This window comes from Papaver somniferum, chromosome 9 (assembly GCF_003573695.1).
Source record: "Papaver somniferum cultivar HN1 chromosome 9, ASM357369v1, whole genome shotgun sequence".
Classification (NCBI taxonomy): Eukaryota; Viridiplantae; Streptophyta; class Magnoliopsida; order Ranunculales; family Papaveraceae; genus Papaver; species Papaver somniferum.
The window spans coordinates 142,551,361-142,623,449 of record NC_039366.1 but is presented as its reverse complement, the minus strand read 5'-3'; the positions used below and the strand labels follow the sequence as shown (position 1 = coordinate 142,623,449).

General features: G+C 37.4%; 1 protein-coding gene and 1 pseudogene across 2 annotated transcripts; one reads left to right on the top strand and one right to left on the bottom strand.

Moving 5' to 3' along the window:
• Window positions 1-39,490: 39,490 nt before the first annotated feature.
• On the bottom strand, window positions 39,491-43,382 carry LOC113308442 (AUGMIN subunit 2-like). Of its 2 annotated transcripts, none has more exons than XM_026556905.1 (6): window positions 43,018-43,382; window positions 42,262-42,387; window positions 41,955-42,059; window positions 41,057-41,125; window positions 40,320-40,433; window positions 39,491-40,137 (listed from the first exon to the last, which is right to left on the bottom strand). In XM_026556905.1, the coding sequence occupies exons 1-6, from the start codon at window positions 43,138-43,140 to the stop codon at window positions 39,787-39,789; spliced, it is 888 nt and encodes a 295-aa protein (XP_026412690.1). In that variant the 5' UTR covers window positions 43,141-43,382; the 3' UTR covers window positions 39,491-39,786. The 2 variants fall into 2 exon arrangements, with proteins under 2 accessions (XP_026412690.1, XP_026412691.1); XM_026556906.1 differs by having other exon boundaries at window positions 42,262-42,375.
• A 10,058-nt stretch (window positions 43,383-53,440) lies between these two features.
• On the top strand, window positions 53,441-53,540 carry LOC113314551 (annotated as a pseudogene).
• The last annotated feature ends 18,549 nt before the right edge of the window (window positions 53,541-72,089 follow it).

Here is a 72,089-nt window from a genome sequence, read left to right as displayed (position 1 = left end):
CTGAAACTGTTTTTTCAAAGTTGCTTAAAGAAACTTTCATTCTATTCTATCGAACGCCTTCAACATATCTAATTTAGCTGCCATCCAACCCTTTTCAGATTTATTTTTCCTCATTGAATCAATCAACTCGTGAGCAATAACTATGTTGTCAGTAATAACTCTCCCTGACAGAAAAGCAGTCTGGAAGGGAGAAATAAACCTGTTAAATAAAGGCTTTAATCTAGAGGTTATAAGCTTAGATATGATCTTGTAGGCAAAATTGCACAAGCTAATTGGCCTAAAATCAGCAGGACTAACTAGACAGTTCTCTTTTGGAATTAAAGAAGTGAAATTGTGGTTTAACTGTTTCAGCAGGTGCTTAGAGTGGAAGAAATCTTGCACCATCTTTACCACGTCTTTGCACAGTCTGCCACATCTCCTGGTAAAAACCAGGAGGAAAGCCATCAGGACCTGGCGTGGTCCAAGCTGCATACTAAACACAATCTTCTTTATCTCTTCTGCGCTAGGTTGTCTAGTTAAAAGAAGGTTTTCAGCCTCAGTAATGCAAGGCTCTATATAGATCATATATTCAAGAGGCTCAGCAGGATTAGTTGTTCCACTCATGTGGAAGAAATGGCTTCTAATAGTGTCTGCGATTTGTTCTCTATCAGTCAACCACATGCCCATGTCATCTCTTATGGCCTCTATTTGAGCCTTCCCCCCACCCCCCTAAAATTAGCCTTATTATGGAAATAGGCAGTGTTCCTATCATCATACTTCAGGGCATCATCTTTTCCCCTTTACAGCCAAAAATCATGCTCAACATTATACCAATGCCCTAAGTTTTGTTCCAAAACAACAATTCTGTTTCTATTATGCATATTATTTCTGCTTTCTAAGACCTGAATTTGACAAGAACTTTTTTTAATCTGAGTATTTATATTACCAAAGACATTATAGTTCCAATCCCTTAGAACTACTTTAGCAGAGTATAAGCAATTAGACAATTTATAAGCATAAGATCCAGACACATTAGAATTCCAATTCATTTGAATCAAATATTTGCAAGAAACATCCCTAAACCAACCTTTATTGAACCTAAAGGGTCTTTGAGTAGAGTTCTCTTTTCTAGAAGTGTTTAACAGTATATGACAATGGTCACTCCCCACAGAAACTAGACGGTAAACAACAAATTAAGAAATAGATCTATCCAGGTTGGACTAGCTAGAAATCTGTCTAACCTTTCTAAAATACGCTCTCCTTCTTCCCTCTTATCAGATCTAGTGTAAGGATTTCCTATATATGATAGACTAACTAGACCGGCTTGCTCAATAAGAGAATTGTTGGCATCTAAAGACAATTGGGTAGGAACAATGCCTCCTTATTTTTCACCTCTAGTGAGGATAAATTTAAATTCCCCGCAAGAAACCAAGTGTTAGAGCATATCTCGGTCAACCTCGCATGCGTTGCTATATCAAGTATGTTTGTCAATGTTAGTGATCAAAACTATAAAGTCTTGATTTCTAGCCTATTAGCTAAGTCTCGGACTAGGATAGGAAAAGTGTAGTTGAGCTCAAGGACTTTATGGTGATTTAACGACAACGACTAAATCTACACCAAGGAACCATGAAACTTCATCAACAAAAAGGTATGTGAAGACTTGAACTTATCTATCACTCGAAAGTCTATCTATTCATCTCCTACTTCTTATGAGACAAACGTCGTATGCTATATAGGCCAGATCATATACACTTGATATTTCGAGCTGAGTATTCAATGCTTATCTTTTACTCGAAATCATGTGTTGGTAAAGAGTTTCGCTTTGATCAGGTTTATCTTCACCTAGTGACGAAAGTCATGAAAGTTTCAATCACTTTGGAAATTGCTCTGACGAGAAAGGTCTGTTGTTCTTCACGACTGAATATCATCCTCTGAAAATGTTTCAATGATTGAAATGAGAGTTTAGATTATATAACCATGTATTCCTTGAACCGAAGTTTTCGAACTTTGTTGATCAAGAGAAATCGGTAGGATTGTGGAATTGGCTTGCCAAGTCCACGAACTGACGGAAGTTCTCGACCGAGAATTTCTGCTGGGATTTCCAAAACTCGTTTGTGTGCTAAGTCCGCAAACTCAGTCCGCGAACCCAGTCCGCAAACTGGCGGAAGTTCTCGACCCGAGAATTTCTGTTGAGTTTGGAAAACTCAACCGATTATCTTAAGTCCGCGAACTTGTTTGTGAGGTTAAGAGGTTATAATATAAAGATGTTCTCTGAACATGAAACATTAATTATTAAGGAATGATTTATGCAAACCGTGGCTATAATGTTCATGGGCCGATTCTAATCGAATCGAATCATCTTTGTTTCATTTGTGTCTTGTGTAGTTACATAAGATCTCATAGCAATTGAACAACTCTTAACTAGTTCATTTGAGTCAATTGAACTAGTTATGATGAAGAAGAACATGATTAATATGAGATGCTGATATGGTTGAGCTTTTGGGTTATCATGTTGAACCAACATACGTGTACTCGTTTGGGCATGGTTTTCTCAAACCCAGTAAACGTGTCCCCAAGTGTGTGTGACAAGCTATGTCTTTTGATCTAACGGTTGAGAGATATTTGCTTGAATCTAAATCAGGTTTTCATCTAACGATGGATAGAGTTTTCTTTGTACTTAAGGCAAAACCCTGATTTTAAAGGCTATGTATAGGAGACATCTAGCAAGAGAAAAACTTAATCCCCACACGTCTGTATGCTACTAGTGCGCTCGCTAGAGTCGATCTCCATTAACTCTTGAATTTCTTTTCTAAACTCGAGTTAACGACTTAAAGACTTCATTGGGATTGTGAAGCCAGACCGATACTACTTTTATCGTAGTTGTGTGATCTGATCTTGCATCTTCTATCGTACGAGTACAATCGATTGATTGGCTTGAGATCGTTAGAGTTATCCGATAGGCAAGATAAAGAAGTCACAAACATCTTCCTCTCAATGTTTTTGATTCCTCGACAATCTGCTTGTATAGTCAGGAAGGATTGTAGAGAGGTGATTGATTAATCTAGGTTGTTCTTCGGGAATATAAGACCGGATTATCAATTGGTTCCTGTTACCTTGATTTTATATCTAAAGACGGAACAAAACCTAGGGTTTATCTGTGGAAGATAGATTTATCCTTTCGATAGACTTTTCTGTGTGAGATAGATTCGTTTATTATCAAGTCTGTGATTTTGGGTTGCAGCAACTCTTAGTTGTGGGTGAGATCAGCTAAGGGAATCAAGTACGCAGTGTCTTGCTGGGATCAGAGGCGTAGGAGTACAACTGTACCTTTTATCAGTGGGAGATTGGTAGGGGTTCAACTATAGATCAGTCTGAAGTTAGTTTGCAGTAGGATAGTGTCTGTAGTGGATTAATACAGTGTGCATTCAATGTGGACTAGGTCCCGGGGTTTTTCTGCATTTGCGGTTTCCTCGTTAACAAAACTTCTGGTGTCTGTGTTATTTCTTTTCCGCATTATATTTTATATAATTGAAATAATACAGGTTGTGCGTTCGTGATCATCAATTGGAAATCCAACCTTTGGTTGTTGATTGATATTGATTGATCCTTGGACATTGGTCTTTGGTACCGTCCAAGTTATCTCTCTTTGATAAAGACTCGCTATTGATTTTAGCTTGAGTAGAAATCAAATCGAGAGATTGAGATAATAACTCCTTGAGATACTTTTTATCTAGATTGAGTCTGACTGTCTAGTTGATCCTTTAGTAAAGTATTTCGGAGTTAGTCCATACAGATTGCTAATCGAAATATTGGGTGGTGTTGTTAGACCCCCGCTTTTTCAATTGGTATCAAAGCAGGCAAATACGTTAAATACCTCATCAGTCTGTGTTTGTAGCGATCTGACTCTATGGACAAGAGTACTATCTCTGATAAACGTATCACCAGCAATAAATATTCTCTCTCGTCTAAGTCTATTAAAGAGAAAAGCTATTTCTTCTCGAATATAGAAAACCTGATGGTTCAACGAGAGAGACACACTATGACATGGATGCTTCTGTTCTTCCCCCGAAAGAGGTCAGTTCTTCTAATGAATGGGATACAGTTGAAGAGAGTAGATTGATTCTAAATATGATTAGAATTCAAGTTGTTAGACTGAAGCAGTTAAAACTCCATGTCAATGATCTTCTTGGTAGTGTAAAAGATTGCAAATTCCATGACGACGCTGATAATCAATCTCTTGAGAGCAGGCTCGAAAAAGATGCCTTGGATATTGAACGTCGTTTGAATAAATTCTCTGTTCAAGGTTGTTCAAAGAAATCTAATACATCAAGAGATTTTGATGTTTTTCCTTTAGAAGTAAAATCAGGTGTCTCCACCAAACTCGTGACATTCTGTAAAAGAGATAAATCTTCTGATCAAAAGGTTTGTCTTGTTTGTGAGACCAAAAGTTCTGTTAGACAAAAGAGAAACTCTAAGTTCAATAAAGATTCCTTAGTTCAACTACAACACACCCTAGATTTGATTCTCAAAGGTGTGACTGACATACGTATGATTGAGCCTATTGGCTTTCGTACCTACCATGTGTATGCTACCAGGAAAGTCAGTACAGTGAGTTCCTCTAATGTTCAAAGGCATAATAGACGTCTGAATAAACATCGTTCAAAGGATGTCCAACACCGTGTCTCTAAATGCAACAATGTTCCTGTTGAGAAAGTCATCCCAGAAGAAAGGAAAGTCGATGAGATAAAAAACGATATTAAGGAGTTAATTGTGAGGTACAAAGAGCTTGTCGACGAAATATCCCCTTCCTCATGTCAAGACGCTTCTGGTAAGGAGTCTAACTATGTCTCTTATTTTGATGACAAAGTTTTATGATAATTTCTCATGTCATACAGGATTCCTCTCTAAGACTAAGAGGAAAAACAAACTTAACCAAAGACAGAAACCTCGTAATGAGCCTGTGGCTCATACTTATGCTAATTAATCACAAGGTTCGAGAACTTACTCATATAAAATCCTGTTGAGTAAGTTGTGTCAAATAACAGGTATACTTGTTACTTGCATCTGTTGAGTTATGCTATTTTCTTATCGTCCATAGCTAAACTTGTATTGACAGATCTGCTAAGTTCAAGTATTGGTTAAGTAAAAAGAAAATGTTGCATAATGTCTTAAAACTTGTTTTTAGGTCCTGTTTTCAAATTGTTTGAAGGACTTTATTTCTTGGGTTTTCGTTGTACTCGAACAGATTTCGTTCTGGCCCGAGTCAACAGTTTATTTGAAACCCTAAATTGCTGTCCCCAAGGATAAATACCCAACCTCTTTGGGTTACAAGTCACGTTCGTGTACTTCGGATAGCTTTGGATTTTTGAGAATGTCTTCCTCCTCTTCTTTCTATGGAGGTTTTGGAAAAGGATTCCTTGACAAAGGTATTGAGGTTGATTCCAAGAAGAAGAGAACTCTTGTAGATGAAGATCATCCCAATGCCTCATGCTTCTTTGCATATACTCATGAAGATGCTGAAAAGGATGATATGATCTCTGCTGAAGTTGTTCATGACTTTCTTAAGTACTTTGGGGAAGCAAAACTGCAGCTTTTTGATACTCTTAAAGGTCTTGATAAGGTGAAAACTGAGTTGGAAAAGGTTGTGTCTGACCTTGGTCTCATAAAATCTCAAATCCATGATCTTCGTAAAGAGAATCATCTCTCTGATGATGCAGAGAAGGCTGTCGTTCACAAGCCGGAAGACTCCTTGTCCTGTGAGGATTATGTGTTGGCCATATCCCTATTCGCGGTCAGGGAAACGACGGAGTATGATTCTCTCTGGATTGTCTCTTTAGATGCCTAGTATGTCTTCTTTTTGTATTATATGGAAGAATAACTAGTGCTTTGAATAACGACGATTGTGACTACACATAGCTATTTTTGTTTCATCTTCTTATGTTTATTTTTTAGGTTTATCTGTTTTAAATTCTAAAAAATATTTGGAGATGATTATTATTGCAGTATCTTCTTGGTTTGTTATATTGCAATATTTTTATGGGATATGTATTGTTTGCGTCCGTGAGCTTGAGGTCCCATATTTCGGTTAAAAGTAAAGTCGTTCATGAATTGATATTCGTGTTGATGAAAGAACTAATGGAGTTTTGACATATACAAAAGTTATGCCTATGCAATCATGTATTTGATGGAAAATAGGATTAAATCTTTTGTGTGACAAGGATAAAGTCTATTATGTTGTTATGTATATAATGATGGAAAGATAGAGTAGATCCTTGTATGTTATCCACGGTATTGATCTTCATTGATCCATCTTGCAATGTTTTACCGTGAAGGTTCCATTGTGTGTCTTATGTTGAGCACCTTACAACTAAGTCGATTAACCTTGGCTTTGTTGGTTGTTCCGTAAGATGCTATATGTTAAGCATTAGGAACTAAATTAATCAACTAGTTTGGTTATTTAGTTTGTACTCCATAAGTTTTTCTTTCTTTCTTATGTTGAGTACATGTGCGATTAAGCTTGTCACCTTCCTTGATGAACTTAATCGGGGTTCCATAATCTCTTATGTTGAGCCCAAAATAATTAAATTGATTAGTTCGGTGATTAGTTAGATTAATTATAGGTTCTCTTGTAATTAATCTAGTTGAGTTTTCATATATTCCATAAATTCTTGTGTTGAGTATATGAAAGGCTACACTATCATGTTTTATTGGTTAATGTAATCACGTATTCCGTAAGGTTTTCCTTATGTTGAGTACTTGAACGGTTAAGTTAGTCACCTCCATATGATTAACTTAGTCATAGCCTGTTGCTCCTTGAGTTTACTTATGTTGAGTACTTTCAATTAAATTGATCACTTTTGTGGTTTTGATTTAATTGCGCATTCCAAATTAGAATATTCATGGGTTTACTTGTGAGTATTTTGATTGAGTTTTGGATATAAGAAATCATTCACATGGTTTTTGATGTCCAAATAAAAATCCTTATTTTCTTTCGAAATTAAGGTCGCTCTGGTTGTTCCTTTGGGAATGACATCAAATGGGGGAGAGTTCTTTTGAACTTGTGTTTAACGGTAATATCTTGCGGGGAGTGCGGCTGTGGAATTTTGTAGGGGTTATCTTGCGTATAAAAACTCCTTGATGTATGTTGTTAGCTTCGGCTATAAGAATGCATCTAAATTAAGATGATATTTTGTCTTTCTTTTGGTCATGAAATGTCTCTTGTGGAAATCTCATTATGAACCCGTTCTTGTACCCTTGCCAATTTTATTGACAAAAAGGGGGAGAAATATTGTTGTTCACACTACAAATACATATGGTTTTCGGATTACTGTGTAAGGGGGAGTGGTTTTCATGATCGAGATGGAGTATTGACTAGGGGGGGTGATACATATCACCATAGTATTATTGTTAAAGTCGTGATGCAATTGGACTTTGATGTTCATAATAATACTATGACACTGTAATAATAATGATCGAGAATCTCGATTTCTCTCATTGTTATAGCTACGGATCTTCAACAACGGTGATACTAAACTTACAACCTTTGGGATCATTGGAGTACTTGGAAGGACGAAGATTTCAAGGAACGTTAAAGATTGGACTATGGAATAGGAGCCACTAAAGTTTATCGTTTTTGTATTCCATATGTATTAATAGTTTTGTCACTAAAGTTGACAAAGGGAGAGATTGTTAGAGCATAGCTCGGTCAACCTCGCATGTGTTGTTATATCAAGCATGTTTGTCAATTTTAGTGATCAAACTATAAAGTCTTGATTTCTAGCCTATTAGCTAAGTCTCGGACTAGGATAGGAAAATTGTAGTTGAGCTCAAGGACTTCATGGTGATTCAACGACAACGACGAAGATCTACACCAAGGAACTGTGGAACTTCATCAACAAAAAGGTATGTGAAGACTTGAACTTATCTATCACTCGAAAGTCTATCTATTCTTCTCCTACTTCTTATGAGCCAAAAGTCGTATCTATATAGACTAGATCATATACACTTGATATTTCGAGCTGAGTGTTCAATGCTTATCTTTTACTCGAAATTATGTGTTGGTAAAGCGTTTCGATTTGATTAGGTTTATCTTCACCTAGTGACGAAAGTCATGAAAGTTTCAATCAATTTGGAAATTGCTCTGACGAGAAAGGTCTGTTGTTCTTCACGAATGAATATCGTCCTCTGAGAATGTTTTAATGATTGAAATGAGAGTTTAGATTGTATAACCATGTATTCCTTGAACTGAAGTTTTCGAACTTTGTTGATCAAGAGAAATAGGTAGGATTGTGGAATTGTCTTGCCAAGTCCGCGAACTGACGGAAGTTCTCGACCGAGAATTTCTGCTGGGATTTCCAAAACTCGTTTGTGTGCTAAGTCCGCGAACTCCGTCCGCGAACCCAGTCCGCGAATTGGCGGAAGTTCTCGACCCGAGAATTTCTGCTGAGTTTGGAAAACTCAAACGATTAGCTTAAGTCCGCGAACTTGTTTGTGAGCTTAAGAGGTTATGATCTAAAGATGTGCTCTAAACATGAAACATTAATAATTAAGGAATTCTTTATGCAAACCATGGCTATAATGTTCATGAGTCGATTCTAATCGAATCGAATCATCTTTGTTTCATTTGTGTCTTTTGTAGTTGCATAAGATCTCGTAGCAATTGAACAACTCTTAACTAGTTCATTTCAGTCAATTGAACTAGTTATGGTGAAGAAGAACATGATTAATATGAGATGCTCATATGGTTGACCTTTTGGGTTATCATGTTGAACCAACATACGTGTACTTGTTGAGCATGGTTTTCTCAAACCCCGTAAACATGTACCCAAGTATGTGTGACAATCTATGTCTTTCGATCTAACGGTTGAGAGATATTGGCTTGAATCTAAATCAGGTTTTCATCTAACGGTGGATAAAGTTTGCTTTGTACCTAAGGCAAAACCCTGATTTGAAAGGCTATATATAGGAGACATCTAGCAAGAGCAAAACTTAATCCCCACACGTCTGTGTGCTACTAGCTAGTGTGCTCGCTAGAGTCGATCTCCATTAACTCTTGAGTTTCTTCTCTAAACTCGAGTTAACGACTTAAAGACTTCATTGGGATTGTGAAGCCAGACCGATACTACTTTTATCATAGTTGTGTGATCTGATCTTGCATCTTATATCGTACGAGTACAATCGATTGATTGGCTTGCGATCGTGAGAGTTATCCGATAGGCAAGATAAAGAAGTCACAAACATCTTCGTCTCACTGTTTGTGATTCCTCAACAATCCGCTTGTGTAGTCAGAAAGGATTGTAGAGAGGTGATTGATTAATCTAGGATGTTCTTTGGGAATATAACACCGGATTATCAATTGGTTCCTCTTACCTTGATTTTATATCTAAAGACGGAACAAAACCTAGGGTTTATCTGTGGGAGACAGATTTATCCTTTCGATAGACTTTTCTGTGTGAGACAGATTCGTTTATTATCAAGTCTGTGATTTTGGGTTGCAGCAACTCTTAGTTGTGGGTGAGATCAGCTAAGGGAATCAAGTACGCAGTGTCCTGCTGGGATCAGAGGTGTAGGAGTACAACTGTACCTTGTATCAGTAGGAGATTGGTAGGGGTTCAACTATAGATCAGTCTGAATTTAGTTAGCATTAGTCTAGTGTCTGAAGCGGCTTAATACAGTGTGTTTTCAATCTGGACTAGGTCCCGGGGGTTTTCTGCATTTGCGGTTTCCTCATTAACAAAACTTCTGGTGTATGTGTTATTTCTTTTCTGCATTATATTTTATATAATTGAAATAATACAGGTTGTGCATTCGTGATCATCAATTGGAAATCCAACCTTTGGTTGTTGATTGATATTGATTGATCCTTGGACATTGGTCTTTGGTACCGTCCAAGTTATCTCTCTTTGATAAAGACTAGCTATTGATTTTAGCTTGAGTAGAAATCAAATAGAGAGATTGAGATAATAACTCCTTGAGATACTTTTTATCTAGATTGAGTCTGACTATCTAGTTGATTCTCTAGTAAAGTATTTCGGAGTTAGTCCATACAGATTGCTAATCGAAATATTGGGTGGTGTTGTTAGACCCCCGCTTTTTCACCAAGGATGATTGTAATGATTAGTAATATCATACAAGTAATTCCATTTAGTTTATCTAACTATGCCATTCAGTTTTCCATACATACAGGCAAGCAGAGAAGCATTAGTTCTAGCATCAAACCTAACAAGACAGTTTATTGAATTAAATTTTTGATCAACAACATCGAGATCTATACCATCCTTCCAGAGAAGACAAATACCACCAGAGTAACCAATTGGGTCATCATACAAAACATTAGGATAATTGTATCTAGCTACCAATCTTTGTATTTTCTTTTTCAGAGATTTAGTTTCACATAAAAAAATGATATCTGGGTCATTAGCTCTTATCAAATCCTTAAGATGATTTCTAGTATTTTTGGTCCCAAACCCATGAACATTCCATAAGAGTATTTTCATTATTGGAATCTGAGAAAATGCACTCCTATTATTATGAAGGGAGTAATTACTAGGGCTGCAATATGAAATATCCAACAAAGATAGACAATAGACACAATAGTGTTCTGAGCAGATGAAAGAGCTATAATGTTTAAGAATGCAAGTGAGTTCTGACGGGACACAAGAAAATTAAAAGCAATCTGATAATGCACTCTAAGGAAGTAACTGGCAACAGTAAAGACCAAATCAACCACAACACAAGAATTCCCACATAAAACACAAACATCAAAACAATGAAGGGCAGAAGTGATATGAGAATGTTTTTACCAAATTACTGATAGTTCCTAGTAAAAAACCTTTATTACTGATATAATACTTTAGAACCCTAGAATTTCATTCATCTAAGTACGAAATTTAAAGAAGTAAATCAGGGGAAAGACAAATCAGAACCCTAATTGTAAAACTATTATAAATCCTAGTGATGTTGTTATCAAAGGTTTTAAAGTATAAAAATTCAGAGGATAAGTAAGAAGAAAAACCTGATTGGCAGTACTCATGTGAGATTCAATAGCTGGGAGATGGAGATTTCCATTTGGTCCTCGACCTCCATGTTCTGCATCCTCCATGTTCAGATCTCCGTCAAGAGAGTTACCAGCAGAAATCTCTGAATAACCGCCTCTACCAATACCAGGGTTTCCTAAATCAGGGATTTGGGAAGAATACTGTTGAGGGTTTTCTAAAAGAACATAGTTATCTTCTATTCTATTATCTCGACTTTTTTTGTATTTTCTATTTTCTGGGCCATCCTCCTCTCCTTGTGGCCCATCATCAGTTGTACCAGTTAGCCCATCAATACTTTCTGCTCCATTATTCCTTTGCATTGCCTCCACCATATGAGCATGTTTTGCATAATAATCTGCAAATTTAGAGTCTGTCATTTTGAATATGAACAGATCCCATGCTCGCTCATCACACATCTCGTCATCATGGTCGATTACGAAACAATCTTTACATATGCTTCTTGGCTGTGTTTCAAAGTAATACTTCACCTAAATCTTTTGTTTAGCAGCATTCCACAGCCAATTACCTCTTTTTAGAGGCTTGCTTAGATCAACTTCCACTTTTGCAGTAACACATCTGCCTTTAATGTTGTAACCTTATTTCCTTCTTCAGCGACAATACTTCACATATCTTGACATAGTTTTTCTATGATGCCTTTGTCTATATGTTCCAAACATAGTCCTGTGATTAACACTGAGAATACTTGATGAGTAAACTTGTAATCCTCCAATGGAATTGAGGAAACATAGTTTTGGAGAACAATCAGGTGATCATTGATATTCCATGGGGCTTTCTTAAATCTTACTTCCATATCTTCTGAGCTTTGAAATTTGAAAATGAAAAGATTACGACCCATAACAAATATCTCAACTCTTTTTTGTCTCTTCCACATGATCTTAACTTCTTTCTTCACCACCCAGTATCAATAATATCCTTCGCTTTGATTTTCCCAATAAGGCTGTAACTCCATTGGTTGGATGCAACATCGATTTCAGCTATAGAAATGAGACTGCCTCGCATAGAGTTAGAATTTCTAACATCTAAGTTTGTATCCCTCATCCTCCTAGTCAGCCCTGAAAGCTGCAATCTTGAACTTTGAGACATGTTTTCTTTGCTGGTAAAAGAGATAATATGTGTTAGGCTGAAGGTTTTGGTTTCTGTTTTATAGTTAAAATTAGGTTTAGGGTTTGAAAGGCTAAAACAGAATATACCAAATTTAGCGAGATATGGTTGACTAGAATTATGAGCTGTATAAAGATATTTCGGAAGAGAATAAGGCTTTAATTTAGGAAAATGAAATTAAAAAATTAGAATGCCAGTTTGAAGCGCTCTAATATCTCATGAAAAACCTAAAATGTCCTTACAATAGTGCATCTTGTTCATATGGTTTAAGAAAAAATGGTGATGTGATGTTGAATGACAGTGTTTTTGAAGGTTGAGACGGATGTAATAATTACTGGTAGTAGTAGCCACTGGACTATGGGTCAAAACTAAAGAGATTTAGATAAATAACACCAATGCTATTAGCTTTATGTAACTTGTTGCAGATCTGAACATGGACTTTATCATAGATTATGAAAACACCACTGTTTTTGATGAGATAAAGAAACCAAATGCACTACTGCTCCCAAAAGACCACCACTGGATCACTACTAGAATCACACAAGTACTAAAAATCACAGAGTTTTCTTTCCATAAAGCTAATAGAAATAATAACAAACCGAAGATAAGCGTAGATTTAAGCAAAAAGAAAAGCAAAAAGAAGATAAAGGATTGAAATCAAACCATAATAAAGATAAAATGAAGATTAAAGAAAGAAAAAAGATAGAGAAAGTTCAAACTCGTCTTGTCGCCGTTGCACTGCTTCTTCCAAGGGTCTCCTCTCTTCTTCTTTTCTGACTAGAAAAACTGTTGAGAGTTAGGTTTTTGTCGGGGCACACCTTACCCACCCTCAAAACTGGCCCTGATGATAGATAGTAAAACTTTAATAAATAAAGTGAGTCATGTGCTCAATATGCCGTCTTTAAAACATTAATGGTCGGTACTCAAGGACAGATATGTTTAGGATAAGACACCCCACTACATCTACCACTAGCATATGTAATAAATGCTCAACTTGAATTTCGGAACTCAAAAAACTTTTAAGAACAATCAGAAAGTTTAAGAATAACAATTGAAAAATATTGTTCTTTTGGTTTCTCCAAGAATATGAAGAAACTCTTTTCATTGGATGTCTCATTAGATTAAAAAAGCTTGTTTATATAATCTCTTAAATTAGGTTATGAAGTGGAAACTAGACGATGTGGAACTAAAGTTTTTCATTCATAAAAAAAACAAAAGAAAAGGCATAACACGTAACGTGACCAACAGGTCAATAGCTCGAACGCACATTGGCGCAGTATCTTATTTATTTTAATATAAATTTAAAACTCATTCTTTCGCTTTGTACGGATATCTAGGGTTTACCGGATTGTTAGGGTTTTTGGTTATTGAGTTTTTTTTTTTTGGTGTTTTTTTTAGATTACCTCACTTTTGTAATTAGATAGTATAATTTAACAGTCTAGCTACTTATTCCGGTGTTTTGAATGCAAGCTAGGTTGTTGAGCCACCGTATAAAACTTATACAGTGTATCCATAATGTTATTGGGTGTTATTTTGTTTTATGATATAACATCTTCCTCAAATTTGGTGTGTATTAAAAGGTTAGTTGTGTTACTTGATTTTAAGTTATGTTATTTGTAGCAATAATGTGAGCTACCTAGTTCTTTTTTTTTTTTTTTTTTTAAGAAAAACAAATTTTATTGAACCATACAAAAATACAAAAGATCAAACTTAAACCAGACTATTAACATAAATACTCAAACCAACTGACAACAAAAACAACTCAAAAGTGGAACAAAACATAACACAACTTCCAGCCACTAACACAAAGCCATAGTGAGACTCACACCCCCTTTCTTCCCTATTTCCATAGGGTACGAACTATCCAAATGCAACAACCAACCTTGAAAACGACACTATGCTCCACAACACAGTCTCAGCCAATTCGCACTTAGCCGATTTATTCACCTCTTGACTAAAACTCTATTTAGCCCATACTAAACAGAGGTTCTGCTCACAATCATTCATGCCACCAAATCATCACACACACTCCGCTTCATGCATAGAATAGTAAGCCAAACAAAGGGACAAATGCACTAACATATCTTTGTTTTAATCTTGGATGAAGCCTTATTATTAATGCACACTTAAAGTTACACAAACTCTTCTTGTTCCAGACACCCAACCCATTACAATATCAGGCTTTTATAGCCATACAAAAAGCTACAGATAAATAACTAACTAGCAGTTACAAATTTGCTTAACAAGGCAGTTGGTCAACCGTGCCAACCTGTATAACTTCTTTCCTACAGCCATGGAGGCAGTTCTTAGCCTTTTGAAAAGCATAAAGCAAACACTAAATCGTGTAACCAACTTGTAACCGTCAAGGTCATATGCCTGGTACATGTTTCAAGCCTTTCTGCGCCATGATAGCTTAAACTAGCCAAAGTACGACCATCATAGTTGTGCATCACTCCCCAAATGATGAAAGTCTTCTAATCCAAGTCTTGATTGCACCCATGTATGCCTCATGCACACAGGCTATGTGCCAAGTTCTTTTGGCACCTATTGATGATAACCTCGCGTCTTTGGCCATTTCCAAACCCTGTTTGACCCATGCCTTTGCCTAACTTGCAACTCCGGATGCACCATGCATTTTTGGCCCATGCCATGTTGCAATTATTGCTCCTTTTTGGCGCTTTATTACTAGGCATCTTGACCGACCTGTCATAGACCTCTCCCACCAGCTGAACTCGATGCCCTCGTTGATTCTTTTTATTGTAGGTAATCCTGAATTTGTTCTTCAAATTGCCACAATGTAGTATCCTTCTCCAAAGAAGCCTCAGAGTCTGGTAAACCAAGTTATTTTACCAAATAATAAGTTCTCATATTCTTCTTGCTTTGCCCCTCAACTCGATCATCAAGTATACTCTCTACTTGCTTGTCGAATTGTGATCTGATTACTATTGGTGCACGCTTCGCTTGCTATCTCGAAGTGTCCAATAAATCAGGATGGTATTTTTTTTAAAAGCTTACATGAAAAGTGGAATGCACTTCCAATCGTTCCGACAAAACGAGTTTGTAAACCACCTTACCAATCCTTTTCATCACTTCAGAAGGATCATCGTACCTTGAAATTAGGCCTCTATGCACTGTCTTGCTAGAAATCTTCTTCAAAATATGGAGCGTCAGCTTCAATAATACTATATCTCCCACCTCAAATTCCACATCTCTGCGACGTAAATCAACATACTTCTTCATCATTTTCACTGCTTGGATAAAATATCACGTGCCTGCTCGGTCATCCCAGTTTTAGACCTTGCATAATGTTGTTGGACAAGAGCCTTGCTTTTTAGCCTTTGGAACCTCATGAGGGGTTAATGGTTGTTGTCCCGTGGCTAACTCAAAAGGACTCAATTCCGTTGATGAACTCTTTTGCAATTTATAACAAAATTGGGCCGTATCCATCAATAATACCCAATGTTCATGGCTTGTAGTCACATAATGATGCAAATACTCTTCTAACAATGCATTTATCCTCTCCGTCTGACCATCGGTTTGGGGATAATTTCTAATGGAAAACTTTAGTTTATATCCAAGCAACCCGAACTAGGAAGTCCAAAACCTGCATGTAAACTGTGAGTCTCTATCACTCACAATATCTTGAGGAAGTCCCCAATACTTCACTACATTCTTGAAGAACAGATTCGATGTAACGTCTGCATTACAAGAATGGGGACAAGGAATGAATGTGGACATATTTCGAAAAACGATCAACGACGACCATTATCGAGTTAAAGCCTTGCACCTTCAGCAACCCATTAATAAAGTCCATCGATAAGCATTGCCATGACTTGTATGGAATCAGCAAAGGCTGTAGAACCCTGCTATATTCTCCTTTCCGTCTTATCAAATTGACACACTAAACAAGTCCTCACATACAACTCAACATCTTCTTCCATATTTGGGCAGTTGTAAGAATGAGCTGTCAAAGCATGCATTTGTTCCATTCCTGGATGACAAACCCAAATGGAATCATGCGTCTCTCGCAAGAGTTCCCTTTTCTATCCACCTGAATCGGGTACATAAATTATCCCTCCTTTGGCGAAGATGACTCCATCATCTATCCAATATCGACGAAGGATCCCATCACATATCTTCTTAGTCGGGCGCACACATGCCTGATAATTCTTCGTATCTTCTTTGATTCGAGGCAACAACTTTTCCTCCATATGAAAACGAAGGGGTACCAAAATACACCACCAACTTTTTCTTAGGCAATCTGTATGGACAAACTTAGACACAATTCCGAGATTTCAACTTAATGAAACTCAATCGAGGAATTGTATTCAGAGTTATATCTATTTATCTCATAATCAGAAAGTTTACAGAGACACGTCTTTGAACCTGATTTACATGTGAGAGTACTTGGGTGATTCCAAAGATCAATTTCCCAAGTAATCAATCAAGTCGTATCCAACAAACAAGGTTGGACGTATCTACTATGATTGATTAACGCACAACCTGTAATATTTCAATTATAAAGATAAACAATATAATGCGGAAAAGAAATAACACAGACACCAGAAAATTGTTAACGAGAAAACTGCAAATACAAAATAACTGCTTAGACCTAGTCAAGATTGAACACCAAACTGTATTAAGCTATTACAGACACTATCCTACTACCAATTAACTTTGAACTGAAATGTTGTTGAGACGAATTTAACCCTCATAAAAATTCAGTTGCAGTCGTGTTCCTTACGCATCTTCAAACCCAGCAGGACTCCGCGCAATTGATTCCCTTAGTTGACGTCACACCAACTAAGAGTTGCTTCAACTCAATTGAAAATTTTAAACCAGTCTGACTCCCACAGATAATCCTATATATGTGATTTCCTTTTTGATCAAAGATCAAGGTGATGGAAATAGATAGAAATAGACAAAGTCTAGCTAACCTCAAAATCCGAACTTATGCAACCCGAAATGCATCCTAGATTATTATTCATCTCACTATTAAACTTGTGGAATCAAAAAAGTCCTAGACGAAGAGAACTTTGAAGATTACCTTCTATCTTGTTCAAGTGAGCATATCAACAATCGAACAAGATCAGGATACTCGAGCTATCAGATAAACATTAGTTGGACTTGGCTTCACGAATCCCTATGAAGTCTTTGTAGTCGCTAAATCCTAAAAGGGTTTCTGGAGAGGACGAGTCTAATTAAAACTAGGAAACACTAGAAGTAGTGTCGGGATTCCAAGATCCAAGTTGTTTGAGGTTCCCCTTATATAGATATTCAAAGCATATGTTGCTTTAGGTTTAAGCTAAAATAACTTTGGAACCAAGCAAATAATATTTGCAGTTAGATGAATCTTTGAATCTGATTTACATAATCAAGATATACACTCTGGTTAGGATGAACTGTAACCGAACCCGTGTACAAGACCACGCTCATGAATGGTTAGCCGAAGCTATCCAACTAAACTATAATCTTGAGATATTTCATAAACACTTAATACTCAACTTGAAACATAATCATGTGATCAAATATGTTTATGGTGTTTTTAGAGATTATTCAAATGGTAATTATCTCGGAGAAATAATTATGTGTATATGAATTTAATCGACATGGTAAGTAGGCGTACAAGGTACAAATACTTAACCTGTTCGTGAACAGTTATGTCATGGTACGTGTACCGCTATATATGCTTTATAACATGACCGAGTACCAGAGTTCACGTTTTTTTTTCCAGTACGTGTACCAGTATGTGAACCTTAAGACATAACCGAGTTCCGGAGTTAACACCGAACTTTTTCAGTATGCGTACTGATATGGATACCATTTAAACATAACCAAGTTCTGGAGTTCACAGAACTTTTATGGTACGTGGTATGGATACCAAACCGGTCTGTAACCAACAATTCTTTTCTAGTATGCGTACTGGCGTATCGATCCGGATTCATGAATATACATACTTTTGAAGGTGTTCATACTAATATGCGTACCAAAAAATTGTTTGTCGACATATAGCTACTCTGTTACGTGTACTGAGTACATGTATTACGGCTTCAGACTTATAATAATTTTCCCATTTTGTAATACTAATATGTACACTGTTTTGTATCCTAATATATAATAGTTCTATATTTCTCTCTAAATCAATTCGAAACATTCCCGAATAACATCAGTGACATATATCATTATTCCAGGCTATTCTCAAATGATAATCTTGCATCATGATTTTGATTGCGAACAATAATTTGTTCTTAACCGAAATTCATCAAGTATGAAATGTTCATTAAGATTAATCATATTTCGAGGACTAATTACAAGAAGAGTCTTGACTCGAAATTCTTGATAAGCTTACGATAGTCTAATTAGTTACGCGACAATGTCACAAAAATATAAGGGTAATATGACTTGAGAAATAGGTGGTTTAGTCTTCACTTACCTTTTGTTGAAGAAGTTCTCCAAAAGCTTCGGTTGATCTTGAACTTCAAACGGTGGAATGCAATGATGACTGCCTTGATGTCTGTTTCTCAACTACATCTTCTATCATAATCCGAGACTTAACTAATTGTAGATGAAAAAGCGGGGGTCTAACAACACCACCCAATATTTCGCTTAGCAATCTGTATGGACTAACTCCTAAATACTTTGATAGAGAATCAACTAGACAGTCAGACTCAATCTAGATTAAAAGTATCTCAAGGAGTTATTATCTCAATCTCTCGATTTGATTTCTACTCAAGCTAAAATCAATAGCGAGTCTTTATCAAAGTGAGATAACTTGGACGGTACCAAAGACCAATGTCCAAGGATCAATCAACTACAATCAACAAACAAAAGTTAGATTAGAGAAGTTGATGATCACGAACGCACAACCTGTATTATTTTTATTATATAAAATATAATGCGGAAAAAAAAACACAGACACCAAAAGTTTTGTTAACGAGGAAACCGAAATGCAGAAAAACCCCGGGACCTAGTCCAGATTGAATACACACTGTATTAAGCCGCTACAGACACTAGCCTACTCCAAGCTAACTTCGGACTGATCTGTAGTTGAACCCCTACCAATCTCCCACTGATACAACGTACAGTTGTACTCCTACGCCTCTGATCCCAGCAGGACACTGCGTACTTTATTCCCTTTGCTGATCTCACCCACAACAAAGAGTTGTTGCAACCCAAAATCACAGACTTGATAATAAACGAATTTGTCTCACATAGAAAAGTCTATCAAAAGGATAAAATCTGTCTCGGTTTTGTTCCGTCTTTAGATATAAAATCAAGGTAACATGTACCAATTGATAATCCGGACTTATATTCCCACAAAACAGCCTAGATTAATCAATCACCTCTATATAATCCTTCCTGACTACACAAGCGGATTGTCGAGGAATCACAAACAGTGAGACGAAGATGTTTGTGACTTATTTATCTTGCCTATCAGAGAACTCTCACGATCTCAAGCCAATCAATCGATTGTACTCGTACGATAGAATATGCAAGATCAGATCACACAACTACGATAAAAGTAGTATCGGTCTGGCTTCACAATCCCAATGAAGTATTTAAGTCATTAACTCGAGTTTAGAGAAGAAACTCAAGAGTTAATGGAGATCGACTCTAGCGAGAGCACTAGTAGCACACAGACGTGTGAGGATTAAGTTTGCTCAATGCTATATGTCTCCTTTATATAGCCTTCAAATCGGGGTTTTGCCTTAGGTACAAAGCAAACTCTATTCACAGTTATATGAAAACCTGATTTAGATTCAAGCCAACATCTCTCAACTGTTAGATCGAAAGACATAGCTTGTCACACACACTTGGGTACACGTTTACTGGGTTTGAGAAAAACCATGCCCAAACGAGTACACGTATGTTGGTTCAACATGATAACCCAAAAGGTCAACCATATGAGCATCTCATATTAATTATGTTCATCTTCACCATAACTAGTTCAATTGACTCAAATGAAATAGTTAAGAGTTGTTCAATTGCTATGAGATCTTATGTAACTACACAAGACACAATTGAAACAAAGATGATTCGATTCGATTAGAATCGACTCATGAACAATATAGCCACGGTTTGCATAAAGCATTTCTTAATAATTAATGTTTCATGTTCAGAGCACATCTTTAGATCATAACCTCTTAAGCTCACAAACAAGTTCGCGGACTTAAGTTAATCGGTTGAGTTTTCCAAACTCAGTAGAAATTCTCGGGTTGAGAACTTCCGCCAGTTCGCAGACTTAGCACAAAAACGAGTTTTGGAAATCCCAGTAGAAATTCTCGGTCCAGAACTTCCGTCAGTTCGCGGACTTGGCAAGCCAATTCCACGATCCTACCGATTTCTCTTGATCAACAAAGTTCGAAAACTTCGGTTCAAGGAATCATGGTTATATAATCTAAACTCTCATTTCAATCATTGAAACATTCTCAGAGGACGATATTCAGTCGTGAAGAACAACAGACCTTTCTTGTCAGAGCAATTTCCAAAGTGATTGAAACTTTCATGACTTTCGTCACTAGGTAAAGATAAACCTGATCAAAGCGAAACACTTTACCAACACAAGATATCGAGTAAAAGATAAGCAATGAATACTCAACTCGAAATATCAAGTGTATATGATCTAGTTTATATATCATACGACTTTTGTCTCATAAGAAGTAGGAGAAGAATAGATAGACTTTCGAGTGATAGATTAGTTCAAGTCTTCACATACCTTTTTGTTGATGAAGTTCCACGGTTCCTTGGCGTAGATCTTCGTCGTTGTCGTTGAATCACCATGAAGTCCTTGAGCTCAACTACACTTTTCCTATCCTAGTCCGAGACTTATCTAATAGGCTAGAAATCAAGACTTTATAGTTTTGATCACTAACATTGACAAACATGCTTGATATAGCAACGCATGCGAGGTTGATCGAGCTATGCTCTAACAATCTCCTCCTTTGTCAATTTTAGTGACAAAACTATCAATACATATGGAATACAAAAAAGATAAACTTTAGTGGCTCCTATTCCATAGTCCAATATTCAACGTTCCTTGAAATCTTCGTCCTTCCAAGTACTCCAATGATCCCAAATGTTGTAAGTTAGTATCATCGTTGTTGAAGATCCGTAGCTATAACAATGAGATAAATCGAGATTCTTGATCATTATTATACAGTGTCATAGTATTATTATGAACATCAAAGTCCAATCGCATCATGACTTTAACAATAATACTATGGTGATATGTATCACCCCCCCCCTAGTCAATACTCCATCTCGATCATGGAAACCACTCCCCCTTACACAATGATCCGAAAACCATCTGTATTTATAGTGTGACCTACAATATTTCTCCCCCTTTTTTTCAATAAAATTGGGAAAGGTACAAGAACGGGTTCATAATGAAATTTCCACAAGAGACATTTCATGACCAAAAGAAAGACAACATATCATCTTAATTTAGATGCAATCTTATAGCCGAAGCTAACAGCATTCATCAAGGAGTTTTAAGACGCAAGATAACTCCTATAAAATTCCCCGCAAGATATTACCATTAAGCACAAGTTCAAAAGAACTCTCCCCCTTTGGTACTGCTCCTGGAGTCACAAACGATGAGACGAAGATGTTTGTGACTACTTTTAATCTGAACTGTCGGAGACAAATCTCAAGCAAATCTTAGAAAATATAATACTCAATCACGATAGTATAAGTAAGATCAAGACGCAACTACAGAAAAATAGTTGGGTCTGGCTTCACAATCCTAATGAAGTCTTTAAGTCATTAACCTATGGGGTTTCATGAAAAACCTAAGGTTAAAGGAGAGTTGAATCTAGTCGTAACTAGTATCACACACGAGGTGTGGGGATTAGGTTTCCCAGTTGCTAGAGTTCTCACTTATATGGTTTTCAAATCATGGTTTGCAATCTAAGTTACCTTGGTAACAAAGCATTCATTATTTACCGTTAGATGAAAACCTGATTAGATTCAAGCTAATATCTTTCAACTGTTAGATCGAACTTAGCTGTTATACACAAATGAAATGTACCTTCATTTAGGTTTAAGTAACCGTACCTTAACGTGTACACTAGGTTATCTCAACAATAATTAACCGAAGTTAGCTATATGAACACTCTCATATCAAACTTATTCATCTTAACCACAACCTAGTTCAAATGACTCAAATGAAACTAGTTATAGAGTTGTTCAATTGCTATATTATCATAGAAGTATACAAGAACACAATTGAAGAAAAATCGGTTTGATTCGCTCGAACCAATTCATGAACATTATAGCCACGGTTTGCATACAATGCATTCCTTATTATATAAATGTATTAGTTCATGAACAAACCGATTTTAGAACTTTAACCACTCAAGTATGCAAACGGGTACGCATACTTAAATTAGTCTGGCTGAGTTTGGGTTCGCCGGTATGCAAACGGGTACGCATACCTACAAACACAGCAGAAATTCCCGGACTCAAACCCTTCCCCAGTACGCATACGGGTATGTGTACTTAGGCTTCTAGAATTTCTCAACTAACAGCTACGCATACTATAATTCTGGTCATGGATCACATACATGCAAGAAGGCATACTATGTTCATAATCCAATGATGGTTAAGTGATCTAAATATATTTCAATCATTGAAACTTTCTTAGAGGATGACAATAGATGTTTTCACGAACTATTAGCATCAAAGTAATTTTCAAGTTATTAAAATAATCATAACGAAACATTCCAAGTCTACACCAAATGATTGTATCAAACAAACCATGTAAGATGTTACTCGGCGGTTTTCACATGATCATCTTTTGACTTTTGTCATGAATATAAGATGAACTTGGTTGAAGCGAAAGCTTACCAACATATATTTCGAGAAATATGTAAGCGAGTTAAACTCAGCTCAAAATCTCAAATGTGCATAATCGAATACTATATAGTAATACGAATTTTGCCTCAATATAAGAGATAGAGTAGAAATAGATTTTCCAAGTGATGGATGAGTTTTAGTCTCCACATACCTTTTGTTGATGAAGTTCCACAAGATCTCCTTAGTAGTTCTTCTTCTTCAATTGATGACCGTTGTTTTGGGGTGAAAACTGATTCTGTTGGAAATGGTAAATTTGGGTGTGCCGCCGAGAAACGAATATAAACCCTAAATAAATGCACTGCACGAGAGTACTTTAGATTCGAGAGATCAATCTGTACGATCCTGGACTAAAAAAGAAATGGTTGTTCCAGTCTTTCTTCGGTCACAAAATGAAGGAGAAGGGTTGATCTTATGGAGGAAAGCAAAGAAGGTGTTGATATCAGAATGATTAACGCTGAAGGTGTGGCTATTTTATGACTTGTATCAGAATATTGAACTTGCTAGCAGAATGTAAGATATATGTTCCTGGTGTTTTTTCGGGATACTTGTGTTGATAACCGTTGTTGGTTGAAATAGGTTGATAAACCTATTTATATAGTCATAGTTGCACGCACCCTGATCTCATATGAAGTGGTAGTAGTTGAGTGATGGACAAGTGGGGTCGTTGAAAACCACGTCCCTACTATGAGGGGAAGACTGGCCAGTTTACACCCACTACTTCTCTGCTGCCACTTACTGTCCGCCTTTCCTAACACTTTCTCATAATGGGCATGTTGAAAGCCGCATGATGTAAACCGCCAGACCAATACCTTGATGAATATCCCCCAGTTTGTGACATGTTTGATGTCTCGAGTATTTTCGTGGAAAATATGCCGCAGATTGCTGAATGGGTCTTGTATGCAAGACCTGGCTATTCTGATTAATTGTGTACCAACTAAGTAGCATATTTCCATGCGTGGAAAGTCAAAGTCAGGAGACTTGCCGCAGGAGAATAGCATGTGATGCTATTAGGCTTGTCTTGGCTGGCGCCTAAAACTTGTCGTAGGCCTGTTAATTCTGTGGCGAATTTGGACGGCTGAGATTGTAATTCATGCGAGAGTATGTCCATTGATTATGGACACATTCCGTTGGCATCTTTTAATAGCATAGTGGAGCCATTGGCATATGCCGGTGGCATGGTGGCATAGCCGCGCCTGTGGCATGGTGGCATGGCCAAAGCTAGGATTTGGCGCCATGGCCAAAGTTAAGGGTTTGGCGGAATGGCCAAGGCTAGGATTTTGCGTCGTGGCCAAAGTTAGGGCTTGACGGCATGGCCAAGACTAGGATTTTGGCATATTGGTGCTAAACCCAAATATGGCTTCGGCAACATTGGCTTCAGTTGCCATATCAAACTTAATTCCTTAGGGAGCATTACTTGGCTTGGTTGGTGTGGCAACCTTAGATAAGTTAGGGTTTGGCATACTAAAAACCTAATTTGCGCGTATGGCATATGGCCGCGGCACGGTGATGTTTTTTGTGGAAACGGCGCCATGACCACGCCAAAGGAATTATGGTAAAGCCATAACATGGGGATGGCCACAGGAGCAAGGGCGACTATGAATGGTCATAGCATGACGCCATTCTTAGGGTATCCTGGTGATCGAATTTTAATAGTGGTAAGAAAGGTAGTCGTTCACTCGGACTTGTCGGATTGATTTTAAGTTTTAATAAAAGAAAATACTAAAAATAAGAAAATATATATATACAAAATAAAGTCACAGGATGAAGAGGGACCGGGACTCGGGATTCCACTGCTTTTCATTTTCATGGGATTCATAAATTTATCCTAGACATTTATAGTTCAAAACAAAAGAAACAATGACTCTATTCTTTGCCAAAGTAGATTTCGTAAAACATCAATTGTAAATTACAAGCATAGTGTATCTAAAGCACCTAAGACTAAGCATACACTATATAACAAGATAACAATTGATTAATAGAAATCATTTAAAATCGGTGCAAAAAGTAAATAAGAAATTAATTAAATTACCCCAAGGATGAAATCCAGCTTCCTCCGTTGTCCCAGTGATGGGTTCTAGCTCATCACGTCGAAAACACACTCAAAGGAATTTTTCATTGCTCAAAAGGTGCTTACAAGGATGAAAATATATGAAAACAAAGATTCGTAACACTTATAATTGTTACAAGTGATACTGTTACAGAACGATAAAAGGTAATTGTTGCTGATACTGTAGCTCTGCGACCCTCTGCTAATTGTCGTTGTCACTGTTGATGAACGACTGTTGTCTGCGATCTTATGTTCTTCGTTCTTCCTTCAATGGCAGCAGCAGAGACAATCTATGCAACTCCCTATTCTCTGCTCTATTGTTCCCCCTAACACTCCATCCCCCTTCTATGAACCCCGTAATACCTTTTTATACTCCTCAGCACCAAGAATAGCTCATCATTACTCCCCAAAATTCTCCCAATACTCGGCAGTAAAATAATATATTCTGGAGATATTTTGTTTCCAAATTTGTCTTCTCACGTTGTTTTATCGTGTTTAAACACTCCAAACTTGCTTAGTCAACATCCAAGAAGTGGTTACACATGATGTAGGCATACGCAAACCTCTGTTACACACACAAATGACTCGGGAAGAATAACAGGAACTCGTGTCGCTCTGTTTACTTCAATCCTAATGTTCAGCCAATTTCGATCAATTCCAACAACCCTGCCACGCCTGTTAACCTTAATAGAGTCTTCCCCAACAATCTGAGCCATTGAGTCTCTCTAAAATGCCTCCAAATCTCGAACGAAAATTCAGCAGGTGAGAACTAAGTTTTCCCGCCAAAACTCGAATTTGGAAAGTAGAGGATGAAGTGCCCCGGTCCAAAACATGGGCGCCTTTAACATCTGGGATGCCTGAGGTGCCCTTATCCAAAATGGAGGTGCCTTTAGTAAGTTTCTCCGGGGATCCAAATAGCACTTTTCGAGCAACTTTTTCCACACGAGTGTATTTCTCCAAAAACACCTACACAAACATAAAAATACCATAATAAGTACAAAATCAAGCACTAGCAATAGAGACATTGAGGACAAATCAGACACAAAAATGTGTCTATCACCTGGGTCCCGCATGGCTCGTGGCATGTTGTGGGGCCCAAAGTGGCGTAATTTGGGCCACGACTGGAAATTAGGGTTTCGGCTAATGCCACTAAAGCAAAGTCATGTTTTTGATTAGAATACCCTAATTGGAATTTTTCACGGCTTTGGCCACGAACAGGAGGTCGGTTAGCACGTAGGCCCGCTATTTATGGCACGTTGACACGCTCGGCATGCTATTGTGGAAAAGTGGCACGTTTGCAAGTTATTGCGGCAAGTGGCACGTTTGGCATGTTTGGCATGCTGATTAGCGCATTGGCGCGGAACGGAATGTTTGGCATGCCATTAGCATGCTGGAGAGAAATGACACGTTTGGCATGCCATTAGCATGTTGGTGCGGTTACGGAAAGCCAATTGGCATTGTGACCATCTGGTGCAATTTGCCTCTTTTAATACTGTAGCAGGTTTAGAGCGACCTGATTGGTCAATAGAAAAGGGGCCGGCCAGACATGGGCGTGGCCACACTTCTAGTGTGCGTGTGGCAGGTTTGAAGTGACCTGAATTGGTCGATGGGAAAGAGGAGGGCCGGTCAAGCAGCATGGGGCGTGGCCATATGCAAGTGTTACCATTAGCCTATGGCACGGCCACACCTCCCTTTGGTACTGCTCCTGTTTTCCGCGACTCCTCTTTTATCCCTTGTTTTCTGATTTTGGGTAGCACTTTGCACCTACTAATCCATGGCGGATCAATTTCCTAACTTGCCTAGGTTTAGTTTCGACCATCGGGGTCTGATATACTGCGCGGGGGCAAAACCCTAATTTTGCAAGTTAATAGGGTTGAGATTTGATTTTCGTGAGTGTTGATGGTGGATTTTAGTTCAGGGCAAAAATTGTAAAACCAGTATATAATGCGCTGACATCCTGCAAAGGGTAAAGCCGTTTGATAAGTGATGAGTACCTCTTCGCTTTATTTATTCGAAACAATTCAATAAATACACGAAATTCACCCAGAATGGTGCATGCAGCAACAACCTCAATTATTCTGTGAATTTTAGCATTATTAACTAATGCATTATTTGCCTAATATTTCCTGTGTTGTTCCTCGCCGAACTCTTATTATTAGCATAGCATGACGAGTGAGTGTTCACTCTCAGCAGAGTAACATGAATCTCTAAGTGCCAATTTTGAGACATGTACGAAATACCCGTACAGGCTACATTACCCCCTGACAAAAGAGAATTTCGAATCGATGCGCTTTCAGCTCGATCGAACGTATTTAATTTCCTTAAGGAAAATCTGGATTGTCCATACCAGTCTCAGAAACGATCGTGGCCACACAAATTGGCCGCGCAATTTAACAAGCCTAGCCAAACCCTGGCAGGAATAGGCGATTGATGTGATGACCACCGGCGGGCCCACTTGTGCCCTAGCCGGTCGAACATCACACGAACACCTCCCAGCAACGTCAAACGCCAACCCTAAGTAGGGTGGCCGTACTGCTTTGTAGAGGTTCAATCGAACATAGATTGTCCAGGGCAGTCTTAAAACCATCATAACCGTCCAACTTCGCAAGCCTGATTGAACGGATTAGATCATCCCATGAATGATCAAAGAAGCGTCAACGTACACGTTGGCGGGCCCACTTCTCACCTACCCGATCGGCTTTCTCACGACGATGCCATGGAACAATGAACATTTGCTCGAAGCATGGCTGGCGTGACTTTTTAAAAGATCGCGGAAGTTCCATTAGTGTCTTAAAACGATCACGACCAACCAACTTAGCCAACATATTTGGATGGATTAGATCGCTCCTAGGACCATCAGGAAGGTGCACATATGTTCATTGTCAGCCCAAAGTGGGCCCTACACGGTTGGTCCTCCCAAAGGGGAAGCGTGGCTTGCCAAACCGTTTGGCCAAAGCCACGCGTGCGTGACCGTTTAAAAACCCTAATTAGGGTTTGCGGCGATGCATATCTGTCGTAGTTCGATCGCTTCCATCCATCTTCGCCATCCTGAACAGAGGGTGTATATATAGACTCAAGAGGTCCCAAGGATGTAGACGTGATCACCGTGGGCCCACCTGTGCGTGTGACCGGCCGGCCTAGGCGAACCATGGCCGAGTTCCTCGAAACACACTCTCGAAGGTGGCATGTCACGCGGCTTCCAAATCCTTTGCGGCAATGGATTTCTGTCGCAAATCGGTCACTATCACTCATCTTTGTCGGTCAAATTGAGCGGCCTAGATCTAATCTTCGTGAAATCAAGAGGTGTAGACATGCTCACCGACAGGCCGTATACACGCATGCCCGGCCGGTCCCACCAAAATTAACGCCCATGCTTGAATTCGATCAAGCCAAACAGGGATGCTTGCGCACCTCTTAAAAACCCTAAAATCCATCAACGGCAGCAAACATGCGTCGTAAATCATCTCGTCCGTCCAACTTTGCCAGCTTGGACGGACGGCTTAGATTTAAATTTAGGCGACCAATGAAGCGCCTCGATGATCACCGTCCGCCACTCTTCCACAGTGAGTGATCGACCAGATGGTGTCCTACTCGTGCAGCCTCCAAACGATCACTCGATGATGGTTGGACGTGATGCTGTTTTAAGACGCTTAATCCGCGACTTATTCAGTTAAGCTTTAAAACAGCGATGCTTCATGCATATTGATTGTTTTCGATGCATCGAGCATGCACGATATTTCATGAATATCAATTCCTTAAATAACTTAGTTATTTAACTTAGCAACATATGTTATTTCCTGCAGTAGGTCCCACGATCCATTCATTCGAGACATCAAGCATGTCACAAACTGGGGATACTTACTGGGTTATTGGTCTGAGCGATTTACAACGTGCAGCGTGCAACGCGCCATTACGATAACGTGTCATGAAAAGGTGGACGGTTAACAGTGATGAGGGAAGTGGGCAAAGGTGTAATCCTGTGAAAATCACCACTTATACACGACCCCACTACTCCATCACTTCACTTCCTCCACTTCCTACAAGATATGAAGGTTGCGCTCAATGACTTGTATAAGATTCACTCAAACTAGTTTGCTTATGCTTGGGAATCTTCTCTTCTGATATAAGATTCACTCAAACTAGATCGAAGTTTCGATGGGGATCTTTAAGTTGTTTGCAGATCTAAAGACGTCTTGTGATAATCCATTATTAACAGACTCCATTCTGTGTGATTGATCACAAGAGATTCAAGTTGGTTAGTCATTGTATTAACCACAACTTGAATTTGAGTGCTTCCTCCAGCCCGATTTACTAATTTTCCCTACCAACCTTGTAATTTATATTCCATATTCTCCAAAGTTTCTTTAAGGCATTGATTTTTGTTTCTTCCAATAAAAAGATAGATTCCAAGATAATTTTATTTTAAAGGCATTCTCTGCATCTTTACCATCTTTGTGAGTTCCCTCTTTGCTTCTTCAGTTAGATTGTTACTGAAATGAATACTGGATTTGCTGAGACTAACCATTTGACATGACACTTCACAAAAATTATTCATAATCTTCATTAAATTCTGAACTGAATCGCCAAAAGCACTTGTGAATAGAATGCCGTCATCTGGAGAGAGAAAATAAGAGAGTGAATTTTGGACTCGTAAGAGGTTGTATCATAATAATATATTTTTTTGTTGGTTGTTGACTGAAGCATTCTACTAAATGCCTCCATGCACAAAATAAAAATACAAGGAGATAGTGCATCACCTTGGCATAATCCTCTTGAAGGGGTAAAAGTTGGAATTGGAGACCCATTTAAAAATATAGATATTGAAGATGTACTGATACACTAAAGCCTATATGTGCATTATCTTCAGAATGAAAGACTACTCAATCCTAAAAAATGCGTTAGCCATATCTAACTTTATTGCAACAACTCCCGGATAAACTCTTGTCTTTTTCATATAATCTATTATCTCATGAGCAATGATGTTTTGTCTAGAATATTTTTTCCTGGAACATATGCAGATTGCCATGGGATATAATTCTACCTAGATGTTTCTTCAACCAATTCGCTAATATGATAGAAATGATCTTGTAAGTTATATTACACAAATTATTGTTCAGAAATTTGTTGTTGTTTCTACACATAGCTTATTTGAAACTAACACTTGATAAATATGGTTCATCTGCTTTAACATATATCTTGTTCTAAAAAAAATGTTGCACCATCGAAATCAGATCATCTCCAACAACATATCAACATTTATGATAAAAACTTGCCTGAAAACCATCTAAAGCCAGAGCCGCCCATGTATTGATTTGAAAAACCGCTTCTTTGATCTCATAACTACAAGGAATTCTAGTCAGTTCTTCATTATTCTCTGCTGAGATACATGGTGTCATCAGCTTGAACACATCTGAGTCTTGAGGAGGATTGGTTATTGTAGATATAACGTTAAAGTGAGATTTAAGAAGATTTTGAATATCCTCCCTAGAGTTATACCAAGTACCTTGTTCATCTCTTATCGAGTCTATCTGATTTCTCTTTCTTCTGAAGTGTGCTCTTGCATGAAAATATTTTGAGTTTTTAAAATTTTCTCCCTAGATTGTTGAAAAATTATATCAGAATTCACCTCATTCCATTGTTGAAGTTCCTTCTACAGATTTCTTAGATCCTCTAGTTCTTCATATGAATTCCCTTGAATATAATGAATTCTTTCTTGAATACCATAAATTTTGTTATATATGTTTCCAAAAACAGTTCTCTTCCATTCTCTTTACTCTCTATGGCATCTGGGATATATTTGGATATGCAAACTCTAAGATGATTTCTAGTATTATTATTTTATAATCCCTGGACATTCCATGAAAGAATCTTCATATTAGTAGAATCAGTGAGATTTAAGAGATAAAAGGAATTAATTCTTTTGTATTTACGTGACTGATGAATTCCTAAATTAATAAAATGAAACTTGAAGATATGAAACTTAAAAGATAAAAGTTCAAGAGTAAAAATATGATCTTCCTGCTCTGCCTGTTGTCCCCCAAAAGCTTGAATCACTTGATTGTCCCATCCCCCATCTTGAGAAAAGTTGTAAATTATTTACTGCATTTGCTCCACTTCTTGAGGGTAGCTATGATAGTGCATTTGCTAAGAGTGGTCTTCCATATCTTCTTGAACTTGATTTCCAACCCCAGAATTATCCATATGAATACTAGCATTGATACTCGCTCTTGACATATTTCTGCTTCTCTTTGGTCTTCTAGCTATCGAAAATTCAGCATCTCCTTCGGATTGATAGTATATTGTAGAGACATGAAAGCCATCTTCAGGGATTTGAAAATGCTTCTTTTCAGTTCTCTTTTTGCTTTTATTCTTTTTTTGGAGAAATAAGAATGTTCTTTCCCCGTCTGTATTTGGGATCGTTTTTCCTTGGATCAATAACCTCTCCAAAATCTTCCCAAAACCTAAAGATATAGCCAGCATTACTCTGCAGATTCTTTGCTTTGTCAGCACATTCATTTTCTACATAATTCAGAATAAGGCAAGCTGGGCCCTTGCTTGTCTTTGGAAGCAGATAGGAAACTATTGAGTACATTTAGCTGCATTTTCTGTGAGAATACCTCTTAACGTTGGATTTGAAACATTCAACACAATTAAAACACTGACTGCATTAGGATCTGTTGGGTTGCCATTTTCTAGTTCAATCTTGAGAGGATTTCCTAGTGTGCTTGCAATCTGATTTTCGACCTCAACATTTAGGAATTCTGGTGGAAAATTTTTAATATCAACCCAGAACTGTTGAGTGAGAAAATCAAGATTCTCCAGGATAACTGTTGGAGAAAATGAGTTTATTGTTTTGTTATATAGTCTTGGTGGGAAGGAACTTAGGAACTTGGGTTTCTAAGGGAACTTACTCATTTTCATATGAGCGAGTGAAAGTCCCACATTGGGTATAACTAGATAGGTAGTCCAGTATATAGCTATTCCATTATGGATAGTTAGTAAAACAATGTGGGTGGAATGGGTGGGGCGAAATATTTTTGTCATCACTAAGGCTTGGGCATAAGGCTCGGGATCGTGCCTCCGTTGCCGACTGGTCAACCAAGACTTATCATTTTTTTGGACGTAATTATTTTGAATTATTTCCTAAAACGTTTTGAAACTCAAATTAAATTCTTTCTTAAATGTGGGGAGGGGGGGGGGGTCGTGTGACCCGTACGGATTTATTCTCTTAATGAAAACAAATTGTCTAACGGATTTATTTGCATGGATGTCGACATTTCTTACCGTTTTTTGACCATTTGATGACAGAATTATGTCGACATCTTGACAACATTACTTCGCATGAAAAATTATTTCGCACATTAATGTGCATTGATTTCACCTCCTCTGTTCGCCTATAAAAAGAACTCTTCTTCTTCATTTCACTTCGTGTCCAGGAGAGCTACTATCCTCTTCTGTTCGTCTCTCTCCCTCTGTGTGGTATTTTTCATTTCTTCTGTGCCATTGTTGTTGAGTTCGTATGAGTGGGAAAGTATTGTAGTGCTAAAATACTTGCAACGGGAAGTTTTATCCTGGATACAACTTGACCACAGGGTATAGGCATCACTCATTCTTGAGGCGTACCGGTCAACTATTGTGTTAAGGACAGCGTGTTGAACACGTGACTCTGTCCTCTGTTTACTATCAATTGAGTGTTTATTTACCTTTCTGAAATTTTATTTCTAACTTCTTCACATCTTCTTTTAGTGTTTTATTGTTACAGTTGCAACAATCTTAACACAATAGTTCTTTTATGTCTGTAACAATGGGTAAGAACGATGTTGAAAGGCCTGAAAAATTTTCTGGGAAAGATTTCAAAAGATGGCAATCGAAGATGTTATTTTTTCTGAGTTATCATGAGTTGGATCATTATGTTTTGGTTGCGTTTGATGAGGGTTTGAAGGATATGGGACGTGAACTTGAGTTGGAGGATTGGGTTAGGCAGAACTATATGGCCAAAAATCATATTCTGAACTGTTTAGAAGATGCTATGTATGACTTTTGGAAAAAGAGAATTTTAATGCTTTTGATTTATGGGCTGCTTTGGAGGCAAAATACCAAGCTGAAACTGTTGGAAGTAAGAAATTCTTGGTGACTAGGCTCTATGAATATAAAATGTCGAATGACAAGTCTGTGGTTGATCAATTCCTTGAACTCCAAAAAATTATGAATGAAATTCTCGCGGAAGGTATGGTGATTGATGAAACTTTTCAAGTGTCTACTGTCATCGAGAAATTGCCTTCTTCCTGGTCCGAGTACAAGAAGAAACTGAGACATGAAACTGCTGAATTTACTATGGTTGATTTGGGTAAGAAGATTAAAGTAGAAGAATTGTTGTGCTCCAAGGACAAAAATGTGTCTTCTGCAAGGGACATGTCTAACAAAGCTTATGTAACTGAACACAAAGGTTCCAATGCTGATAAGAACCGAAACAACTCCAAGAAACCTCCCGGCAAGAAAGGTATGTTTCAGAAACCCAAATCTAGCATTAATAAAATTAAGGGTGATTGTTATGCTTGTGGAAATCCTGGCCATATGGCGGTTCACTGTAGAAACCGTAAGGACCTTAAAAATAAAAATAATGCTAATTTGGTTGAAAACAACAAAGATGAATTTTCTGGCACGGTGTCTGAATTAAATTTGGTAACAAATGTGAGAGACTGGTGGGTAGAGTCTGGTGCTACCAAACATGTCTGTGGAAACAGAGATATGTTCACCTCCTATAATAAGGTAGGGGAAGGAGAAAAACTCTATATGGGTAACTCATCTGCAGCTGCGGTTGTAGGAAAAGGAAAAGTTGGGCTCAAACTCACTTCTGGAAAGACTCTGACATTGAATGAAGTTCTTCATGTTCCGTACATCTGTAAAAATCTTTTTTCTTGTGTTGTTTTAGATGATAAGGGTTTTAAAATTGTAATAGAATCTGGGAAATGTGTTGTAACTAAGGGTAAGGATTATGTGGGGCAGGGTTATAAGACTGAGGGTCTGTATAAGCTTAATGTAAACTCTGTTGTTTTGAATAAGAATGATTCTCCTGATTATGTTTGTGAGTCTTTGAATATTTGGCATGGTAGACTTGGACATGTTAATTATAAGTCAATGCATAAACTAGCCAATGTAGGTTGCATACCCAAATTCAGTTTGGAAAAGGAACACAAATGTGAAATATGCGTAGAATCAAAGTATACTAGAAAACCTTTTAGCAAAAATGTTCATAGAAATTCTAAACCCTTAGAATTAATTCACTCAGACCTAGTTGACATGAAATCGGTTCAAACTAGAGGTGGTAAGAAATGGTTTGTTACTTTTATAGACGACTGTACGAGGTATTGTCATATATATTTTCTTAGAGGTAAGGATGATGCCTTAGAATACTTTAAGAGCTATAAACTAGAAGTTGAAAACCAAATGAATACTACCATTAAAACCATTAGGTCTGACCGTGGTGGTGAGTACATAGTTCCGATAGGAAATTTCTGTGTAGAACATGGCATAATACACGAGGTTACCCCTCCTTATTCACCTCAGTCGAATGGTGTATCTGAACGTAAGAACCGTACCCTTAAGGAGATGATGAATGCCATGTTAATTAGTTCAGGATTACCTTCGAACTTGTGGGGGGAGCTGTCCTCTCAGCCTGCTATATCCTGAATAGAGTACCCTTTAAAGGATCAGATAAAACTCCATATGAATTGTGGAAAGGTAGACAACCTTCTTTTGCATACTTCAAAGTGTGGGGGTGTTTGGCTAAGGTTCAGATCCCTAAACCTAAAGCAACCAAGATAGGACCCAAAACTGTTGACTGTGTCTTCATAGGGTATCCTGAGCATACTCCTGCTTATAGATTTATGGTTGTGAGTTCTGATATTTCTGACATTGGTGTGAATACTATTATGGAGTCTAGGGATGCAGTGTTTTTTGAAAATGTTTTTCCATTAAAATCCGACTCTCATAAGAGAGGTTTTGATCCCCTAGACGTCCCTTCAACCAGTCAGACTTTACCTTTAGAGGAAGATGAAGTAGAAACTGATCCTAGGAGAAGTAAAAGGTCTAGAACCAAAACCTCCTTTGGACCTGACTTCGTAACACTAGCAGAGTCTGATCCTCAGACTTATAGAGAAGCCATGACTTCACCGGAAGCTCCATGGTGGAAAGAGTCCAGTATTAGTGAAATGGAATCCATCAAAGAGAATGATACGTGGGATACAGTAGATTTACCTCCAGGGTGCAAGGCCATAGGATGTAAATGGATATTCAGGAGGAAACGTAACTTAGATGGAACTATTCAAAAATACAAGGCTAGGTTAGTACTTAAAGGCTACAAACAAAAGGAAGGTGTAGATTTCTTTGATACTTACTCACCCGTTACGAGAATTACTTCCATCAGGATGTTAATTGCTATAGCTGCGGTTCATAACCTAGAGATACATCAAATGGATGTAAAAACATCTTTTCTACATGGTGAATAAGATGAAGAAATTTACATGGAACAACCTGAGGGCTTTGTAGTGAAAAGTTGTGAAAACAAAGTTTGTAAACTGAAAAAATCTTTGTATGGTTTGAAACAAGCACCTAAACAATGGCATGAAAAATTTGATCATGTAATGTTATATAGTGGTTTTAAAATCAATGAATCTGACAAGTGTGTCTATACTAAACTTGTGAATGATGTATGTGTAATTGTATGCTTGTATGCTGATGATATGCTTATACTTGGTACAAACATGGAAGTAATTAATTCCACTAAGAGCATGCTAAATGAGAACTTTGACATGAAAGACTTAGGCCCCGCAGTTGTAATCTTAGGGATGAAAATTAGAAGAACTTCTAACGGTTATAGTCTTAGTCAATCTCATTATGTTGAATTTGTGCTTAGAAAATTCAATCATTTTGATTGCAAACCTGCTCATACTTCATATGATCCTTGTTGTAGACTCACAAAGAATAAGGGTAATGGAGTGTCACAACTTGAATACTCACGAGTTATAGGAAGTCTGATGTATTTGATGAACTGTACTAGGCCAAACATTGCTTATGTTGTGAGTAGATTAAGTAGGTATACTTGTAATCTAGGGCAGGAACATTGGAATGCACTTTTTAGAGCGTTGAGGTATTTGAAATACACTTTGACCTTTTGTTTGAATTATGAAGGGTACCCTGCCGTCCTTGAGGGATTTTTTGATGCAAACTGGATATCGGGTTCAGAGGAGTCCAAGTCTACGAGTTGATATGTTTTCACTCTAGCAGGTAAGGCTGTTTCTTAGAAGAGTTCCAAACAGACCTGCATAGCTCGATCCACCATGGAATCTGAGTTTATTGCGTTAGATAAAGAAGGAGAGGAAGCCGCTTGGCTAAGATGCTTTTTAAAAGACATTCCTCTCTGGCATAGGCCTGTGCCAGCTATATATATACATTGTAATAACCAAGCTGTCATAGCTAAAGCTAAAAACAGCTGTTATAATGGGAAGTCTATACATATTCGTAGAAGACACGATACCCTGAAAGTACTAATCTCAAAAGGCATTATTTCCATTGAATGGTTAAGGTCCAAGGAGAATATCGCGGACCCTTTGATGAAAGGTTTGTCCAAAGAGATAGTTAGTAATGCATCGAGGGAGATGGGGCTTAGGCTCATTAAATAAACTTGCCATGAAGGATACTCAACCTTGCTGACTGGAGATCCCAAGATCAAGGTTTTGAATGAGACAACTAATTTGTGGCGAGTCAAGGTAAACACTATCAGAGAATTTCATTCTCTGCCCCTTCCCTATGGTGTAGACGTGATAGTGTGACTGCATGTGAAGGATGACTTTTAAAAAAAAGTCTTAATGAATTATATAGTTTCAATTTAAGATTGAAGTGCAGTGTAGAAGTAAACACTCTTGATGGAATTCACCTATCTGAATGTGGAAGTGGGTCGCTTCCTATGAGAATAGAGCTGATTTTCTAGAGCATTCTGAGAAACGGGATTTGTCCAGGGCCAAAAAGGACACAACGACACGAACTTGACAACACCTAGAGAGATATCACACGTGGTTATTATCGCGGACTACACCAAACAATGGCAGTTCGATACATCGCGTTCACTGTCCATCAAGTAGTTCCGGCAATTTCTCACTAAGCAAAGGTTCAAGACCTCATGGACACCTCTTGCCTAAGTGGTATTTCTCGCTTTCTGTTTTTTGATTTTATCGGTATTTCATTCATGTGGGGGATTGTTGGAGAAAATGAGTTTATTGTTTTGTTATATAGTCTTGGTGGGAATGGAACTTAGGACCTTGGGTCTTTAAGGGCACTTACTCATTTTCATATGAGTGAATGAAAGTCCCACATTGGGTATAACTAGATAGTTAGTCCACTATATAGCTATTCCTTTATGGATAGTTAGTAAAACAATGTGGGTGGAACGGGTGGGGTGAAATATTTTTGTCATCACTAAGGCTTGGGCTCGTGCCTCCGTTGCTGACTGGTCAACCAAGACTTATCATTTTTTTGGACGTAATTATTTTGAATTATTTCCTAAAACGTTTTGAAAATCAAATTAAACTCTTTCGTAAATGTGGGGTGGGGGGGGGGGTCGTGTGACCCGGGCGGATTTATTCTCTTAATGAAAACAAATTTTCTAACGGATTTATTTGCATGAATGTCGACATTTCTTACCGTTTTTTGACTGTTTGATGACAGAATTATGTCGACATCTTGACAGCATTACTTCACATGCAGAATTATTTCGCATATTAATGTGCATTGATTCACCTGCTCTGTTCGCCTATAAAAAGAACTCTTCTTCTTCATTTCACTTCGTGTCCAGGAGAGCTACTATCCTCTTCTTTTAGTCTCTCCCCCTCTGTGTGGTATTTTTCATTTCTTCTGTGCCATTATTGTTGAGTTCGTATGAGTGGGCAAGTATTGTAGTGCTAACAATACTTGCAACGGGTAGTTTTATTCTGGATACAACTTGACCACAGGGTATAGGCATCACTCATTCTTGAGACGTACCGGTCAATTATTGTGTTAAGGACAGCGTGTTGAACACGTGACTCTGTCCTCTGTTTACTATCAATTGAGTGTTTATTTACCTTTCTGAAATTTTATTTCTAACTTCTTCACATCTTCTTTTAGTGTTTTATTGTTACAGTTGCAACCATAACATAAAGATTTCATTCTCTAAAAACAATTAGATAACCATCAAAACACGAAAGACCATTTTCTAGAACATAATTATACTAATCCCATTCATAGAACCGAAAGATAAGCATATTCTTTGCATGACTTCTGATTTGAAAATTTGTCCCCAAGCCATTGTCGCTTCTTGTTCAGCTTTCACAATACCCATATAATGCTAATGGAAAACTTTTCCAATCAGGCTAATTCCCACTTTTTGATTCCCGAACTGAGCTTGATGTGAGGATACCTAATCGCTCTTCTAATTTGATCATCTACATCTAAATTTGCATTTTTAATTCGCTCAATGAGATAAGATAACTCACAGACTGATTTTCTAGACTTTGAAACAAAGAAAAACACAAACAACACTAGGAAAATGAGAAAATGATGAAAGCATTTGTTCTTACCTTTCCTATTTATAGAGATATTGCATGTATTTTTCTTGCAACGTGTAGAATGCTTCAGATAAATTTCATTACTTATCATACAATTGAGATAGATGATAAATCATCAACCCAAGCCGAGAAAGAATCCACCGCCAAGAATTTTTAATTTGATTTTGGCCTGACCATCTTTTAATGTGCTTCTGGTAACCGACTCCACTAATAAAAGAGTTTTCAGTATTCAATTTTCCTTCCATTACAGCAAAACCTATAGGGTGAGGTGACAACCTTTAGACAGGGAACCTTTAGCAGAGTCAAAAGACCGTGCAAACTAGCAATACCTGGCAGACATGGAAACCAAAAACGGAGATTAGTTTAACACATTGAATGGCAAAGATCCAGGTTAGTGCAAAGAGAAACAATACAACCGTGAAAACTTAAAGAAAAACTAGATAATTCATGGAAAAGACAACTCAATCAGAATTACATATAGAGAAAAGATGAAAATTAATACATGCAGAAAGATTCCAAGGATTAAAAAAGCTTGAATCCGAGATTTTCGATGACTCGGTTAGACTGAGTCAATCGCCGAGTTAGTCGCCCTAGTCAATCTCTAGTTTATCATGTGTGATTCAGTTCAACTGAGGTATGAGCTAGCTTAGCTTGTCTGAATGCTTCTCTCTATGTTTAGGCAGATGTAGTGAAAAAGTCTACCATCTTGGTCATGATTTGAATTTGTGGATGGATTGTTGATTTGTTGTTGTAGGCTTCTAGCTATGGTAGAGTCACATGCAAGTGCCGTAATAGACCATGCAACATCACAACTCATCCAGTACACATGCTTTAATATGATGGTTAACTGACGCAAAATTGATACTTAGTATAGAATATGATTAAGACGTAATGTTCCCTCTTGTGTGAGTTACAAATGCTAACGTGAGGTATTCAAATACAAGTGACATGAAGGCAAACAAATATGCAGAATTGTATTTCTTATCAATGTCACCTGTTAAGACTCAGGAGACCAAGAAGGGAGATGGATGATGTTAGGCACAAATATGTCATACACACTTCATGTTCTCCTAAAGTTTCCTCTTTTTTGGGCTCCTTTTTTTTGGTACAAATGGGATTCTTGAAAGACGAGGATTTTACACGATCACACACCACCATTTTTCTTGACTGACGGAGGCCAGGATAACCTCCTTTGGCTCAAACTATCAACTTGAGAAGGCTCACTTAATTCACTGCTGTCGTTTTCTTGTCTCCTTTGGCTTCTCATAACCAAGTCATTCAAGGTCGGTTCCTCTCTCCAAGGTAGCGGAGTTACGCAGTCTGAGTCACCTAATCCCCCTTTGAAAATATCCTTTGGCGGTGTAGTCGGTGAGGAGTACGACGAATGACCCACTCGCAGATTTTGAAGTGTTGAAAAGGTTTCCCTCATTGCTGACATAGCTTCGGAAAATCGTGTACATGATGCTAAAGCGACAGGGATTGGTCGGAGCATTTCCTTTATCAAGCAATCCAACAGAATGTAATAAAAGTTAGGCCATTTCTGAAGCTAACAAACTTTTTTACTCATCAAGTTGATTAAGGTTCCAAATCAGATTCATGATTGGTTGCTAAATGGACCTGAGTGATTAAAAGCAATTGATCCTGAAATGGAAAATGTCAAACTAGTGGAGAACATACCCCCCAGACTGATGGTGACTCCCTGAAGTTCTGGCTCCATTGGAAATCTGCAATAGATGCTGTCAACGCCCCATAATCGCTCGCAGCCTTGTGCAAGAGTTCTGAAAATTGTTTCTGCAGTAACCCAGATAATAAGTCAATTTTAATGCCTGGTACCAACTTTCTCGGTTTATAAGTCAGTGGTCATTTACGATAAGATACCCGACTTCCCACTCTGCCCCGACTAGTTTCAACAGTTTAAGCTTAATTACCCGAAAGATGGGAACAATATAAATACCCCTCACTTTCAGGATTTTTCAAAAATACCCCTGAGGGGTAATATTTGAGTTTTAGGGTCTAGTTTTTGGTTCACATAAGTAAATTAACCTCCAACGGAAGCTGAATGGACATTTTTACACGTCAAGAATGCTTGTTAAGTTTCATGCTTTGAAAAAGTACTAGTTAAGCCTCACTAAAACTTAAAACATACCCCTCAAGAGTATTTCTATATAAGAAAAAAAAAATGAGGGGCAGTTAAATAATGCTTCCGAACAGGAAAACGTCTAGCTTAACTACTTATAAGGCAAGTTAGTTAATTTTTATATACGGACAAGTATTTGGTATGAAATCGAAATCTATTCAAAATCGAAACTGGTCAGTGCCGAGTGGTACCATCCAGATCTTTGGTTAGACTGAGTCATGGGAAGTAAATATGTTAACTAGAAGACGGATTGCATCATTTAAAAATTCATCCTTACCTGAAACTCTGCTTCTACTGGAATGCAGTCTAGTGAATATGGTTGCTGTAGTCGAGCAATGATGCGATCCTGCCATATGAAAGCACCAAACTTAGACACATAATTGGAAAGTGTAATAGCATAAGGGACCAAAAGAAAGAAAATGACTCTATTCATGCAATATGAAACCATACCGATATATCAATCTAAACTTGAAATTTAGAATGTACGACCATCATATAGAACAACACTTCTTCTAAGGTGAAAGCAATAAGTGCACACATTCATGGAGCAAGAGTCTGTTTGAACCCAGCCTTAGTTCCCATTCAATTTCATATTAGTGTCAAAACAACAACTACAAAGAGAATATAAGTCTTAATTTCGTATCAAAAAGAGTGTTGACAAAGAAACCTGGTTCTCGAGGTGAACTCTGACACATACGGATAAATTATAAAACTCTATCACTTACTTGAATGGCTGACTGAACCTACATGACGCAGATGGAGCTCAGAAAGCCAATAGAGAAACTCATTCAGGATTCAGCTAATGGAATACTCTAGAAGTAGAGATTTCAAGGGTCACAATATAAAGCTTCACCGGTGGATGACTAGTTAAAGCTTCTATGGAACCCTTAACAAGCTATTTGACACAAACTAAAGTTCTAGGACTCGAAGAAAAACTAAACAACTTGGTCATAAATTTTTAAGTCCGTGATATTGAGCTTCTACAAGCATTGAGCCTATGAGACAGAAGCATCCCTTTAATAAGAGTAAGTAACGCTAGCAAATATCCAGTACATGCCAAAAGCCCTTCATTTGAAGCCAAAACTTATCCAGGAGAACATACAAGTTCAAAATGGAACTTCTTTACATTTCAAAGGTTACATGCAAATATAGAGAAATTTCTTGCAATAACATACCTTATTCTGAATAACATCTTTTAATATAGCAGTAATCCTTGATAGTGATTCGCACTTCTTTTCCATTTCACTCACATGTGTAAGATAAGCCACATTCTTATCTTCCTGAATAATAAAAACATATCTGGTTAAATAATGACCTAGAAACCCACGAACAACTAGTTAGAGGCATATCATAAAGAGCATCTGAACTTAGGTTACCTCCATGTAACAGACAAATGGAACTAATTGATTTTGACCAGGCATGGGAAAGAAAATCATAGAGGAAACAAAATATAAGAATGGGAATAGTGCATAGATCTTATACCTTTCGACCTTGAAGTTCCACTTGCAAGTCTGCTATTTTTCGTTGTACAGTTGTAAGCTCCCTTAGGACTTTTATCAAGTCATCACTCTTCTCACCAGTAGTAGCTGACAAGCTCTGTAGATCTTCCTAGATGGTTAGACAAAGTTGAGGATAGGTGATAGTCAGATGACCGGACAGATCCCACCAAAATTAACTGCAGAACTTTCTTTAGATACATACAAATACTACAAGGTACAAAGACCAACTAAACCAAGTTAATTGACCATACAGCTATGGTCTCAAATGGTTGAGAGTTAAACGAGATAAAGTTACAGGAAGACATGACTCATAATGGATGCATATCCATAATTGTGACCACTCTTCACCCATTTAGACTGCATTTGAAGTACAAGGAAACTGGAATCACACTCAGAATTCCCATTCACTTACTATAATTCACCAATTTTGCACTTTAAAAGCAAATTAATATTTTGAGTACTCAAATCTACATTTGTTTTACCCTCGTTTGCGTTCTCCCTTTTCCAATTTGTTCTTATGAGTTCCAATTTAAATCAAATAAATTAGAGCAACAAAATTCCTAGAACTTGAAGCAAAAACAAAATACAAGAGGAAATCAAAACCTAGCATTTTTAAAAATTTGCAGTTTGAAAGAATGATACTGATCTCATGAATAAACTAACGTAAAGTGCAGGCCAACATAAACCATTTTTCGATCTTAAAGAGTGTATAAACAAAATTAGTTGAGACTAGTGGTACCTGAGCAGGAGGGGGAGGTACAGAGAAACCAAGATCAGCAGCGATTGATAATGCATCAGACATACCACCAAGCCGTCTTGTCGGTTTCCTTCCTACCCATGTTGAGTCATTCCCCATTGACATATCTTCTCTCTTTAACCCGATTCACGGTTTATTCAGCGAGATCGCTGATCTCTTGCTTCTCTCTAAGGCAGTATCCACTTCTAATGATTAGAAATACTGAAATTACTAGGATATAGTTGGATCAAACAAAGATACTTTTCCTTTGATTAACAACCAATTTTGATTTGAATGGTTTTAGCTTTATAGGTTTGAAATTCAAATTATTTTATCACCAATTTTAATTTAATTTCGGATGATCAAGGTTTTTGTTTAGATTTTACTGTCCGTACGGGCCAAGGGCAAGAAAAAGAGGGGAAATTCTTAATGGGAAACTTAGGCTAAGACCCAACCCATGGATAATCCATAATATGAGGCCCCTAGTTAAAAGAAGTTTAAATCTAGGCCCCGAGTTATTAAAGGACATCCATAATTCCATACCCTTTTATATATTGTCAAGCAAGCCCCAAATTAAATAAAATTAAATTTAAGCCCAGCATTATTAAAATATAGTCAATCACCTCCGACCACTACAGCCACCGCCAACCACCACCGCCACCAACCACCACCACAAACCACCTCCGACCACCACTGGCACCAACTACCTTCGACCACCACCGCCACCAACCACCACCAACAACAACCACCTCCGATGACCACCATCACCAACCACCGCCGCCGGCGGTCACCACCACCAACCACCGCCGCCGGCGGTCACCACCACCGACCACCGCCTCCCACCAATAATATATGGATGTGTAATCTGAAGTTACACATGCAACGAGCGTGTGTATCCAGAAGTTACACATGGGTATGGCATGAAAGGGTTACTCATGTGTATGACATGTGTAAGGAGAAGTTACACATGTATATGACATGTGTATCCAGAGGTTACACATCCATATGGCATGTGTAATGAGAAGTTACACATCAAAAAAATAGACATAACATAAAAAATCAAAAAAATACATAAAAAAATGGATGTATTACTTTAAGAATTATTTACAATAATTTCTTAGCATGTGTAACTAGAAGTTACACACGCATCTTTGTAGTGCAATTGAAAGTTACATATGCATCTATCTAGTGTAATTGAGAGTTACACATGCATCTGACTTGTGTATTCAGGGTCAACTCCAATTCCAGCAAGACCAATACCATAAATAACCAATAAGCTTTTATGAAGTTATCGGAAACATGAAATATCACAACAAGCAATCAGTTTTTATAAGCTTAAATAAACAATACATACAAGCTAATGCAAAAAAAAATATGGCAGCTTCCCCAAAAAATTAGCTGTCAAATGCTTTTGGTACTTGGTGAAGGAAACTAGTTCCTAGCTATGTGCTTCAGGAACATGCTAATGCAAATAATCTGCTTTACTCAGTCTTAATTAATAAGTAAATACTCCAAAACTAATGTAATTAACTCCGTCCATGGAACTGACTCGGTCATTAGTTTCTTTTGTTACCCAGGAATACAAAGTGCATGTGTAATCAGTAGTTACACATGCATATGTCATATGTAAATATTAGTTACACATGCATATTAGCATGTGTAACTAGCCGTTACACATCTAATATGCATGTGTAACTTGCTGTTACACACAAAATCAGTACAATATTTCATCTCTATCTTTCCTCTAAGCAACTTCTCTATAGATGGTTTTATATTAAGCGAGCCTCCCACTACATATTATGTATCCCATCCAGTGAAAAAAATAATATTATCATTCAGGTGACAAAAAATGAATGCAAAGTTCTGTTATTTCTATCAGTTTGATTAACATACCAGTCTTGTCCTTTCCACTTGACCCATTAGGATCCTCTTTCAGCAATCCGACAGATCATATCAAGAGCTTTACGAATAAATTTCTTCTTAATTGTCAACTGACTACAAATCTCAGCACCAACCAGCTTCATTGCCTCTATTCCATTACCACTGTCTTAACTGCAGCTGCACCAGTACTTGTAATGTTAACTCCTAACATACATCTATCTGAGCATCATTAACTCAAACCATTCTGATTCTTCAACCAGTGCATACCTGAGCTATTCCCGTTCATCCCATAGCTATATCATAGCAATAAAAACACCAGTTCATAACAAACCAACGCAAAATCTGCATATGTACCACTTGCACACTCCTACAACTCTCTGTGAACTTTCATACTCTGAAATCAACACCTCCATAACCTGTAATTAGCAAATTCATACAACTTATTATTCCTATATAAAGATACACACATCAATCTATTCAAATCATCTTAAATTAACAGCTAATTAGCATCTGTGCATAATTAGAACCAGTTCACTTCTTGAAAATTCAGGCATATATGCAAACTAGTAAACCGATTTACCCATCATTTCAGCTTCACTGAAATATCACACATCCAATTGGCATGTGTAACTAAAAGTTACACATTAAATTTTCATGTGTAAGTAGCAATTACACACCCAATTGACATGTGTAACTATTAACTACACATCCATATACCTAGCATACTCGTAAAATCCGAAGGCATTCACTTCGCAGTTGCACAACATTTTGAACAAATCCGTTATATGTTAGTTTTCACAATTAAATCAGCTAAATCTAGTAACAACCATGATAAGTTAGGTATTCTTTAAACCAACTGATGTATTTTATAGATAGTGGTAAAAGTGGTTCGATTCTCAGACTTGCGAAGGATAAAATATAAACTTAAATTCTAAAGCTAAAATAGAAAACTCACTAATAATTATAGCAAACACGGATAAAGTTGATATCAATATTAAAAGATAACTGAGGCTAAGATTCCACTATTTTCCAAGTTCAAAGTGATTTAAATCCAATATTTATATTTATTCATTTTTTTCGTTTAATTTGATTCTAAGATGTTGCAACAAGTAGATTTTTAAAATAACAAGTGTAAATCAAAAGCATGGGATATCAAAAACCTGGTTCCAAGCATATACCATCAATGGAAATCACAATTGTTGAATAAAAATCATTAAAACTATTCTCAAACAAGGCAAATAATCATATAAATAATTGTAATAAATAAGATAAATAGAAAATACCACTCTTTATTGGAAAAATAGCTTCCTCTATCGCCTCAGCAATGGGGTTTAGCTCCTCATATCAAAAACAGGTTCAAAATATTTTTCCATTGCTCAAAAGGTGTTTTCAAAGGTGAAGAGACTCAAAGGGAGTAAAACAGTTCAATCGCAACGTTTCTATGTGTTGCAGATAGACTATTACAAGAGAAACAGAAGGAATAAGACTGCTACAGTAACGATAGAAGCGAAGTGTTGTAGAACAACGACAGTGTTCTGCGACATTTGGGCGTGGGTTGATGTTCTTCGTGTTCTTCAGCAGCACCAGCAGAACATCTTTCCTGCAACTCGTGATTTTTGTCTCCTCTGGTTCTCTAAACTACCCCAAACTGTTCGTCCGCCTCTCTGACTTGCAACCAACCTATATATAGCCAATAGCCCCCAAATAAACCCTAAACAACTCGAGTTTATCTTCATTCTTCTTTCACGGAAAGTCACGGATTTTTCTATTTCTTCTCTTCTGTACGCGTCAACTGGGTCAATCCCACCTCTACAATATTCCAGCAAGACCCTGTTAACTCAATCCTGGGCGTTAAATTCTTTCCTAAATCTTCATGGACTCTAAAATCCCGATAATATTTCTCCATGACTCTGTTTTGGTCTAACACGATGGAAACTCCTTCTTTCTCGAATCTGGTCGCCATACATTCCCTGTTTAGACGAAACAGGGTTATAGTAATCCATAACGCTAGAAAAATCCGACCAAATCTCTTCCAACTACCGAATCAGGATACCCGTGAAACTCCACACCTCTGTTACGCTCTAGGAAGTCCATCCCCATGAAAATCAGCGCTTGAATCTCTCTAAAACTCGCTTGAATCTCAAACCCTAAATCTGTTCACTTCTGCAAATATTCCCGCCAAAATGAATCTGAATTTTGGGGAAGAAGCTGGTTGCCCCCTATCCAGAGTAGGGGGTGCCGATAGTAGGTGACTTGGGTGTTGTGGACAAATGTCGGTGCTGAGGATAAATTTGGGCTATACATAGCCTGGGTGCTCCTTAGCCAATTCTGGGGTCCGTTTAGCAACTGTCCTCCGGGGGTGCCCCGCGCAACTTTTCGAGCCGATTTTTCCAAAAATGTTTATTGGCCAAAAATACCTACACACACATAAAACACCATAATAAGTACAAAAATGAGCACTATCAATATATAGAACCGAGACAAATAAGACACAAAATTGTGTCTATCAAATACCCTCAAAACCTATTATTTGCTAGTCCTCGAGAAAAGATAAAATTGAAAAATAAAATCCTAACTCACTGACGCAGGCATCGTCGATTGCATTTAGCGTATGCAATAAGCCTTTAAACCCCTAGGTGGCCCTAGTGGCCGAGTCATAGTCTCGGGAGGGCTTACCAGAGGTATACCCACAAAACCTTTATACTCCACACCCTAGCTATCTACGCAGAACCTTGGAAAGCACTAAAAAATATCCTTGGTTGGCATACTTATTGACTACAGGAAGAAATACCCTGATGCGAAATTCCAATTGTTGTACACGAGTTTGCACTCAAGCATACTAAAATTCATATAAAGTGACAGAGCTATACTCAGATAGTTGCACTATGGACATCAATATTCGGAGTCAAACCAATCACATGGATAGATTAAGAGATGGATATAGAAAAACGTAGATGGTTTTGATGTGTACTAAGTGAACGGCGTTTCTCATATCTGTCTGAAGGCCTCCGCCAAAATGAACCTATCCTAATGGATTGAGATAATAGTCTGACTAATATCAACACACTGGCATATACAAGGGAACCAGTGGTCGATAACCTAACTCTAGGTCAACACAACTGGCATATACAAGGGTACTAGTGGTCGAATTTATTGAATTTATTCCTTTTGGTCAAATGGTCTGGGCTCAATTTTTTTTTTTTAATTATTTTTTTTCATCTTTTTCTTTTCTCTTTTTCAACTTTTTTTTTCATGGTATCTCAATCACTCTAATTCACCCTAGCATTGGTAACAACTTGAATCGTGAGCCCCACCTAATCACTTAGAGTAACATAGTTTAAAAACAAAATAAAATAAAAATAGAAGTGAAAAGGACTCATCGAGATATGGTGAAACTATCATGTTATTTCTAACACCTGAGCTCTGTGCTTTTATGAATAAACTCTTCTAGATGTTTCCATCTAATCAGATTGGTTCCTCAACTCCTACAACCAAAATGCTTCCATCCACTTAGGTTGGTTAGTGCTATCCTTAATATGCATAAATTTCTAGGCTCTGGAGTTTATTTAAAACAAAAAGTTTCTACCCCACCCCCAAACTTAAATCTAACATTGTCCTCAATGTTTCGAATGAAAGAACAGTACCAAAAATATAAGTAACATGAGGAAATAGTAAAGAGAGAGTTCGGAAAGATAGTACCTGGGTGAAGTGAAACCAAAAACTGACAAAAATATTATACAACATACAAATCGCCTCGATGGTCAATCAAGGGTAAACAGGGTCCTCCAGAGGGACCTCCTCAACATCACCTGCAGGAAAAGGCTCTAAAAAGGGCTTCAATCTCTGACCGTTAACCTTTGAAGAACTAGTACCATCTGATGTTTCAATCTCAATAGTGCCATGAGGAAAAACAGTACGAACCACAAAAGGACCGGTCCACCGAGAGTGCAGTTTCCCGGGGAATAGATGCAAACGAGTGTCATACAGAAGAACTTTTTGACCTGGAGAAAATGACTTCCGTAAAATATGCTTATCATGCACAAGTTTCATTTTGTTCTTATACTCCTCAGCACTATCGTATACATCTCTACGAATCTCGTCCAACTCATTGAGCTGGAGCTTTCTGTGAGCTCCTGCCTTGTCAAGTGAAAAGTTTAACTACTTAATAGCCCAATAGGCTCTATGCTCTAACTCAACAGGCAAGTGACTTGCCTTTCCAAATACTAAACGGTAGGGTGACATTCCAATGGGTGTCTTAAACGCGGTACGGTAAGCCCATAAGGCATCAGTCAGCCTCGACGACCAATCTTTCCTATTAGGATTAACTATTTTCTCTAAAATACGCTTAATTTCCCTATTGGAAACCTCTACCTGACCACTAGTCTGTGGGTGATACGGGGTAGCTACTTTGTGGGTAATACCCTATTGTTTCATTAACAGAGCAAACGGTCTATTACAAAAGTGTGAACCCCCATCACTAATTATAGCTCGCGGTGTACCAAAACGTGTAAGTATATTCTCTTTCAAAAACTTAATTACGACCCTATGGTCATTTGTTTTACACAGAACCACATCAACCCACTTAGACACATAGTCTACAGCGACAAGTATGTAAAGATAACCTAAAGAATTAGGAAATGGACCCATAAAATCAATGCCCCACACATCAAAGACCTCAATCACTAAAATAGGGTTCAAAGGCATCATATTTCTACGGGAAATGGTTCCTAACCTCTGGCAACGATCACAAGAAACACACTGACTATGGGAGTCTTTAAACAGTGAAGGCCAGTAAAATCCACACTTCAATATCTTAGCAGCAGTCTTCTTAGCACTAAAATGACCCCAACAAGCATGTTCATGACAAAAGGAGAGAATACTGGACTGGTCACTCTCAGGTACACATCTCCTAATAATCTGGTCGGGACAATACTTAAACAAATAAGGATCGTCCCAAAAGAAATGCTTAACCTCGGCTAAAAACCTAGAACGATCTTGTTTACCCCAATGTTGAGGGGTACGGCCAGTAACAAGATAATTCACTATATTTGCATACCAAGGTGATTGGGAAACAGAGAACAATTGTTCGTCAGGAAAGTTATCCCTTATAGGAAGAGCATCACTAGGGGAACTAACAACTAACCTGGATAAGTGGTCTGCTACTACATTTTCAGCACCCTTTTTGTCTCTAATGTCTGGAGAAAATTCTTGTAACAATAGGATCCACCTAATCAATTTAGGTTTGGTGTCCTTCTTAAACAAAAGGTATTTCAAAGCAGCATGATCGGTATAGATTACAATCTTAGAACCTAATAGGTAGGATCTAAACTTATCCAAGGCAAACACGATGGATAGCAGTTCCTTCTCGGTAGTTGTACAGTTCAATTGGGCATCATTCAGAGTTTTGCTAGCATAGTAAATCACATGAAGTAATTTGTCTACTCGTTGACCTAACACAACGCCTATAGCATAATCTAAAGAATCACACATAATCTCAAAGGGTAGGTTCCAGTTGGGTTCCTGGACTATGGGAGCGGTAGTGAGTAAATTTTTAAGCTTCTCAAAAGCCTCTAAACAAGCATCATCAAAGACAAACTTAACATCTTTTGCAAGCAAATTGCAAAGAGGTCTAGAAATCAAGCTAAAATCCTTAATGAATCAACGGTAAAAACCTGCATACCCTAGGAATGAACTAATGTCTTTTACGGTTTTTGGGACCTGTAAAGTCTTAATAAGGTCAACTTTGGCTTTGTCTACCTCTATACCCTTTGAAGAAATGATGTGCCCTAAAACAATTCCTGATTTAACCATGAAATGACATTTTTCCCAATTAAGCACTAAATTCTTTTCCTTACACCTAGTCAACACTAATGTCAAATGATGCAAGCACCCATCAAAAGATGAACCAAACACTGAAAAATCATCCATAAAGACCTCTAAAAACCGTTCTACCATATCAGAAAATATGCTCATCATACAATGCTGAAAAGTCGCAGGGGCATTACACAGCCCGAAAGGCATGCGTCTATACGCGAATGTACCAAATGGACAGGTAAAAGTGGTTTTCTCTTGGTCTTCTGGGGCAATAACGATCTGATTATATCCGGAAAAGCCATCTAAAAAGCAATAGAAACTATATCCAGCTAATCTCTCTAGCATTTGGTCGATAAAAGGAAGGGGAAAGTGATCCTTCCTTGTGACCTTGTTCAATTTCCTATAGTCGATACAGACACGCCATCCCGTGGTCACTCGGGTTGGGATTAACTCATTATCCTCATTCTGGACTACAGTGATACCTGATTTCTTGGGAACAACCTGAATGGGGCTGACCCACTTACTGTCTAAAATTGGGTAGATAATACCCGCATCTAACAACTTAAGCACCTCTTTTCGAACTACTTCTTTCATGTTAGGGTTCAGTCGACGTTGCATCTCCCTAGACGGTTTGGAGTCTTCCTCTAAATGAATCTGATGCATACAAACGGTAGGACTAATACCCTTAATGTCTGCTATAGACCACCCTAAAGCTTCCTTATTATCTTGAAGTACTTTTACTAGCCTACTTTCCTGATCACTATCCAAGTCGGCAGCAATAATCACAGGTAAAGTCTCAGATGGGCCTAAGAACACATACTTCAGGTTATCTGGTAGTGGTTTGAGGTCCAACTTAGGGGGCTCTTCTAAGGAAGGAACTGAGGTAGTCTCAGAAGCTGGTAATGGTTCGAACCTAGCTTTCCATCTATCAGTGTCTAACACAGGGGTAGAATCTAATAGAGCATTCACTTGTTCAATGGTACTATCATCGTCAAAATCTAAACCAAAATGGGATAGACAACTCTCTAATGGGTCTTCAGACAAGATGTTTGGTAATGACTCCTGAACTAAGGATTCTATCATATTCACCTCTTAACACATGTGTCATCTAGCTCATAAGGTAGCTTACTGACATTAAAAATGTTCATTTCGATAGTCATATTACCAAAGGATAAATTCATCACACCATTTCGACAGTTTATGATCGCATTAGACGTAGCTAAGAATGGGCGACCTAAAATCACAGGTATCTGGTTCTCTGGGTCAGGGACAGGTTGGGTATCTAGGACCACGAAATCCACTGGATAAATAAACTTGTCGACCCAATAAGAACATCCTCGATAACACCTCGAGGAATTTTGACAGACCTATCAGCTAACTGCAGTGTTATCTGAGTAGGTTTCATTTCACCAAGTCCTAGCTGTAAGTACACATGGTACGGCAGTAAGTTCACACTGGCTCCTAAGTCAAGTAAAGCTTTTTCTACCCGGTGTTTACCTATTGTACAAGCAATGGTTGGGGAACCTGGGTCTTTGTACTTTGGAGTGTGTGTTCTGAATGATTGAACTTACATGACTAGCTAAAAAGGCTTTCTTATGGACGCTAAGTTTTCGCTTTCGCGTACACATATCCTTAAGGAACTTGGCATAAGCAGGAATTTGCCTAATTGCATCTAATAAAGGAAGGTTTATGGTAACTTGCTTAAAAACCTCCAATATGTCATTAAAGTTCGATTCCTTCTTTGTTGATGCTAATAGCTGGGGAAATGGGGCTCTAGGCACAGAATCAGACCTCTCAGGAACCGAATTGGCATCATCGGAAATTTTATCAGTCCCCTCAGTTAGTGGTCCTGAGGGATGAGATCCTGAGGGGTGAACTACAGTATGTTCACTATCGGGCATGGTTACCTGATTGTCTACTACTCTACCACTCCTAAGGGTTCTAATAGCATTCAATTGATTCGATGGTTTTGCACCTACTTCATGAACTCCTCTAGGGTTGGGTAGTCTGACTAGGGAGCCTTCCGTTATCTCTCTCACTTAAGGTCTTAGCTATTTGGCCGACTTGAAGTTCTAGCTTAGCAAGGCTCTGAGCATTAGTTTGAAAGTTCTGCTTGGTTTCCTGTTGAAAACTAATTTGGCTCTGTGCTAACATATCCTGAGTTTTTGCTAACATCTTAATAGATTCCTCTAAGCTAGTCGTTTTTTTTCTGGGCCTGATGAATTCTTAGTGTAACCAAAACCTGGGGGAGCATTAGAATTACTAAACTGACCTTGACTCTGGCCCTTAGACCATGAAAGGTTCGGATGGTTTCTCCAACCAGGATTATAGGTTTCTGAATATGGGTCAAACTTCTGACGGTTATCATACCTAGTGTTATTATAGAGAGCATTGGCTTGCTCTTCATTATTCTGGCCTTCCCAAAAAGGCTCCAATCTACCACTAGTGTGACCCACTTCTAAAGCTTCTAACCTTTTCGCTATAGCAGCAATTTTGGCATCTGATTCAAAGCTTCCTTCTACCCTATTAACGTTTCCTCTGCCTAGAAGAATTTTTCTGGGGTACCCTATTGCTTTCCCATTGTTGGGTCTTTTCGGCGATTTCATGCAAATATGTCATCGCATCATCAACTGTTTGGTTTTCAAACCCACCTGTACACATGGACTCTACTGTAGTTGTGGTGGGATAATCTAAACCCTCATAAAGGATCTGAACTAACCTAACCTTTTCTAAACCATGATGAGGACATTGGGCTAATAAATCATTGAACCTTTCCAAATACCTATACAAAGATTCTCCCTCCTGTTGTGTAAACGTGCAGATTTGCGTCCTAATAGACGAGGTTTTGTGCCTAGGGAAAAACTTGTTCAAAAAGGCAGATGTAAGTTGTTCATAGGTTTCAATTGATTCGGAAGCCAAACTATACAGCCACGACTTGGCTTTATCTTTTAAGGAAAAGGGGAATAACCTGAGTTTTAAAGCATCATCATCAAGGTTTCTAATTTTCAGGGTACTACAAATTTCCTCAAAGTCCCTAACATGGAAATAGGGGTTTTCATTTTTTTCCTAAAAAGATTGGGAGCAACTGTAAGGTTCCAGGCTTAAGTTCATAATTTGCTTCAGTTTCAGGTAACCTGATACACGAGGGACGAGTAGTCCTAGTAGGATTCAACATGGCTTTCAAAGTTGCCATTTCTGGCGCTATTGGACTATCAGGGATTCTTTCCTCAAACAGACGTTCACAAACGGAATCTTCACGAATCGGACTTTCTGAATTGAGGTAATCAAGACGCTTAGAACTACTAGGTTTCTCTTTAACAAATCTACCTAGGGCGTCTCTTTTACGTTCAGGCATGCAACAGAATAAGGTAGGGAATTCGATGCAAACACAATACAAGGCTGACTCAACCAAATCAAACCTAAATTTCTAGCAAAAAAAAAGTATGATGGCTCCACTTAGATTGTTTCTAGACCAGCTTCTATTCTTTCGAAAAGGAACTCGTTACAATCTGAGCAAACCCCTATGGAATCAATCCGAGTCAAAGTAAGTTGAATCGAGGTGAGGGAAGCTTAGTGGAGCTTTGATACCCAAGGCCTCACCGATTACAAGGAGGCGCAGTCACGCATTCAACTCACAGAAACCTTCAAGAACTTCGAAGTATGCTCAAAAGAGTAACCAATATTCTTCGAACGACTTTCCTATTAAGCTCGTTACCCTATAGGTCTCGTTCTAGTCAAAATTTTAGGCTTAGGTTCGCGTTTGGTTTCGTTTTCCTAAGGCGGGCAAGAAGAGAACGGTGATGAAATCCGAACCCTTATCTTGTATGGCCAGTCCTTGCCCTTTACTAGGAAATTAAAGCAGCCGTTTTCAAGTCCTCAGCATATATGCAAACGAAGGAATACAGTAAACCCGCTGACAGGGGATTCGCGGGTGTTTCGAAAAACTTACCTCCCGTACCAGACGGGCGAAGAACCGCTGAAGTCGACTCGGGCCACGACTCCTATGTCATGTACGAACCCGAGGGGCCGAGGCGATATCGTAATCACCGTCCTTCTCTGCACACAGTTTATATTTAAACCAACCCTTCCTTAGGGTTTTAAAAAAAATAATAATGTCCAAAAAAGAAAAGAAAAATTACAAAAATAACAAACCCTAATACAGTTCTCTCTCTCTCTCTTTTTTTTTTATAAAGAAAAATAAACAAACCCTAAAAATAAAATAAAAAATAAAATATCTAAAAAGAAGTTGTCTTCTTCTCCGTTCTTTTCGCTTTAAGCTTTCGCTCCAAGTCTTTATGCTTTAAGTTTCAGTCTTTACGAAATCACCAAACTACTTGGCTCAATTCGCTTTATGATCCAAAACCTGTAGACAAAAGATAAATACCCAAAAACGAAAAAAAAAAACAAAAAAAACCTAAAAAAAAAAAAAAAAAAGAAAACGAAGTCTAAAACCCTAAAAGCAAATCCGCGCGGCGCCAAAAATTGATGTATTATAGATAGTGTAAAAGTGGTTCGATTCTCAGACTTGCGAAGGATAAAATATAGACTTAAATTCTAAACAAAATAAAAACTCAAAACAAACAGAAGTTGATATCAATATTAAAAGACACTGAGGCTAAGATTCCACTATTTTCCAAGTTCAAAGTGATTTAAATCCAATATTTATATTTATTCAATTTTTTCGTTTAATTTGATTCTAAGATGTTGCAACAAGTAGATTTTTAAAATAACAAGTGTAAATCAAAAGCATGGGATATCAAAAACCTAAGTCCAAGCATATACCATCAATGGAAATCACAATTGTTGAATAAAAATCATTAAAACAATTCTCAAACAAGGCAAATAATCATATAAATAATTGTAATAAATAAGATAAATAGAAAATACCACTCTTTATTGGAAAAATAGCTTCCTCTATCGCCTCAGCAATGGGGTTTAGCTCCTCATATCAAAAACAGGTTCAAAATATTTTTCCATTGCTCAAAAGGTGTTTTCAAAGGTGAAGAGACTCAAAGGGAGTAAAACAGTTCAATCGCAACGTTTATATGTGTTGCAGATCGACTGTTACAAGAGAAAGAAGGAATAAGACTGCTACAGTAACGATAGAAGCGAAGTGTTGTAGAACAACGACAGTGTTCTGCGACAGTTGGGCGTGGGTTGATGTTCTTCGTGTTCTTCAGCAGCACCAGCAAAAAAGCTTTCCTGCAACTCGTGATTTTTGTCTCCTCTGGTTCTCTAAACTACCCCAAACTGTTCGTCCGCCTCTCTGACTTGCAACCAACCTATATATAGCCAACAACCCCCAAGTAAACCCTAAACAACTCGAGTTTATCTTCATTCTTCTTTCACGACAAGTCACGGATTTTTCTATTTCTTCTCTTCTGTACGCGTCAACTGGGTCAATCCCACCTCTACAATATTCCAGGAGGACCCTGTTAACTCAATCCTGGGCGTTAAATTCTTTTCTAAATCTTCATGGACTCTAAAATCCCGATAATATTTCTCCATGACTCTGTTTTGGTCTAACACGATGGAAACTCCTTCTTTCTCGAATCTGACCGCCATACATTCCCTGTTTAGACGAAACAGGGTTATACTAATCCATAACGCGAGAAAAATCCGACCAAATCTCTTCCAACTACCGGATCAGGATACCCGTGAAACTCTACACCTCTGTTTCCTTTTTCCGGCTTATCTAGCCAAATTCGATCGATCAAAACGAACATTCCAAGCCTGTTAAGCTCTAGGAAGTCCAGCCCCATGAAAATCAGCGATTGAATCTCTCTAAAACTCGCTTGAATCTCAAACCCTAAATCTGTTCACTTCTGCCAAATATTCTCGCCAAAATGAATTTGAATTTTGGGGAAGAAGCTGGTTGCTTCCTATCCAGAATAAGGGGTGCCGATAGTAGGTGACTTGGGTGCTGTGGAAAAATGTGGGTGCTTAGGATAAATTTAGGCTATACATAGCCTGGGTGCTCCTTAGCCAATTCTGGGGTCCATTTAGCAACTGTCCTCCGGGATGCCCCGCGTAACTTTTCGAGCCGATTTTTCCAAAAATGTTTATTGGCCAAAAATACCTACACACACATAAAACACCATAATAAGTACAAAAATGAGCACTATCAATATATAGAACCGAGACAAATAAGACACAAAATTGTGTCTATCACCAACTAATAATTAATTTTTGACGCTTGCATATGATGTCCAAGTAGCGCGATAGACATATAGTTGTATCAAACCTGCCTGCACCTTTACACCTTTTCTTCCGGTAATTCTTCTCCAGAGGTAATAGCTTTTAGTTTCTTCATTATTGTGCATCCCTTTGCCCTACACAAAACCAGTAGTGTATGCCAATAATTAACATAAAAATGGATACATAATCACCTAAAATGAATGAACATAACAATTACATTCTTTGAGAAACTCAATCACAATGAAATATGAATCAAATTCTTTGTAATTTCTCACCATCGCCAGCAACAAAAACTAAACATGGTTCATCTTCTTTCTTCTCATATTCTCCTTCATTTTTATCCACTTACTATTCAACCTCCTATCAAAATTATCACCACCACCATTAATCAACCCTGTAAAATCAAATTGAAATGTAAAAAACAACAAATCGAACCTAAAACAACAAAAAATAACAACATTAACAATAACAAACAAAAACGTGCCTAGATTCAAATTACACGAATCTATCGATTCAAGAAAAATCGTGTGTCTCCATCTCTGATCTCATTTGACGGGTAATGGAGATTAAGATGCTCTGAGTTCATAAATAAACTTAAATTTTCTTTCGGAAATTCAGATTAAAAATTAAGTCGATTTTCAATTCGGAACCCTAGAAAATTTGTTGACAAAGGTTTTTTGAAAATTTCAACTCAAAACAGAGATCTAGATGAAATAACTGTGGATTTATATTCTAATCATCTTTTGAATGAAGATTTCTACATGAAATCAGACGGATTAGGTTTTCAACAGTAAACAAAATTTTTTTCATCTGATATCGATTTAGAAATAAACAAATCAGGAGTTTAAATCGAAAGAAAAGATGAAGATATATCGAACATGTTTTTGTCATCATGATTTGATGATCAAATCTTCATTTTTAGTTGCTGCTGACAATTTTAATTCAGTTCTCTTCACCGATATGCACTGAAATAGCAAGAATACGAGTTGTTGACGATGATTAACTGTGTAAGAACCTGATTTCGAGAGAGAAATATTGTTTCAGATCTGGAAATGAAGAGAAAACATTTTTGCAGAAGAAAACCTCGTCTGGTCGAGAGAGAGACAAAATCTGAAAAATGAAAATATATGAAGATATTCCTCTTGTTTATATACTAAAGGGTAGTCTTGGTATTATTAAAATTCTTAATAATTAATTATGGGCCAGATCTGAAGAAAATTTGATTTTTCGGGCCTAGCAATATCATTTTCCTAAAGTATGGAGTTGACAGTAGATGATCCATTTAGTGGGGCTTCTATATATTGAAACCATATAGTAGGGGGTTCTAGTATTTTTCACATTCTTAATTCTCTATATAATATAATAGAGTTTTTTTGTCGAGCAATCTCATTCACCAGAGCTCCAGATTGATTTTCGCTTCTGGTTAATTTTGGGCAAAAGAGGGTACAAGGGTTTTTGGGTACAGAGGATCCGCTCCCCTGTTTTTATTATTTTTTTTGGTAATGTTTTTAATGTTTCCGCTAATAATACTTAGGAAGATTTTTCTTCTTTTTCCCCACGATGTATTTTTCAGCCAATCAATCTAACAAAAATATTTACCAAAATAACTAAATCATATAAAACTACCAAAATATTATCTCGAAGAGTATAATGTTGCAAAATACATTAAATCAAAAATGAACGGCACATTCACGATTTTATCATAAAAATCAAAATTTTAAATCGATCACATAATTAAAAAATTAAAAAAATGTTCAATGTCTAATGTCCAGTTACAACTTTCAAAATCATTCTTTTACTAGTTACAAGCATATTCTATCAATTCAAATTAAAAAATAAATTACACATCCGATAAGAATTATTGAAAAAGTAAAATTGGTCATGTACTAAACTTTTTAAATCGACGTTGTGTCTTTCTTGCGAACATATATTTTTGGTGATCCTGTCAAAAAGTAAAAAATGTCGAAATCGTTAGAATCTGGAACAAAAGATTAAAGCAAGATTAATATCTAAAGCGAGCCTACACAAAAACGATGATTCAAAATTTAAAGCAATAGCAAAATACTAATAAACCTCATTTTCATATTATTTTTCTTAATTTATTCATACCATAATTAAAATAAAATAAATCCATAACAAAAAGATAAATTAAATACAACTAGTTGTCTAATTTTTTTATTTTTTGATATGTATTATATTTTTTATACAAAAATATTTGCAACCACTAATTATGGTGATATGAAGAAAATTTAGGTATCCAAACTATCCGAAAATAAAATATTATAGATATTTTCATTTCATTCCATTCCATTTGAAAGAAAAAAAAAACTAAATTAATCAAGTTCCTAGATTGTGTGTAAAGATACTTAAAAATCTGAAATACTAAAAAATATAGAGTATTACATGAATGCGGAATTGAGGGATAAAAAAACTAATTGGGGATAGAGAAAAAAGACAAAAGCTGGATCCAAATATCAAATCAGGGTCACCTCTTATCTAAGTATTTTTTTAAATCCTAATCTACCCCTCACTAATCAGGTTTAGTGGTTAATAATAATTAGTAAAAATCTTAAGTATTTGTTAAATGATTAGTGTGTATTGTATTTGTATTTGGGTGAACGAGATGAGAGTAGAAAGATGTAAAAAAAAATTGAGAGGGAACTTTTTTTGGTGAAAGTGGAGGATGATTGTGAAAAGAGAATTGCTGCTAAGAGGTTGAAAATTTGATTTTTTTTTCTTTGAATCCACCATTGTTGCAGCTGAAATAGCTCGGTGCCGGCATGGACGTAGTATGAATACAATGCCGGCAGCAGCATTCCCGACATTGTATTCATACTACGTCCATATAAGCCAACAATATCCCCCATTTTGAAAGGAATTGTATTCAACCGAAAAAACCATGCCGGCATTTGTTGGAAATTTTCATAAAAGCTTGTCACTATCCGGAGGGGGGGGGGGGGTCCGTCGTAACAAAATTTTCTAATTTTGATCTTCAAAACCTTTTTTTTTTCTGGTTTTAATCAGTCTTCCGGTACAATTAGTTAATTTTCGAGCATGTCTGTAGATAGTATTTTGCTTAAATTTCTATGCCGGCACATGATGTAAAGTATCCAGGAAACTTCATTTTTTTTCACTTGACTACCGGCATTGATAGATTGCTATCGAGTATGCCGGCACTTAGTTACGACATTGAATGTTAATTACCAAGCATGCTGGTACCATTTTCTGGGATGGCCTTCACCAATTCCGTCATGGTCTTCATCACAGTCTTCACCAATTCCGTCATGGTCTTCATCACTTCCGGCGATGTAAAAAAAATATTTCTGACATGGTCTTCATCACTACCGGCATGGTCTTCATCACTTCCGGCATGGTCTTTATCTATACCGGCATGGTTTTCATCACTACCGGCATGGTCTTCATCACTTCCGGCATGGTCTTCATCACTACCGATATGGTCTTCATCACTTCCGGCATGGTCTTCATCACTTCCGAATGTAAAAAATAAATAAATTGTTTTCAAAGTGAGGAGCCGACAGAGAAGGAGATTTCGAATTTGAAAGGGAGTGGAAAAAATTTCGAATTTGAAAGGGAATGGGGAGTAACAAAGCCCCTAACCCTAAAAGAGATTAATAAGAGGTGATGATGGAAATGGGGATATGATTTTGCTTTTTGATTTTAAGTTTTTTAATTTTTATTTTGAGGGAAGGGTATTTTAGTATTTTTCCCCCAAAACACCCCTTAACAGACCCATTTGGTTGGGAGAAGTAATGCATATCCCCCAATTGTTTTTTTTATCCCCCAATTACGCGTTCTATTATATCTTTCATGCAAAAATATTTGTAACCACTAATTATGGTGGTATATGAGAATAATGTAGCTATCCAAAATTACAAAAATTTCGTCTTTTTTGAGATGTTGTTTCCTAAACTAGCTATTTTTTTCCTCTGAACCGAGATTTTTTTCCTTCTAAAAATTTCGTGGATGCTCTCTATATAAATCACTCGAGCAGAGGTAAGGTCTCATTGTTTTGTGATTTTTTGTTTTATTGCGAGCATTATATCGGTTAATGGTGACTTTAATCTACAGATGTTGTTGTACCTCTTTTCGCCACATTGATTTAGATGAACACATAGGATAATGTCGTGTGCAATGATAAGGTGATTAAATTTAAATTTTCTTATCGTCTATTAATTTTTTTTTTTTGTGGTGTTTGTGTTTTGTAATTTTAATTTTTGTATTTGTTTGTATGCGTTCCTTGCATATATGATTGTGTTTTTTTTATTTTTTTGTGATAAAAAAGATTAGATATTTCTGGAAACCCAAGTTTGGACTCTCTCTTCTAGAAACCCATCAATAAAATGGTATATATGTTTGGCCCAAAACATAAAACCTATTGTTAAGATTACTAGTTATAGATTCAATTTATGTTTTTCTACTTTCAGTAGGACTAAATTAATCTTTATCTATTATTAACAAATTTATTAATTTCTTTTTGAGTTTCGGGTGTCAATTAATTGATACAAAAACCCCAAATTTTTAACTCCATCGTAAACAAAATATTGATACAAAAACCCCAAATTTTTAAAAATTGATACAAAAAAATTTGATGAAACCAACATTTAAATTTAGGGTTTTTGTGTTAATTTGTTTTGATGGGGTTTTTGTGTTACTTTTGTTTTGATGAGTTTTTTGTGGAAGGATGTTGACACATCTGGGATTATAACTTGGGGACCGTTTAGTTTAAATAAATTTGGGTGGTATAATGTTACAGCACATTAAATGTTGTTGCGTCTCCATCTTAATTCGCAGCGATGAGTCTATATACTGAAGTCTCAATAAAGCAACCAAAAATTCACGATCATGCTAAGTAAGGTCAATCCTACTGGACAGTGATGATGGTACGGCAGTGATGCAGTTATATACGTAAGTTGTTTTATAGAATTTGGCTAGAAGCTCACAAGTTCAGGATATCTCTCTCAAGCCAAACCCGTGTTTTCCTCTGTAGCGTTTTGTTTTTCTTAGATTGGAGCTAAAGATTCGAGAGGAACAACAACTAATTAATACATTTGATACAATGGAGCATGTACATAATTTTCAGTTCTCAATTTAAAATAAAAGAAGTTGCATTTTTTGCATCCAAGATACGAAAATTGCAATTATCACAAAACAGTGATCAATTTTCATTAGAATGGTGGTGATAACTGAGATTATCACATAATTGTGAAAATTAAAATTTTCAATGGGCTGAGAGTGATAATTGCAATTTTTTCATTAGGCTGGTGGTGATAACTGCTAATATCACATAATTGTGAAAATTGAAATTTTTTTCAATGCACTAGTAGTGATAATTGCAATTTTTTCAAAGCATAAATGGATGCAAAAGTTAAAATTCAAAGTGAAAAATGGAGTTTTCAGTTTGATAATCATATGACATTTTTGATTGATAATTTGCTTTCTCCGAATCTAAAAGAGCGAATATATATTTTCAAGAAGTAAAAATACTAAAAATAGAAAACTAAATTTTGAAGGAGATTTTTTGGGATTATTGTTATCACATTAATTAGAATAGATTTTTGGAATAAATATTCCGTTTTTTAGTTAAGATTGTTTGTTCCTTAATTTATGGAAAAACGCTTAATTTAGGGATCACAACTTTAGAAAAACGCTCCAGAAAAACGCTTCAAAAAGAAAAATGAAAATTAAAAAAGAAAAACGAAAATATTTCTTAATAATTTATATAAGGTTAATTATGTAATCTTAATAATAATATAACTAATTATGTGCTCTACATATATAATACAAAACTAGTCACAAAACACCAAGGTGACCAAACTTGTGGATTAAAAAATCCAGCCATATTATCTTTAATAAATAAAAACCATTTGATTAAAAAGTGACACAAAAACCCCATATCAAATAATAATGAGTAAATTTAGCTTTTATTATTTTTAAAAAAGCCAAACATACCCTTTTATCTTTCTTCTTCTTCTTCTTCTTCTCTCTTTTCTTTTTTCTTTCTTCTTTTCTTCCGCTACCTTCTCCCCACCACCATCACCACCAGCAGCAGAAAATTGCTCTGCGAAAACCAGCAGCAACACCTCCGCTACCACCATCAGTTGTACCTTTGTCTCCTCTGTCTCCTCCACGAACAACTCCGTCTATTTTTCTTCTATTTTTATGTTCAGATCTATCATCTCCTCTTTGTTCCGCACCACCACCAAATCGACGACCATTTCCTGGTCCTCCGTCAACACCTTCTCCCCCATCCCCTCAAACCAAGACCGTTTAAAGATACAAAAGAAATTCAAAATCACTACTCCTCCCTCATTTACCCGTCCGTGCCGAAAATTCCTCTCAGATTCAATAAATTTTACCCTATTTTGTTATCTTTACAACCAAACACGTACAATCGAAGGTTGCAATTTATTCTCCTCGTTCTATGAATCATCGATTTGGTCTTATAGGAAATTTTTAACCTAGGCCAGTGGTATGTATTTCAATTCCTTTTATTTAGTACTGCATGTCTGGTTTGAGTTTTTATTTCTCTGAAATTGGCTTAATCTGGTGAAAATATGATGAATTTGGTGGTTATATGATGTGGGTTTGATTGACTGTAATTCTTAATCATATTTTTAAAATGGGTTTTTAGTGTGATGTTTATGATGGTAATTCTTTGATTAGATGAGTTGAATATTGATGCACTATGATTAGAATGTGTTGTGCATTTTCATTGTCTTCTAAGGAGCTCATTTCATTTGTTGATTTACTTGCGTGTTTGCTTGTCTTGGTGTTGGCATTTTTCTGGGTGATTTCGAAAATTTTGTTTTGAAAGTGATGATGTTGATTGGGTTTTTATAATCTGCCCTTTTCTGGATGTGTGTGCTCAAAATGGGCTTGTGTTTTTAAAATTTCAAATTGAGGTGTTCACTTATATTTTTGCAATGACCAGCTGAAGCTGTTTGCAGAGAAGGAAACTGGTGCCAGATTTGGGTTTGAGTGAAAACTGATAGACGCGTCCTCCTTTCTTTCTACCTATACTAATTTGCTAAATTGCAGTTTGGCTTTCATTTGTATATGTCGTGGAGGACCATCCAGATTTTGTATGGGTGTTAAATTGCAATCTGCTCTGGATGCTCTTTACTTAGCTTCATATGCAGGTAATCATGACATTTCAATGACGTCTTTCTATCAATGGACATGTATAATATCTCCTGTATTTTTTCTTGCAGTTGGACAAACATTTTCACGAGTTCAATTATGGTTTCATCTTATTTATGATGAAACCAAAATTGGTTTCATCGTATTTATCATGAAACCAAAATTGGTTTCATTGTATTTTTGTCGATCTCGAAAAGAAGAAAACTTTCAGTTCTTGAGGCTAAAAAGGGATTTGTTCCTAACAATAATATCTTGATTGTGTAGGCACAACATGGTTGCTTAAGGTCTAGTACGTTAAGAAATTTTTGGTTAAATCGAGATGCCAAGGACGAGGATAAAAGCGATATAGCTTTTTTGGAGGTGTAGACCCAAAGCACTATAGTGAAAAGGGATATTGGCAGGTGAGTGAATGAAATCATTCTCATTTGAATAATCATAAGATAGTTACTTATTCTTAAAACTGATTACACTTTTTTATTTGTCAAATGTTAAATAATGGTTTCTTGGTAGAATGGTAGTGTATGCTCCCTATTATATTATTTTTCATAATTATTTAGGGAATTCAGAAACACTGCACCAGTTGCATTTCTGATAACTATAGGCACTAGGTAATTTTAATGGAACGTTAGAAATTATGAAACCCGATTACCAGTGCAGATGGACAGTTGCATTTGATTTCGTGAATTGTTAAAATTAACAAGTTCGTCCATGGGAGTTTTGGGTTTGCGAGACACTGATCAATAAACTTAGATTGCAGTAAAACTTGTAAAATTTGTATCATACGATTTTGTAATTCATGGGTAGCGGTATTTCAGTAGTGATATATTTTGTATCATACGTTTTATGTGTCCCTGCTTGTAGCTTTTATCATTGATTTGCTTTATTCTTCGTTAATTAAAATGATCTGATCTCAACAAAAACACTGTAACTTAACAAGTCAGAGTCTTACGTACCTGCAGTACAATGAATTACCATTGTAGTTTTACCTTCTTTTGCCTGTATGAATTACCTTTGGGCTTTGGCTATAATGAATGAATTGAATGACCCTGTTCTGAATATTGAAACCTCTATCTGTTCATGCCTTACAATATTTGTGCGAGTTTCAAGTTATTCTTTTTATAAGACAACACAGGTTATTGCTATTGGTGTGGTCAAACAAAATGAATCATGGTTTATAATTTTTCTTGCAGTTGAATTCTGACGAAAGCAATTATGGTTTCATCTAGTCTTATCCTTACTTAAATCGAACTTTGTTTATGAGTTTAAATTGTTGTCGTGTTTGATATATGTGGATTAGGATTTACAATGCTAGCTGTGATGGAGATTATGTGCTTTGAATCAAAGAACTGGTATTTGTGTTTAGGTTAAGTCTGAAACAGAAAAAATTGAGTTACAAATTGTTGTTTGTGGGTGCTTTACAGAATGTTATGAAACTGAATTACCTGTGATAATGTTTAGGTAGTTGTGTGGTTTGAATTCTAGTTGTAACTAATGATGTTGCTGAGGTTTGAATGAAGTTTTTGTTTCATCTAATATGTGATTTTTTTCTTCTAGATTTTCTGTCGACGAAACCAATCTTGTTGGTGTTTCATATAAATGGGTCGTGGAATCAGTTACGAAGGAGGTCAAAGTTCTTTAGGATATCTCTTTGCCGGTCCTGAAAAATCAAAACCATTTTGCACCTGTTGCACTTGCTGCTGCTTCAACTGCAACTGCTGCTGCTCAGTCCCCCCAGTTCAGGTGGAACAAAATGTACATGTGGTGCAAAAAAATAAGCTGGGTCCATCAGGAGTGGTGCAAGATTTTCTAGCCAATAACTATTATCGCGCTAATGGCCAAAACGCTGGCAAATTCATCCGTTAGTGTTTTTGAATCTTTGTGAAATAGCATTTTAGGCATTCCATGTCAATCATGACATTCCAATGATGTCTTTTCTATCAATGAACATGTATAATACCTCTTATAATTTTTTTCTTGCAGTTAAATTCTCACGAAACCAATTATGGTTTCATCGTATTTATGATGAAACCAAAATTGGTTCCATCTATCAATGAACATGTATAATACCTCTTATAATTTTTCTTACAGTTGAATTCTCACGAAACCAATTATGTTTTCATCTTATTTATGATGAAACCAAAATCGGTTTCATCGTATTTTTGGAGGTGGTGGTGGTGGGCGGTCGTGGTGCTGGTTTTGGTAGGCGGTGGTCGACAGTGGTGGTGCTGGCTGGTAGGGTGGCTGGTATTGGTGGTGCAATTACGTAGTATCGGTGGTGGTGGTGGTCGGAGGTGGTGGCGGTGGTGGTCGATAATGGTGGTGCTGGATGGTAGGGTGGCTGGCAGTGGTGGTGCAATTGCGCAGTATCGGTGGCGGCGGCGGGTGGCGGCGGCGGAGCGGTGGTGTTCGGTGGCGGATCGGTGGTGGTCGGTGGCGGCGGTGGTGGTCGGCGGTGGTGGTGGTCGGTGGTGGCGGCGGTGGTGGCGGCGGTGGTCAGTGGTGGCGGCGGCGGCGGCGGTGGTAGTCGGTGGTGGCGGCGGTGGTGGTCGGTGGTGGCGGCGGCGGGCGACGGCGGGAGAGCGGTGGTGGTCGGTGTCGGCGGTGGCGGAAGGTGGCGTTGGCGGTGGTCGGAGGTGGTGGCGGTGGCGGCGGTGGTCGGAGGTGGTGGCGGTGGTTATCGGTGGCGGAGGCGGTCGGTGGTGCAAGGTGGCGGTGCTTATTGGTGGTTGTTTATTTCTTTTTGGGGGTGAGAATATAATAAGAATTAAAGTGGGGTTGATTTTTATTTTTGTTGGGGTGATTTAAACTAGAAGGGTAATATAGACAGTTTATATTAAATGGGGTTTTTGTGAACAATTTGTTTTGTTGGAGTTTTTGTATATGGATAGTGACACCTTTGGGGTTATAACTCGCGGACCGTATATAATATTTTATGGAGGGTTTTGCAAATATAAAAAAACAAAAATGGGCTACAAATATTTTTCCCTTTTAAATATGATTAACAGCTTGGATAGTCAAGTTTGGATGATGTAGATGAACACATGGGATAATGTCGGGTAATAAAAAAGTGATTAAATTTTTTATTTTTTATCGTCTATTAATGTATTTATTTTTTGTGGTGTGTGTTTTGTAATTGTAATTTTTGTATTTGTTTGTATGCGTTCCTTACATATGATTGTGCTTTTTTTTGTGATAAAAAGGATTAGATATTTTAAATTTGATCAACAACTTCGATAGCCAAGTTTGGATATTGGTATCTGTTATGCAGAAACTGATATCATTTTTGACTAATATATTATGACGGGTGGAGAAAATAGCACAGAAGAAAAAAAAGTGAGGTTCAAGTTTTTCTTTAATATTATTCATTCCATAAATAATAATAAGATATTATTCCATATTTTCTTCTTAAACGATTATAGAGTTTTTAGTTGGTAGCCGAGCAACAAGCTGAGCACCAACTCCTTTCTGAATAGCTACACCCAATCTATGAATAATAAAACTACCTAGACCGCTACCAGCGTCATGGCTAACTAAACAATCCTTCAGACGCTTGAAAAACATATAGTATCTTCACTAAGTTCCCCTAAGGCAGTAAAAACTAACAAACCCAAACCATAACCATGCGAAGTACACTCATTCAAATATTTAGAATGTTTGCGTGAAATAGCTTTAGAGATAGCTTGTCCTGGGTCGAAAGAACGAACACCATCTCCAATAAAGGGTGAGACACTTGTGACATCCATACACACATCTAGGCCGTTTTCCCAGTTAAGAACAAGGATGTCCGCTGGACGTAAATCCTTGTTATCATCTGATACAAGACCCAAAGTAACTTCCTTGCGTGCAGGGACACCAGCCTTGAAACAAATATTCGCAATTACATCACGTGCTAAATCATGGCGAAACTTTAGTCCAATACCATTAGCATAATGAAGCGCGTGATCACCAAAGATATCCATATGCTTGTTGTAACAAGAGCACAACCCATCCTTAGGAAATAAAGGGATACCAAGACGATAGCAAACTACGGCTCTGAACTGTCTGGGACCAAGGCACTGATCTAAACCTCTGATTGGAACAACCAAAAGGTAGTCTTGAGCATGTTTGATATGATTGCATTTCCAAATAATGGAGTCTCTCACAGATAAAGTAAATTGGTCGGGGATTTGCTTCTTAACTGCATCGAAATAAGTGACTGCCAGTGCGTTCATAGAAAGGGGGGGGGGGGGCAGTGTCACTAACGCAATAAGTAGAAGGCAAACCACATACTGAATGAACTTCTGAAGATCCAACTGATAGGCAACCCTATTATCTGTTGAGAAAGAGCTACCAAGTATTACCTTTCGCACCGATGCAGTCTGACTCTAAGAGGCAAGATACCAATAGGTGCACGTGTCAGCCATGGTATGAATGTTAATACCACCATCTTTGATGTGAAGATTATCCAGTCTTTGTTGCAAAGGCCCAAAGCCATCTCCATCCCATGTGATTAAAAGTCTCAAATATTGGAACAAGTGGTCATCAAAGAGGTCAGAAGCCTGTTGCAGAGCTGCCGGATTAGTAGTACGCATAGCAAAATATAGTCTGGATACACCGACACAGTTATGGAGTAACAACATCTCACTCTGGGGATCCTTGAACTTTTTTTATAGAATACATTAACTGAATAGTCTTATTCACCCTATTAAGCGCCATGTCACTCATGAATCCAAATCCAAACTCACCGGTCCACCCAAAAGCTTAACTCCCTTGCTAGGCCTACCAATATCCGATGGGAAAACACCTACCTCCAAGTTGCGTGGATCAAGTGTAGGCCAAAAAACCTCAGTTTTCTTGATATTAAGATGAAGACCCTTGCTCGGTCCTTCAGATTGAATAATCCTCAAAGCTCTGGCCACCTCCATCGTGTCATCGATGATAGTGCCACCATCTAGGTACCAGGCATGCAAATCAAGCTTACAAGAGGTAATAGACTTCACAAGAAGGTGAAGTGTCAAAGCAAACAAAAGGGTACCGAGAGGATCACCTTGTTGAACACCAAGTGCTGAAGACAAGATGTATTGGTCATAGTAAAGTTTAGCAGGACTGGAATAACAAAATTCTACCCACCGAGAAATACCTGGACAATGAAGCCGGACCTCCTTAATAAGATGAGACCTACTCACCAAGTTGAACACATTCGAAAAATCAATAAGCAACATTGACATACTCTCCGAATGACCTTTCAAATCCAATAAACCATTGACAGCATGAAGTATAACTTCTCACCCTACCGGAACTCCAACTCCAAATCGAAAATCTCCCGAGTAAGATTGCATGTCTTAGACAACTGAAAGCGCAGCCACCTTAGAGACTAAGCGACGCCAAATAGTACCAACCGCAATTGGCCTAAGACCACCTTCGGGCTTGAGTAAAGGTGTAAGGGGTGTACTAGCGATGAACTCTCCTAAAACCTTAGGACACTTACCTGCAACCAAAGGTTGACAACCCCTGTAATCGAAGCCACCAAACCATTTAGAACTGCTACTGCTTCCCCACTCAATGGGTCGACTAAATGTTGAGCACGCAGGCCATCACGACCACAAGAAGTACCTTTAGTAAAACTCTTAATGGCACCAACGACAGCCCTTGAATCAACCGTATTGAGTCACCAATTGCAACATCATCTAGAATAGAGGGTGGAGGAGCTGCAGGGTGTTTAGATTGTAGCCCAGTCAAGGTACTGTCGTTGCGACGAGCTAACCCATTTGAAGACAAGACGCATATTGCAGCTGCAAAATGCCCATAGCCAATCTTATTTCGACAAGCACTAAGTTAGCCACTTCTGGCTTCATTTAAGATAAAATAATAATATTGATAGATACTAAATATTTAATATTGTAACGAGTAAATGTGGCTATCGAAAAATCTAATATCGATAAATATTATTTTCTCAGGCAATTTTGTTTTCATGGAAGTTCTAGGTCTAGCGTATCTTCTCCATGTAAAGCGCAGTTAAATAAAAGCAAAATTGCATGTTGGGTTCTTTTTGATTTATTCTTTTTCTTCTGTTACTCGCACTTCAAGTTTTTGTTGCTTAATCTATCTTTGTTGTTTGTTTTGCATGTATCCTAGACAGTTGGCACTTATAGCTGCGACATTGGGAGCTCATGAATGGATGTGGAGCTTATGAGTTTTTACACCGGTTATTTTGGAGTTTCGTGTCATAAATAATAAACTCAAAATTCACACGAGGTATATAACAGTGAAATCATCCTTTTTAGTATTTTGTTTTAAGTTCTAAATCAATAATTTTGACGCACAAACAGGGCTTTCAAAAAAAAATGATGATTTTATAAATTTTGCGGTCTCTGTTATAAGGCCTATAGCCCATGGATGTGCGGTCCATTAGATGACTAGGTTTTCCCTTTCCTATATATAAAGAACATTGTATGTGTGTAAAAGTTGATGCCTCTTTATCAATAAGAAGTTCTTCTCCTTATCTAATTGTTATTTCAAAACGTTATCATGCACGATGCAATATCATGAAGCTATATGAGATTGATTGATTTTTTTTTCTTTTTCTACAAGGAGTAACGTCAAACTTATATGGAAATTGCTGGAATCAAATCATATAAGTTGGATCTGTTTTTCCCTACAAATATATATATTTTTTTTATTTTCCCTAATTCTTGATTTCATTTTTGGAATCTGCCCTGTTTTGTGATTTCAATTTTGGATATATTAAATCTCCGGCGAAAATTGATTTACTCAGAAATCTTGAATTATTTTGATTTATTTTTCGTAGTGCTTATGTACCCACTTAGATTAGTCTCTAATCATTTGTACTCACTTTGATTAATCTCTCTTTGATTTCTTGAGGATCTAGATTTAGATCGGTGGAAATCTGCTCGTGTTCCGAGGAGAAGAAAAGCCGAGAACCTCACATGTGAAAGAGATAAAATCCGTGAAAGAGGAATAATCATGGTGGTTCTGTTATGCTCGGTATTTTTTTTTTCATTATGGTGGGATCCAGATGTAATGAGAAAGAAGATGTGCGAAAGATTTTGTTCATCTGTTCGCGAGATTTCTTTCTGTGAAAGTCCTGATGATCCGATCCGAAATATTAATGAAAAACGTCTGTTCATTTTCCCGTGGAGAAAGTAAATCCGGTGGAAAGTGTTTCCAACCCGACCCAGCCAGTCCTATTCCAACCCGACCCAGCCAAATCTGTTCCAACCCGGCTCAGCTCGGCTCTTCCGTCTCGTCCCGGCTCACTGTTCCAGCTCGGTTTTGGGCTGTGCGCGGTCTAGGATGTTCTGGTTCAGTCTATAAAGTTTGAGGTATGTAACTATAGTGCCGGTTTTTTACATTGAGTACTTGCTAGTCTTATCTATTTGTTTTTAGAATATGTCTAGTTTTGCTTATTTTTGTCTTAAGATAAGTCCACATCATATAAACGGTCAATTTAAATTATGATTGCTTATCTCGATCCTTAAGAATTTAGGTCTTAATGCTATTTTTTTCCTCTTAAACATGATATTGGCAATAGTTAAATGATGTCTCTTTTGTTCAATTGGTTGTACCGACTCGATTACAACATTTGAAATTTAGAAGTGCTTGAGCAGCATTATTGTGTACATGATATTTTCTCCTCAAATTTGAATGTTCTGTGGGATGTAATCCACTTGCTCTACTATTAAAGAGTCGGTAGTTTCAAAAGATACATTGCAAATAAAATCACATGTTATCCAATTTTTTTGGAAGAACTCGCAAAAGATGATATGAGTCAGAAAATTTCCATTTCTCTACTTCATCCATCATACTAACGAACCAGTATATGTTGAAGTATGACAACAAGAGAACTATCTTTAGTAATATGTTCAACCTAAAGTACGTGGTTGGCATGTGTAGTGAGATTCTCTTGGCCTGTTGAGATAAAGAAATTTCTCAAATTGAGCTTAATATAGCAAAATTAAAAATTGAATGAACCCCGAAGTAATGGAGGTTAGACGTACCGACTCATATAAAGCATGTGAAAA

What these genes read in the sequence shown, in the direction of transcription:
- LOC113308442 (XM_026556905.1), bottom strand. Translation starts at nt 43,140, where the DNA reads ATGTCAATGGGGAATGACTCAACATGGGTAGGAAGGAAACCGACAAGA. An exon ending in TACCTCCCCCTCCTGCTCAG is followed by an intron (nt 42,388 to 43,017) that starts GTACCACTAGTC and finishes CTAACCATCTAG; the next exon opens with GAAGATCTACAGAGCTTGTC. An exon ending in CAGTAGAAGCAGAGTTTCAG is followed by an intron (nt 40,434 to 41,056) that starts GTAAGGATGAAT and finishes GGGTTACTGCAG; the next exon opens with AAACAATTTTCAGAACTCTT.